At 44.3% G+C, this 72,089-nt stretch overlaps 1 protein-coding gene across 1 annotated transcript; it reads left to right on the top strand.

Annotated features, from left to right (window-relative positions):
• Nucleotides 1-15,032: 15,032 nt before the first annotated feature.
• On the top strand, nt 15,033-56,705 carry klf5l (Kruppel like factor 5 like). The gene is made up of 4 exons (XM_056285139.1): nt 15,033-15,147; nt 36,832-37,771; nt 40,606-40,665; nt 54,883-56,705. Exons 1-4 carry the CDS (start codon nt 15,094-15,096, stop codon nt 55,059-55,061), a joined length of 1,233 nt encoding a protein of 410 aa, XP_056141114.1. The 5' UTR covers nt 15,033-15,093; the 3' UTR covers nt 55,062-56,705.
• Nucleotides 56,706-72,089: the final 15,384 nt, after the last annotated feature.

Genomic DNA, 72,089 nt, shown 5'->3' with positions numbered 1-72,089 from the left:
GAAAAGAGATTTGCAATGACAGTTAATGTGCTTGTGTGCACTGGCACAGCAAAACCAATATACAAGAACTAATACACAATATATATGAAGAAACATGCAATACAATAAAATAACAGAATAATACAAGAACCATTATGGACATGAATGTTTATCAGACCAATGAAATGCCATTATCACTATGGAATTAAAATGATAATAGTAAATATGGCCCAAACATGGATGCCCACCCAAAGGTAGCACAAAGCATACAGTTACATTATGTCTGACGTATTGAGACAGAAGTGCAGGTTACCAATGGTGTCCCTCAAGGCTCAGTGTTTGTCTTTCTTCTTTACACACTCTATGCCAACTCTATTGGCCCATTTATCTTGGTACAAGGTTTCTCCAACCATTGCTATGCCAGCGATATCTAAATGTACTTTTCTCTTCTACCAGAAGACACATAGCAATGTTTACATACAGATTTTCATATATATGAATGAATTCTATCTGACTGAAGATTCAAAATGAACTGTTTATATGTACACAAAACATGGCCATTCATTTGAAGTACCTGTTTATATGTGCAAAATATGTAGTCCAACCTCTGTGCATGCATAAGGACTGCATAAAGAACGGAATTTAGTGTCAAGTTACCACTGCAAGTCCTGTCAATGCAGAAATAGACGCTGATATCAAATGAGGTTAAAAACCTTGAGATGTCACCTCAACTCTACCAATTCATATCGTAACTTCCTTTGCGAGGAAGTGCACCTGTACCTCCTTGATCTAATCAACACAAAAATAGGCTACGGTAGTAGACTCTACTGTGTACTCTACTCTACTATGTAGAAACCCAGCCACTGAGGATTCACAAGCCAGTAAATTCTTAGTGCCGGTCCTAAGCTCAGATAAATGGGGAGGGTTGCGTCAGAGAGGGCATCCGGCATAAGTCCTTTTACCAAATTAAAATATGTGGATCATAAATCGGATTTCCATACCTGGTCAGTCGAGGCCCGGGTTAGCAATGACCGCCACCGGTACTGTTGGCCAGCAGGGTGCCGGTGGAAACTATGCTACTGTTGGGTGAAGGAGAGGGGGAAGGCATGTTCAGAGGCAGCAGGAGGGGAGGAAGGGTAGGAGTGTGGAGCTGAGAGTCGGAAATTTGAATGTTGGCACTATGACTGGTAAAGGGAGAGAGCTGGCTGATATGATGGAAAGAAGAAAGGTAGGTATACTGTGTGTGCAAGAGACCAGGTGGAAGAGGAGTAAGGCCAGGAGCATCGGAGGTGGGTTCAAACTCTTCTACCATGGTGCGGATAGAAGGAGGAATGGGGGTAAGGATAATTCTGAAGGAAGAGTATGACAAGAGTGTGCTGGAGGTGAAGAGAGTGTCAGACAGAGTGATGAGTATGAAGCTGGAAATCGAACATGTGATGATGAATGTTATCAGAGCATATGCCCTGCAAGTTGGCTGTGAGATGGAAGAGAAAGAAGAATTCTGGAGTGAGTTGGATGAAGTGGTGGGGAGGGTACCCAAGGAGGAGAGAGTGGTGGTTGGAACAGACTTCAATGGGCAGGTTGGTGAAGGGAACAGAGGTGATGAGGAGGTGATAGGCAGGTATGGTGTCAAGGAGAAGAATATGGAAGGACAGATGGTGGTGGATTTTGCGAAAGGGGTGCAAATGACTGTGGTGAATACATATTTCAAGAAGAGGGAGGAACACAGGGTGATGTATAATAGTGGAGGAAAGTGCACACAGGTGGACTATATCTTATGTAGAAGGCGTGATCTGTAAGGGGCTGGAGACTGCAATGTACTGACGGGAGAACGTAGCTAGGCAACATCGGATGGTGGTCTGCAGGATGACTTTGGAGACCAGCAACAGAAAGCAGTGAGAAAACAAATGTCTTATGATGTCTCCATCAACAAGACCCCCACCCCCCCTTGTTTTACTTTTTGTCATATGAGAACAAAGCAGCCGCGGCGGGAACATGACAGCCACATTAAAGTTGAATGGCGGTGAACGGCATGTCGGGCCTGTGTGACCACAGCGGAACGCAAACAGAAACCGGAGTCCTTCAGATCACACTGGTCCTCTGCCAGCTGTTTGGTAAACAGGGACGAGGCTAAATAGTGACTGATACTGTCCTCCGGCTGACATTCCTCTCATCATAGAAGGCCCCTTATCCTGAATATCACACAGTTTAACACATGAGATTCACTGGCTGGCTGCAGGTATGGGAGAAAGAGTGGTGCAGAGATGCTGGAAATAACTTCTAATGTTCGACTTTAATGTTGGTCATCACACATCAGTTGGTTTATAACAAGCGGTCAGACTGAACCACAATGCAACAGGCACAAAGCAAACATTCTGTGCATTAGTATTATTCAAAGAAAGTTGAATCGGTTCATCTGGACACAACGTTTATTGAGAGAAACGTTTCATGACTCATCTATAAGTGACCTCTTCAGTCTCAGTTGACTGCAGGTACCCCCACCCTTATGAACAATACAGGGGCGTAACGACTGAAAACAACGATCGGTTTCATATGCAAATTGCCGTGACCATTAACTAGAATTCCAATGGCCATGTGTGCTATTCAAAGAGGCTTGGGGAATAGTTGCAATCACAGCATTGTAAGATGGTGACAGATGTACTCTTAGGACCCCCACTTGGTTCAGGGATGGTCGTTCCTTCTTCACATAGATGGTCTCTTTGACTCCCCGTTCAAACCAGTGTTCCTCCCTATCAAGGATGTGCACATCCTCATCATTGGTGGAGTGGGCACTGGCCTGTAGATGGGTGCAGACTGCGGAGTCCTGGCCTGACGTGTTAGCTCTCCTGGATACCTGCAGTCAGTTGAGACTGAAGAGGTCTTGAGATGAGTGATGAAATGTTTCTCTCAATAAACATTGTGTCCAGATGAACTGATTCAACTTTGTGATTTCCTTACATGGATTATTGTGCATTCATAAAGCATCCACTGTATTGCTCTGTTTGTTCCGGGGGACCCGATCCTTGGGGTGGACCAATTTCTGGCACAGCATGTTTTGGGGTTTGAAAGCAACTGAGACACGATGTTTGGGAAATACGCATCTCAGCTTTTCTGACACTCCTGCCACATACAGAATCACCACTGGTTTATGCTTAGACAGCTGTTGTCCTTCTCCTCTCTTCGATTGGCTGGTGCACTGTGTTTGGCGTCTTCCTGGCTTTGACAAACGCCCAGTTAGGGTAGCCTCACTTAACCAGGGCCTGTTTAATGTTGGATTTCTTCCCTTCCCCGGCTGCTGTGTCGGTGGGGACATTGTCTGCTTGGTGGTGCAGCATCCTTGTGTGGCAGGTTTTGGTTGTAATGCAAGTGCGTCGGTTTTGGTCATTATGTCACTGTATTGTTTATAAGGTTGGGCATACCTGCAGTCAACTGAGACTGACAAGGTCACTTAGATTAGTGATGAAATGTTTCTTCCACTACATTGTGTCCAGATGAACAGATTCAGCTTTCTGGGATTTCCTTACCTGGATTACTAAATTCACATCAAATCCAGGACAATGCTGCACACTTGATTTTCAACCTGTCGAGATGCCCACACATCACACCTCACTATTTTCTTCAATAGCTCTGGTTGCTTCCAGCATAAAACTCAAAACCTCATCCTTGGCCTCTCTGGCCAGTTCAGGGAACTGCACCTGAGTTACCCGCAAATTAACATGTAGGCACTTGCTCGCCCTCTTTTTTTTTGCCTCTGGAGCTCTACCGTCTATGTCCACTTAAGGGTTGAGATTTAGGCGCAAATTCTCTACCAAGGGCAAAGTGTCTTTAATTGATATTTACATCCATTTATTGCATGGCCTTTTTTGAATTGTTTTATGTGACATGGTTCTTAATGTGCCCTGCTGCAAAACAAAATTCTGTGAGGAGAATTTTCATGGGGCAATAAAGAAATTGAACTGAACTGTATAAAATGGTGGAATGAGTACCATACCAATGAGTCAAAAATGGAGCTCCAGGCCTGCCTGGAGTGTTTTTGAGGCTGCATCTACAGACCTGGACAAACTCACTGACACTGTGACATCTTACATCACCTTTTGTAAGGACATGTGTGCCCACCAAAACCTTCTGTACCTGTCACAGCTGCCCCAAAACCCTCCCAGAACTCATCCTCTTCATCCCAGTCTCCCTAATTGTCTTGGCCAAGCCTCCTGACCTAGTTTCTCTTTCCTGTTTGTGTGTGTAAGTGTGCTTCACGATTGGAGGCAGGTGTGCGGCAGGCAGGGCAGAGGTCCACCATTGTAGTGCCTGCTTAGTCAGTCCTATGCTCCCAGCCTTTATGTCCTAGTCTGTCGATTCCCTGTCTAACCCTGCTTTCCGTGTTCCTGTAGACCCGTCTGCTCTGTCCAGCCCCTGCCTCCGGTCGTTGGTCTGTCTCGGTGGATCCCCGCTTGTCTTCCTGCTCCCTGCTTTGGTCGAGGTCTCCGTCCTGTGCGCAGTCTTGCTCTGCACCCACTGTCCCTTGTCTGCTCCTCACTCTACTGGCTCCTTGACTTGTTTTACTGGAGCCCTGCCTTGAGTCTGTCTGTGGTGGCCTGTTGGGTTTGGCCTTGAGGAAGAGGAAGCCTACGGGAGTGGAGATAGGATCATGTACAGCAAAGCTGGAAATACCCTCACAAAGGAGATCAGAGTGGCAAAAAAAGTGCTACTCTGAGAAGTTGAAAAATGGGTTTTTTTTTTTTTACCACAATGAACCATCAGTCTAGAGCAGTTTGAAAGATATTACCAACTAACAGGAGATCATCCCACACACTGCAGGGAACCATCAACTGGCTGACGACCTAAATGGGTTTTACTGCAGGTTTGAAAAGCAAACTTTAACACCCCTCAGCCTCTCCAGCCACAGTACACATCCAACTCACTCCCTGCCATACCCACCGAACCCCCAGCCACACTCAGGACCTGTGTTGACGACATGCACCAGCTCTTCCAGAGACAGAACACCAGGAAGGCGCCGGGCCCAGATGGCATGTCACCCTCCTGTCTGTGCTGGCCTCCGTTTTCACACGGATCTTCAACAGATCACCGGAGCTGTGTGAAGTCCCCACCTGCCTCAAGAGCTCCACTATTATCCTGGTCCCCAAGAAACCCTGTATCACAGGATAAATCACTACAGGCCCGTTGCCTTAACAGCTGTGGTCATGAAATCCTTCGAGACTGGTGTTGGCCCACCTGAAGGAAATCACAGGCCCCCTGCTTGACCCCCTGCAGTCCATCCATCCATCCATCCATCCATCCATTTTCCGAACCACTTATCCTGCTCTTAGGGTCACGGGGATGCAGGAGCCTATCCCAGCAGTCATTGGGCGGCAGGCAGGGAGACACCCTGGACAGGCCGCCGGACTATCACACAGGGCCAACATACACACACACACACACACACACACACACACACACACACACATTCATACCTAGGGTATGAATGTGTGTGAATGTGAATCCAGTCTGTCCTCTGTACATCCATCACCGCCTGGTTTGGATCAGCCACCAAACAGGACAGGGACAGACTACAACGGACAGTAAAGTCTGCAGAGAAAATCATTGGTGCTGTGGTGGTACCAACTAAAATTGTTGGTACCACTTTAGTACCAACAATTTTAGTACCAACAATGGCTATGCCCAGCAGTGTCAGCTATAGAATACGATGACTCCCTCTGTCAACTGTGTGTGTGTGTGTGTGTGTGTGTGTGTGTGTGTGTGTGTGTGTGTGAGAGAGAATTAATTAATTGTAAAAGGCTTTGAGTGGCTGTTGCAGCTAAAAAAGCGCTATAGAAAATGCAACTTGACTGATTGATTGAAGAGAAAGCAAGGGACGAAGCAGAAAACATGGAGTGGGAAAGAGAGAGGAGAAAAATGTTTTGTTGGAAAATAAAAAGCTTAAAAATAACCCGAAATATTCAGTGGCATTTACATTTTGATTGTCCCATTCAACATGCATGTCAACATCACAGAGAAAAAATATGAAGGAAAACTTCAGTGTTAGAAAAAGAGGACAAAGAAACCAGAACCTGAGAGACAACAGTCCAGAACTCCTCTAATCCCCAAACCAGGGGATGGTCAGGATAGTCTCCAAGTCTCTTCTGCTGACTTTGTGGATGTCATACTTTCACCTGGACCGTGGCCCTCGCAGTCAAAACGACCCATGTTTCACTCTCACCCGTTATTCTCTGCCCCGCTTATCCTGACAGATAGCCCATCGCAGTTTGACCTAATCTTTTCCTTGCTGTATATTTGGATCGAGTCAGTTTTATTTGTATAGCCCAGTATCACAAATTACACATTTTTCTGAAAAGATATAGAGCAGCATGGTGGCACAGTGGTTAGCGCAGTCCCCTCACAGCAAGAAGGTCCTGGGTTCGAGCCCTGGGGTTGTCCAACCTTGGGGGTCGTCCCGGGTCGTCCTCTGTGTGGAGTTTGCATGCTCTCCCCGTGTCTGTGTGGGTTTCCTCCGGGTTCTCCGGTTTCCTCCCACAGTCCAAAGACATGCAGGTCAGGTGAATCGGCCGTACTAAATTGTCCCTAGGTGTGAATGTGTGTGTGTGTGTGTGTGTGGGCCCTCTGATGACCTGGTGGCCTGTCCAGGGTGTCTCTCCACCTGCCGCCTAATGACTGCTGGGATGGCTCCAGCATCCCACAACTCTGAGTAAGGATAAGCAGTTTGGATAATAGACGGATGGAATATATAGAGCTGAAGAGAAAAAGCTTTTGCTACAACCTAAATGACTTCTTATGCTTAACCTGAGCAAGCCTAACGTGAGACAGAGGACAAGTAAGTGTACCTGACAATTGGTTTTGCAACAGAAGATCAAGCCCTTCCCAACCGCTTCCAACTCGTCAGATGTTTGACTGTTGTAATTGGCCATTTTGCAAAGTTTTTCCAAATCCTGGCCTCCTTAGATTAGATTAGATTAGATTGTAATACATTAGATTTGATTAGATTACACTAGGGTTATTTTAGATGAGATTAACTTAAAATTTAACAGTCCCAATTACAAAACTGATTTGACTGAATGAATCATGAGTTTAAGAATTGAACATATCTGAGGATAATAGTGCAATCAAACAAAACATAGCTATCAATTTTAAAATCTTTGTCTCCAGGTCAGGCTATATGCATGACATTGTTCTAAATCCTGCAATATGGAAATATGCTTTAGTTTATGGTGCTCTAAATGGTTTAATTTGCAAAATTTCTGAGAGGTTTTAATCAGGGGAAGATGAACGAGGTGCGAGTTAGCGAACTTCCTTAAGGTGCCAAACGCCACAGTTCTAGAATGTTCTTCTAAAAGATGTTCTAGAACATGCCTGGTGCAAGACTTAGTGCACTCAGATGATGTCATGACAAATTCATGGTAGTTTGTCCTCCTCAAGGCTACCATCTTCATAATAATCACCATCATCACTAAACACACACAAATACCACGGTTTGCCACTGGAAACTCACCATGATGGGTCCAGTCCAGTAGGTTCATCCTAAATATACATCCATACGCTGTAGCTCACATATTTATCATCTGCCTCTTCTCTTTGCCACGTAACATACCATCCTTTGTTCTCTCTCACAGCTATATAATGACGTTTCATAGAAACAGCCGTCACTATGTGGACTGGATATGTGCCAAGCAGAAGATAGCGTGTTCACAAAGTTATCTGGGTTATGTTGTACAAGTTGTCCATGTCTGCTGATATTTACGGTAACTCAATATAAGAGTATAATTTCTGCATACGGCTGAATCTAAAAGCCCTACACCCAGCAAATACCCCCCCCCCCGCCATACCAAGAGACACAGAGAACACATCATGTATATCTGGTAGAGTCAACCTTCGAAACAAATATTTATTGTATCTCCCCGTCTGGTCAAAGGTGCACTAATTAGTGAAGCCATTGTGTAATATTGTGCTGGAAAGAGAAACCCACATATACACAGGGCCGCCCTTAACGGGGGTGGGGGGGGGGGAGGTGGCATGGAGTCCAGGAACAATAAGGTTCATCCTGAATATAAGCAATGACAATGGCAATACTTGCCATTGAGTGAGAACTGGCTAATCAGATGGACTTTAAGACATTATAAAGGACTTTTTCAGCCAGTAAGACAAGGAAGATGGCTGTGCAAGAGACAGAGATGAAGCCATTAAGGTAAGAAATTGCATTTTCAACAAAGAAATATGTGGTGTACAGTTAAGGTCAAAATTATTAAACCCCAAGGGACTATGGAATATTTCCCTAAAATTCTGCCCAATGTTTGCATCATTCATAAAACTTTACACAGTAAAATATTCATCAATGTGAAGGCCCCTAGTTGGTACATTTTGGAATGTAAAATACATCTTCAAGTTTGCTTTATACCAAATGTAGTGAAAATTGAGGTGGTCAAAATTATTAGCCCCCATGTGATTTTTGTTTTTTTTTTTGCTTTCAAAACACACCTGAGCAATCAATCAGCTTTCAAACCTCACCTGACCAATCAATCAGCATTGAACTGTACTTAAGGGACTTCAGTGAACAGGGCTGGAGGCACTTGAACACTTGATTGAGAGGGACGACTCTTAAATTCTTGGTAAGAAGTAATTTCATCATGCCAAAAAGTAAAGAAATCATTCTGGAACTCAGAAAGAAGACAGTGGATGCTCATCTTAAGAGGGAAGGCTATACTGCAATTTCCAAGCGTTTCACAGTGTCTAGAACAGCTGTGTGTTGCATCATTGCAAAGCACAAGGAGACAAATTCTGTTAAAAACAAACCTGGGTGTGGTCGAAAGTGCAAGATTTCAAAAACTTTGGAGAGGAAAATAGTCAGAGATGTCAACAACAATCTCCAGATCCCTGCCAAGATGACTGTTGCTGAACTGGCCTCTTCTGGACTTGATGTTTCAAGGAAGACTGTTGTGAGGGCTCTTCATAGTGGTGGGCTTCGAGGTCATCGTCCAAGAAAATCCCCATTGCTCACACAGTGGCACATCAGAGCCAGACTGAAGTTTGCCCGTGAACATCTGAAAAATGGGCATGAGTTTTGGAAGTCTGTCCTTTGGCCTGATGAGACCAAACTTGAGCTGTTTGGGCACATGGATGTTGCTTTTGTTTGGCGAAGGAAGGGAGAGGCCTTCAACCCTAAAAACACAGTTGCCTTAGTTAAACATAGTGGTGGGAGCATAATGCTGTGGGGCTGTTTCACTGCCTCAGGCACAGGGAACCTTGTTCGGGTGCATGGGATCATGGAGCGTTGGTAAACAGGCGTTGGTAAACATCGGATCACAAAGAGCCACGCATATCAATAGCTCTGACAACGACTCCTAGAAGATAAATTCTGAGTCTCATCACCAGCCAGTCAGACTAGCTTGGTCTAGTCAGAAAGGCACGAACTGAGGAAGCCCCTTGGATGAGAGGCGAAACGTCTTCACGGATATATACCAAGTCCAGTTGCACTTGATTCAACTCCTTTGGATAACCCTGACCTGGATGAATGAGAACATTCACAGACATGAAGAAAGAAGATTGTGTTGACATTTGAAGGATAACGTAAAGAAATCTGCTGCCAGTCTAGCTTTAGGTCGCTGCTGGGTCTTCCAGCAAGACCATGACTCGAAGTGTACATCCAAGTTGGTCCGAAACTTTGAAGGACACCAAAATCAAGGTCCTGGAGTGGCCCTCTCAGAGCCCAGATCTCAATCCTATTGAGAATCTGTGGCGGAAGCTCAAGGTTCATGTCCATGCTGGAAAACCATGCAATCTGGATGAGCTGGAACAATTTGCCATGGAAGAATGGGCTAAGATCCCTCAAGAGACATGTGCCAACCTAGTTAGGAACCACCACAAGAGGTTGTTGTCAGTTGTGGGTCAGAAAGGTTACACTATTGACTATTAATTGTCAGAGGGCTAATAATTTTGGCCTTGTCATTATTGTTTTTTCTTGTTTCAGTTCAGTGCATCAGTAAAATATCTTAAGCTTAGTGGAGATTTTGTCTTTGTTCTTTTGGAAGCAATTAAACTATAAACACTTTTGGTTATGGTCATTTCCATGGAAAAGTTAAGGGTTCTGTTTGATTTCATAAAGGGGGCTAATAATTTTGACCTTACCTGTAAGTGTAGCAGATCTTTGTTGACTTTGTTGTGTTTAAGTGTGTGTGCCTATGTAGCCCCCGTTAATAAGTCCCTCTCAGTTTACATGTAGAGAGAGAGCACACACATGCGTTGATATGAGTAAAACAGATTTGGGAGTGGTCCGGGGGGGGGGGTCCTGTCCTGTCCTCCACAGTCTACACCCATCTACAGGTCAGTGACCACTCTTTCAAGGACGAGGATGTGCAAATCCTTGATATGGAGGAAAGCTGGTTTGAACGGGAAATCAAAGAGGTCATCTATGTGAAGAGGGAACGACCATCCCTGAACCGGGGGGGGGGGGGGGGTAAGAGTACATCTGTCTCCATCTTACAATGCTGTGATTGCAAACATTCGCCAATCCTCTGTGAAGTACACACGGCCTTTGAAACTCTAGTTAATGGTCACGCCTATTTGCATATGAAACCGGTCGTTGGTTCGGTCGTTATGCAGCTGTATTGTTTATAAGGGTGGGGATACCTGCAATCAATTGAGACTGAAGAGGTCACTTAGATGAGTCATGAAATGTTTCTCTCAATAAACGTTGTGACCAGATGAACTGATTCAACCTCCTTTGATTTTCTCACCTGGATTATTGAGCATGCATAAAGACAGTGCACACTGTAGTATGAATAGAGATGTGTTTGTCCGTCTATCCCTCCAGCCATCATCCAAACCATTTATCCTGCTCTCAGGGTCGCGGGGATGCTGGGGAGCCTATCCCAGCAGTCATTGGGCAGCAGGCGGGGAGACACCCTGGACAGGCCACCAGGCCAGTATAGATGAATCTGTATCAAGGTGTCCGGGTAGTGTTGCGGTCTATTCCATTGCCTACCAACACAGGGATTGCCAGTAAGAATCCCAGTGTTACCTCCGGCTTGGTTGGGCGTCCCTACAGACACAACTGTCTGTGTCTGCGGGTGGGAAGCCGGATGTGGGTATGTGTCCCGGTCACTGCACTAGTGCCTCCTCCGGTCAGTCGGAGTGCCAGGTCAGGGGGGAGGAGGAACTGGGGGGAATAGCGTGACCTTCCCATGCGCTACGTCCCCGTGGTGAAACTCCTCACTGTCAGGTGAAAAGAAGGGGCTGGCGACTCCACATGTATCGGAAGAGGCATGTGGTAGTCTGCAGCCCTCGCCGGATCGACAGAGGGGGTGGAGCAGCAACCAGGATGGCTCGGAAGAGTGGGGTAATTGGACAGGTACAATTGGGGATAAAAAGGGTGGGGTAAATAAATAAATCTGTATAAATAAATGTTGCACATTTAGCGAGCGGCAGTCTGGAGGTCTGGAAGCTGACTCATGAGCTGGGTGAAGGACGTTCAGCTCTGATATGAAAACCCTCGGTGAGTTTGACCATTTTAACTCCACATTTAACTTTAACAAGAGTTCCCCTTGTTAAAGTATTTCACTGAATAGGACTCACAGTGCTTAAAAAAAACAAACTGAAAATTATCGCTAACCTGTGACCAACATCCTTGACAATGAGCGGAAGAGAAGCACTGGTTACAAATGTTCTCATCCACCCTACATCCACCCTACATCCATCCTAACACAGCTGGAAGCCCCCAGATGAACCCTGGCCTCTGCCCTGCAACATCACATTGAATAACTTCTAACCTCTCCATTGGTCTCATTAACAAATAGCTGAACTGGCCGGCCCAAAGAATGCACGCCAAGCAGTCCAGAAACCAAATGTCGCCAACAAGTAACAGACTGAACTGCAACACCACCTGTGCTTTACTTTCCCCTGCTAACCCGTTGACCTGGCTGAGCTTGATTTAGTGGTCTCTTTGTAGCTGTTGAAGGCGTTCGTCTGTATTTCATGCCAAATGTTTTTATTGCCGCTTGCTATGTTCTGGTATGATTATGCATTGCAAATATGCCAGCCAACTAGTTTTACAGCTTATATCAGAACAAAAAGTGCCCGTTATTACAATAACGTGTTTAGGCATTTCTACATCGGTAGTTTTCCACAGGGTTATTATTACACCGTGGCCTTGTCTCCTGAGGCTCGCTTCATGCAGAAAGACCCAAACGCCCATCCGAATGTAGCTGCTGTCAGATTACTGCATGTACACAGTGTAATTCTGGATGCTAGCAAGGTTAGCATCTACACGAGAGTCGTCCATGTTGTTCAGTGTTGTGTATGTAAACTAGTAGAGGTTCAGTGGTATGAAGGAGCCCTGTGTGGGGCTATAGGGCTTGAAAAAACTGGGTATGACTACAAACATTGAGAGGGGGGGGAGTGAAAGGGAGAGGGAGGGAGGGAGAGACAGAGAGAGTAAGCAAGAGAGAGAGAGGAAGGGAGAGAGAGAGAGAGACAAAGAGGGAGAGGGAGAGAGCAAGAGTAAGCAATAGAGGGAGGGAGGGAGGGGGAGAGACAGAGAGAGACAAAGAGAGAGAGAGAGAAAGCGATAGTAAACAAGAGAGGGAGGGAGGGGGAGAGACAGAGAGAGAGGGACAGAGACAGGGGGGGCAGAGACAGACAGAAAGACAGACAGAGAGAGAGAGAGAGAGAGTTGGAGTTAATTTGTTGATGAGGCTCATCCCTCCATAGAAGAAGCTTTTGTTATTCGTACCTTATTTGGTTGCCAAAACAGAGACTGAAGTTTACAGAAGAGGTGAAAATGCATCTTGAGTGACATTTCAAAACATTTTAAAATACTGAGCATGCAGAAAGACATTTTAAAATATTGAGCATGCATGAAGACATTTTAAAATACTGAGCATGCAGAAAGACATTTTAAAATACTGAGCATGCATGAAGACATTTTAAAATACTGAGCATGCAGAAAGACATTTTAAAATACTGAGCATGCAGAAAGACATTTTAAAATACTGAGCATGCAGAAAGACAGTTTAAAATACTGAGCATGCATGAAGACATTTTAAAATACTGAGCATTCTGAAAGACATTTTAAAATACTGAGCATGCAGAAAGACATTTTAAAATACTGAGCATGCACGAAGACATTTTAAAATACTGAGCATGCAGAAAGACATTTTAAAATACTGAGCATGCATGAAGACATTTTAAAATACTGAGCATGCATGAAGACATTTTAAAATACTGAGCATGCAGAAAGACATTTTAAAATACTGAGCATGCAGAAAGACATTTTAAAATACTGAGCTGCAGAAAGACATTTTAAAACACTGAGCATGCATGAAGACATTTTAAAATACTGAGCATGCATGAAGACATTTCAAAACTCTTCGATTGAAATACAATAACTCACACCATTTTTAAAACCCTCAGACAAAAAGTAAAAATGGGTGGGTGCGTTCCTCGACCAGGCGGTTTTACCCACTTCTACCCCACTCGGGGTGTGATGGGTTCTCTTTGCCCGCTTCCTTGACCAGGACCAGGATCTGGCCCTGGACCTGGAGTCATGCATGTGGTTGTGGATGGTGAACATGTGGCGGTCATTAATTCTTCTCTGATGTCTGAATTATCCATCGATGTTGACACATCCCACGTGGGGACTGAGCGAATGCAACAAGCACCGTGGTGTTTATACCCTCCTCCCCCTAAATGTCTGCTGTAGGATCTCTCTGTGAACACCTTTATGTATGTACTATGTGTTATTATATTATTATATGTAATACGGTCTTTATCTGTTTACGGCTGACCAAGCTTTGTTTTAAACTTCAGCTGATGTTTTACATCTACTGGTTTAAGCTAATTTGGAACAAATCCCCCAAGAAACTTTATATTTTATTTTTCTCTTCTATTCTATGTTGACTTCATAAGCAAATGCTGATGACTTGTAATGACTACAACATTGTTTGTTGACTCAGTGGAATCGCCTCACAGCAAGCAGGTCCTGGGTTCAAGCCCCAGGGTGGTCGAACCTTGGTGGGGTCATCCCGGGTCGTCCTCTGTGTGGAGTTGGCATGTTCTCCCCCGTGTCTGCGTGGGTTTCCTCCGGGGGCTCCGGTTTCCTCCCACAGTCCAAAGACATGTAGGTCAGGTGAACTGGCCGAACTAACTTGTCCCTAGGTGTGTGGGTGGGTGTGTGTGTGTCGGCCTGTGGTGGCCCGTCCAGGGTGTCTCTCTGCCTGCCGCCCAGTGACTGCTGGGATAGGCTCCAGCACCCCCGGGACCCCGATTGGGATAAGCGGCTTGGATAATGGATGGATGGTAACTTTTTTCCCTGTGTGTGTGTGTGTGTGTGTGTGTGTGTGTGTGTGTGTGTGTGTGTGTGTGTGTGGTTATACGGGTGATATGTTTGGTTTATTCGTGACCTATACAAAATAACGAGAACACTGCATTGATGAATATATATGTTATGACCGGTAATGAGAATCTATTTCTTATTTTAATACACAAAATGTTTGTTGGTCCCTGGGTAAAAAAAAGTCTCTCCACATTTGGTTCATGGCACGAAAAGGTTTGGGAACCCCCCTGCAGCAGTAAAGGTTCACATCATCAAAAGGGTTGAGGAGCGCCACCTCCTTTAATTCAGTCTGCAAAGGCTCATAAATGTAAATAATACAGTAATACAATACCAGGCAGTATGGAGTATGACTGCTGTCTCTCTTCCTCGTTTCGTATCCCAGGAAGCCCCGCCTCCTCCTACAGGTGAGTGGAGTTGGAAGGCCCGCCCTCCGCCCTGATTGGCTGCCGTGTTTGTCAGTCATCTCCCACAGGTAGCAGGTCCGTACTTGAGTCCAGGTGAAACCAATCTGAGCGGCAGAATTCAGAGGAGGGCTTTTGGACTTTATCCACGCAACCTGCTGGCCTCCAGGCTCCGCTCGTAAACAGAAAGGAAGAGAGAGAGAGAAAAAACACACAAAGAAGAAACGCAGTGAAATAAATGCGTCCTGAGCCTGTCTTTATATGACCGACAGACGTCTAAATCAAGTGGCCCACGCACGGGTACCTCTGATGGCAGAGACTATCAGCCCGCCGCACGCGGAGGAGAGGGCGGTGTTCACGCAGCTGAAGCCGGTCCGGATGTCGGCGGAGGGCGCGGAGGAGGCGGCCGTGTTCGAGGACGTGAAACCCGGGGTGAGATTCTCCCGCGACCCGCTGTCAACGGCCGGACTCGGCATTGCGACCCGGGAAGTCCGGCCTGCTCGGGTCTAATGTCACTAGCCGTTACTCCGTTAACACAAAAGAGGAGAGAGAGAGAAAAAAAGAGGCTCCTTTGGTTTTCTGCTAATTGGCTTATGTTGTGTGTAACCCTCGTGCAGCCTCCGTGCTGTTGTCCCACGAGAGGAAAGTCAGACCAGGTGTACGTGGATGGAAACACGCGGATCCGGATCAGATTAACTGAACCAGTAGATGATGGTGCATGGGTGCGGGCTGCAGGTTTGTGTGAGCCACGCAGATCAAGTGCGTTGGGTGAGATGCGTGGAAAGACTCGTGCAGCCTGGCTCGTCTTGCAGGCTGCACGTCATGACGCATCCGTGGCAACTTTTCTCTTCTTCTTTTTCTTTTTTGAAGTCAGCTTTTCAGTTGTGGTATGAAGTTGTCTGTAAACGTGAAACGGCTTTGGGCTTATTATTCTTACTTTTCTATCAATACCAACACGTTTCACAGTACTTGGCTTAATTCTGACTCGCCTATACTATATATGTATCTTTACCTTCGTTTACACGAGTCCTTCTGCTGAGTATGGAGGGTTTTATTGCTCGTAATAACGGATGAAGTGGAAACGCAGCTGTGGGTAAAACGGCTCACCGGCACGTTTGGCTTGACAGCAGCCGCTGCAGGGATCAGCTTGAGGCGTGCGTGGACCAGCAACACGGGCCCGTTGGAATGCGGCCCCGTGTTGCGGGTCCTCGGGGCTTCCCTGGGGCTCCAGAGGGTAAATGCGGAGGGTTTTTTTTCTTCTTCTTCTTCTTGGGTTTTATCAGAGAACGGAAGGGTCCGCACGCCGTCGTGCCCGTCCGCGCTCATAAACGTGTGAGCGCTGCCAAGCCGTGCCGAGAAAGTTTCAGGAAGTGGTTTCCCAGAACAGGAAGTCCCGACCGGGCGGTTGGCTCGTTGTCTGTTGGTCAATCGGGAAAACGTGATAGCTCCTATTATCCCCAGCTATCCACGGAAAGCAGTGAGGAAAACATGTTTTATGACGTCTCCATCAACAACACCCCCACCCCCCCCTTGTTTTACTTTTTGTCACATGAGAACAAAGCAGCCGCGGCGGGAACATGACAGCCACATTAAAGTTGAATGGCGGTGAACGGCGCGCCGGGCCTGTGTGACCGCAGCGCAGCGCAAACAGAAACCGGAGTCCTTCAGATCGCGCTGGTCCTCCGCCAGCTGTTTGGTAAACAGGGACGAGGCTAAATACTGACGGGTGCTGTCCTCCGGCTGACATTCCTCTCATCATAGAAGGCCCCTTATCCTGAATACCACGCGGTTTAACACGTGAGATTCACTGGCTGGCTGCAGGTTCGGGAGAAAGAGTGGTGCAGAGATGCTGGAAATAACCTCTATAAACTACTAATAGGACCCGTTAGTAACGGGTCTGACCCTTTGGCCGAGCGGTTAGTGATGTCGCCTTGTGGTGCAGTACACCCCGTATCGAATCCCGCACCGGGCAAGAAAATAACCGGTTACACTTCTACTGTTCGACTTTAATGTTGGTCATCACACATCAGTTGGTTTGTAACAAGCGGTCAGACTGAACCACAATGCAAACGTTCCGGTTCATCTGGACACAACGTTTATTGAGAGAAACCCTTCATCACTCGTGTTAGTGACCTCTTCAGTCTCTGTTGACTGCAGGTACCCCCACCCTTCACAGCGGCGTAACGACCGAAGACAACGATCACTTTCATATGCAAATTGACGTGGCCATTAACTAGTTTCGATAGCCACGTGTACTATTCACAGAGGCTTGGAGAAGAATAGTTGCAGTCACAGCATTGTAAGATGGTGACAGATGTACTCTTAGCCCTCACCCCCCCCCCCGGTTCAGAGATGGTCGTTCCCTTTTCACATAGATGGCCTCTTTGACTCCCCGTTCAAACCAGTGTTCCTCCCTATCAAGGATCCTCATCCCTAAAGAGTGGCCACTGGCCTGTAGATGGTGTAGACTGTGGAGTTCTGGCCTGTAGATGGTGTAGACTGTGGAGTCCTGGCCTGTAGATGGTGTAGACTGTGTAGTCCTGGCCTGTAGATGGTGTAGACTGTGGAGTCCTGGCCTGTAGATGGTGTAGACTGTGGAGTCCTGGCCTGTAGATGGTGTAGACTGTGGAGTCCTGGCCTGTAGATGGTGTAGACTGTGTAGTCCTGGCCTGTAGATGGTGTAGACTGTGGAGTCCTGGCCTGTAGATGGTGTAGACTGTGTAGTCCTGGCCTGTAGATGGTGTAGACTGTGTAGTCCTGGCCTGTAGATGGTGTAGACTGTGTAGTCCTGGCCTGTAGATGGAGTAGACTGGATACCTGGCCTGATGTGTTAGCTCTCCTGTGTTGTACCATCCTCTTGGCCAGCGTCTGTTTGGTTTCCCCAATAAACAAGTCACGGCAATCCTCCTGGCACTTAACACCGTACACTATATTGCTCTGTTTGTGCCCTGGGACCCGATCCTTGCAGTGAACCAACTTCTGGCACAGCATGTTTTGGGGTTTTAAAGCAATAGAGACGTGGTGGTTGGAAAATATGCGTCTCAACTGTTCTGACACTCTCACCACTGGTTTACACTTAGACAGCTGTTGTCCTTCTCCTGTTGGCTGGTGCACTGTTTTGGCGTCTTCCTGGCTTTGACAAAGCCCAGTTAGGGTAGCCACACTTAACCAGGGCCTGTTTAATGTGGGATTTCTCCCCTTCCCCAGCCGCTGTGTCGGTGGGGACGTTGTCAGCTCGGTGGTACAGCATCCTGATGACTCCTAGTTTGTGCTCCAGTGGATGATGAGAGTCAAACCTTAAGTACTGATCAGTATGTGTTGGTTTACAGTAAACATCAATAATCAAATGTCCCCCATTACCAATTGCAATTTCAGTCTAAGAAGGCAAACCTGTCATTTTTCACATCCTCCCTGGTGAACCTGATGTGGTTTACCACAGAGTTACTGCAGTCAGTGAAATGTGGTACGTCCTGAGATTCAATTTTAACCCAGGTGTCGACCACAAATCTGAACCAATGGCTAGGTGGTGTCCCTGGATAGGACATCAGAGCCCTCTTTTCCACTCCCTCCATATACAAATTGGCCACTACAGGTGAGACTGAGGAACTCATAGCGCCCCCATGCTTCTGCCTATGGTACTTCCCGCTGTATGTGAAGTACGTGGACTGAAGACACAGCTTCAGGAGCAGACACTCTTGGTCATTGCTAAGGGTGGTCCCTGCTTCATCCACAGGTACACACATGAAGAGACGGTACATCTGTCACCATCTTACAATGCTGTGATTGTAAACATTCCCAGATCCTCTGTGAATAATACACATGGCCACGGTAGTTCGTGGTTGCACCCATATTTGCATATGAAACCGATGGCTGGTTTCGGTCGTTGTGCCACTGTGTTGTTTAGAAGGGTGGGGACACCTGCAGTCAGTTGAGACTGAACAGGTCACTTAGATGAGTGACGAAACGTTTCACCGTTGTGTCCAGATGAACTGATTCAACCTTCTGTGATCTTCTTACCTGGTTTATTGAGCATGCATAAAGACTTTATTGTTGTTGTTTGCCCTTCAATAGCTGCAGTATTCTTTCCTGTTTTGCCTTCGTATATATTTTTAAGTGTGCAAAAGTTTGAAGGGAAGCCTTCCAGATCATAAGCACTCGTATGATGGCTGCATCTGGGTTGTGACCGGTTTTTGTTTTAGTCATAGCTGTCAGGACTTTCAGATATTTTGTGCTGGTGTCTCCCCGCCTTCCACCCAGTGACTGCTGGGATAGGCTCCGGCATCCCATGACCCTGAGAGCAGGATACGCGGTTTGGATAATGGCAGGCCTGCAGCTGTGCAAACCTGAATTTTAATGGGAATCTGCAGTCGGCGTTGCGTTGGCATTAACATTGAAAGGGATCCTCAACAGCTCTGTTAGAAATGCCCTTAAAGGCCAAAATATGGTGGTTGGACTAAATAACCTGCAAGTGCACGGTTCCAGTCAGACTCATCCACTCCGTTCGTGTCACGACACGGCGGCCTGGCGGCGTCTGAACAGGGTTTTCTGTTCCGGAGCTGGCGGACAAACCTGTGTCACATGTTGCGTGTCAATGTGACAGAGGTGTTATCCGTCAGCAGTTCCCATTTGTCCTTGTGGAGTTTGGACCTGGAGTTAAAAAGAACCATTTTCCCAATGCAGGGTTCAGTGTCGTGCAAGAGATAAGTGGAAAAAAACCGAGGGCATGACGGAGGCAGTAATCACAGCGTTGGTATGAAGGAGACCCATTACACCTCTTTAGTCTGACATGAGGCTGCATGAAGCTGCACTCACTCACGCATTCCAACAGCTTTATCTAGCTATCGGTCGGTCTGTCTGTCTGTCGTTCTATCTATCTCTTTATCTGTCTATCTATCTATCTATCTATCTATCTATCTATCTATCTATCTATCTATCTATCTATCTATCTATCTATCTGTCTTTATATCTATCTATCTATCTATCTATCTATCTATCTATCTATCTATCTATCTATCTGTCTTTATATCTATCTATCTATCTATCTCTATCTATCTGTCTTTATATCTATCTATCTATCTATCTATCTATCTATCTATCTATCTGTCTTTATATCTATCTATCTATCTATCTATCTATCTATCTATCTATCTCTATCTATCTGTCTTTATATCTATCTATCTGTCTTTATATCTATCTATCTATCTATCTATCTATCTATCTATCTATCTATCTATCTATCTATCTATCTATCTATCTATCTATCTGTCTTTATATCTATCTATCTATCTTCATGTAACTTTCTCATCTCCACCTTGCTCTTTCCTTCTTCCATTCTTTCTCGTTGTTTCTCTATAGAGCTGAAGCGTTCAGCCCCAGCTAGCCCGGTTGACTTCTTTTCGGCTGGTGGAGGTCTGCTTGCCTTGCTCCTCCGTCTGTGATGATTTCTTTTGTGTTGCTGAGAGCAGCGTCCCCCCCCCCCTCCTCCTTCTTATAAAGGCTGTTTAACCACGCTGCCTCGTGACAGCAGTAATGCTGCCCTACCTGTCTGAGCAGAGCTGTGTGTGTGTGTGTGTGTGTGTGTGTGTTATTAGAGCCTGGAGGGGAACAGAGGTGAAAGGATGACTGACAGGTGAGGTCCTTTCACCTCTCAGTGGCATCCACCTAGAAAATCAAAAACTTTAAAGATTTTTTTGGTTTTCTGGTGTGTGTCTGGTCTTTTGTATGTCTATATTTGTGGGATTACAAGTGTCCAAAAATGTATAGGGATGTGGGGTTTTTTTTGGGGGGGGGGGTTGCCCCTTTTTCTCCCTAGTCGTATCCGGCCAATTACCCCACTCTTCCGAGCTGTCCCGGTCGCTGCTCCACCCCCCTCTGCTGATCCGGGGAGGGCTGCAGACTACCACATGCCTCCTCCCATACATGTGGAGTCACCAGCCGCTTCTTTTCACCTGACAGTGAGGAGTTTCACCAGGGGAACGTAGCGCGTGGGAGGATCACGCCATTCCCCCCACCTCCCCCTCCCGAACAGGCGCCCCGACTGACCAGAGGAGGCGCTAGTGCAGCGACCAGGACACATACCCACATCCGGCTTCCCACCCGCAGACACGGCCACCTGTGTCTGTAGGGACGCCCGACCAAGCCGGAGGTAACATGGGGATTCGAACCGGCGATCCCCATGTTGATAGGCACCGGAATAGACCACCACGCCACCTGGAGAGCCCCCCCCCTTCATGATTTTTTTTAACCACACATACATAAGTTGGAATGCGTGATCATGAGTGACGTGAGGAGGAAGGAATTAGTGAAATGTTTTGCTGTCACAATAAAGGCGTTAAACTGTATTATGGCAAGTGGAAAAGTGAGCCGGGAGCCAAATGGACTGTTCTCAATAGCACGTTGAGCTTTTCCACGCCGTGAACACGGAGAGAATCCCACTAAAGCCTCTGTAACCTGTAGAGAAACACACCACAGAGTTGAGCCAATGGGAATAAAGCCGGCGTAATAGATGTCCACCAATGGAAGTGCGACACACGCAGACCCGCCGTCTATCCGGCGCCACATGGCTTCTGCACTCAGCCCCACATGTACCTGTGCACTGACAGCAGAATAAGTAACTTATATGAAACCTATTTCCAGATTCTTCTATGGTTTTATCATCGCTGTTCTTCCTGTGAGACTGAAAGAAACACGAAAGACGGCAGGGAAAGTTACAGAATAACTTGACGGGGCGAGGGACCGACTGTCGCCAGTTTGGCCCGATAATTCTTGAAGATCAATACTCGGGTAGAGTACTTCCTGACATGGCATTGCTCCGCTCCCCGCAGTGTCCTGTGGCATGTCTGTCGCTCGGCGTAAGCGGTCCGTATGGTGAGACTGGAGAGCCGCATGCCTGCAGGACCTCTCCGTCAGAACCGGTCTCTGCTAGGAAGCCCTTATTCAGTCTTGCACCAAATCTATTTAGTTTTGCCTCTGGGGAGGAAAATAGTAGAAGGTTAACTCTTGTAAACTTACGTAAGCACTTTTTTTTTTGGGGTGGTGGAGTTTAACTGCCCTTTTCAAAGTAACATTAGTTGGTCAGGTCAGTTGATTGAATGCAAAGAAGGAAATGTGGTCAAATTCATGTTTTTATGAATATGATTTTTTTTTTAAAGGGCCAGTTGGTAATTTTTTTACCATATCAATTTGAGTTATATTCACATGAATCATTGAAAGGTTTGCCTTATCAGTGGAAAATTAACATTCTGTGTCTTTCTCAGCGGATGGCGATTGAAAACAAGGCCTGATCTGTGATTTATTTGACCACGTGGAATGGAGGTGTGTTTACAGCCACAACTGAAGAGTTTTGAGATGTAGATTTAGAAAATAATAGAAGCATTTTGTCTTTCTCAACCAACTCTAATAGAAAATATGGGTCTGTTTCACTCCAATCTTTACAGCCATTAGTGATGTGAACACACCTTCTACAGCATCAAAACATTAGGAACTCCGATTTAGTGTTAGTCCTTGTAGTAAGAGACCTGTCAATCAACCTGGGAGTGACAGCAGCTTCCTGTCCCGTGGTGTGTGGTTTGGTAGTGGGGCGACCCTTTGGTTTATATTTTCGATAACAGATTGTGCCTTTTAAAGAAAGACAAGTTAAATCTTTTCTAATATTATGATGGATTTTATTTTTTCTTTAACGTATTCATCTATTTGACATACCAATCAATCAGTAGCAGTCAAACCTGGTGGAGCTGGCCAGTTGGTGGAGCTGGTCTGGAAGGTAGCGGACCTTCACTTTGTATTGGACGTGAGCCACATGTGATAATGAAGCTTGCTTTGAGTGGCTCCTAGCCGTCGTGTCCCAGGGCGGTGGCGGTAGTCCACCGGGCTGAAGTGTAAACCATTTCCTGCTGATGTCATTCATTCTGCTAACCAGCAGCACAGCAGTCCCCCATTAGCAACGAGCTCAACTTGTCTGCCTGTAAATCCACTAAAAATATCATTCCTCATACTCTTCCATGAGAAAGAATTTGGTCCAATTATTCTGTCAGTGAAAAGTAGGACCAAAGAGGCAAAAAACCTCCCATTACAAGTGCAAGGATTATATTTTGGGGCATGCTATCCTTGTATATGTATACTTATTCATTATTTCAAACTGTGGGACAGATGATGAGGTGTTAAAAGAAGAAAGTATGGCTGGCTCTGTTCCCTGTTCGTGAGGTCCTTTTTAGATGCTGGAGGACACTGCCGAGGCATGTTGGTGGGTCGCCAGCGGCCTGATATGGTTCTGGGTATGACTAAACATTTGACTGGTGTGATGGCGCTGAGGTTGATTTGCATCCGGCCAAGTGTCGAGTCAACAGCCGATGCACAGTGATTCTGAAAGGCAAATGAGTGTTTGGAGGAAAAGAAATTGTTGACTGTGTGGGGTGGTGAGCTGAGCGAGACGCTTTCATTTCTACAGTGTAGTAGTCTAAACTGGAGAAGCGCTCATATTTACAGAATATTAGCCTGAGAAACGCACAATGGGCTAACTGTGGAGCAGTCTCCATTGGCCTTGGTTGATGAATGAACTGCAATTAATAAAGACAGCCAACCTGGGCCGGTGCTGTGGATATGTAGTTGCGTGTGTGTGAACGGTGTCCTTTGTGTTGGTGCACGAGTCCTGGTTGTATTTGTGTTTTGTGGAATGGCTGGTTTGTCTTTGCTGGAAGTGAGCAGTGAGATGGAAACAGACCTAATTAATCTCATCATCCCGATACTTCTGTACTCACTGGGTTCATTTGCTAACACAGGATATCTGATGCCACACGTTTACTGGCAGATATGTTTCACCACTCATCTAAGTGACCTCTGAACTGACTGCAGGTATCCCCACCCTCATAAACAATACAGTGGCATAACGACCGAACCAACGACCAGGTTCATATACAAATATGGGCGTGACCATTAACTAGAGTTTCAATAGCCATGTGTACTATTCACAGAGAATTTGGGAATGTTTGTAATCACAGCATTGTAAGATGGTGACAGATGTACTCTTAGCCCCCCCCCCCCCGACTTGGATGGTCGTTGTCCTCTTCACATAGATGGTCTCTTTGACACCCAGTTCAAACCAGCGCTCCTCCCTATCACTGATGAGCACATCCTCATCCCTGAAAGAGTGGCCACTGGCCTGTAGATGGTGTAGACTGTGGAGTCCTGGCCTGACATGTTAGCTCTCCTGTGTTGTGCCATCATCTTGGCCAGTGTCCCTTTGGTTTCCCCGACGTACAAGTCACAGCAATCCTCCTGGCACTTAACAGCGTACGCTATATTGCTCTGTTTGTGCCGAGGAACCCGATCCTTGATTTGGACCAACTGCTGGTGCAGCGTGTTTTGGGGTTGCTTTCAAAACACAAAAACAAACAAATGCCCTGTGAAGAGGGAACGACCATCCCTGAACCCAAGGGGGGGCCTAAGAGTACATCACAATCTTACAATGCTGTGATTGTAAACATTACCAAATCTTCTGTGAATAGTACACATGACAATTGAAACTCTAGTTAATGGTCACACCCATATTTGCATATGAAACTGATCGTTGGTTTCGGCCCTTATGCCACTGTGGGGGATATCTGCAGTCAGCTGAGCCTGAAGAGGTCCCTTAGATGAGTGATGAAACGTTTCTTTCAGTAAACGTATCCAGATGAACTGATTCAACTTTGTGTGATTTGATGCTACAGTTGAGGTAGGTGGTGGTTTGTTGGGATCTAGTCTGTCAGTTCTCACAGCGTTGGGTGCGCAGCGTACCTAATGGACCAGTGTCATCCACACGGTGCCTTAAACCTGATCCAACACCTCCCACCCCCAGTGTCAGAATGAACCCTGAGCTGGATGTGTTTTCCAGTTCTTCCTCCCTGGCTGCACTGAGATGAATCTACATGGACGTCTTACACCCTCATTTAACTTGACTGTTTTAGTGGGAAGAGGTCCCGCATTTCATATTACAGCATGTGAGTTTCTTATGTCTGTAATTTTCTGCAAAGTGGAAACCAAAGGGTAAATCTTGTCTCAGCAGTCCAGCAGATGTTGAGACACTTGGTAAAATTAAGTTTGTATCTTAACTTAAATAATGACATTCTGCTGTTTAAGCAGTCTCGTCTTTATCGTGTCAGGATGGTGGCGATAGACAAGGTACAGGGTAGAGAGAAACTCTGGTCCAGTATTCATCCATCTGGTTGGACCATGTGGTTGACCTAAAATGTAAAAAAAAAAAATATGAAGACTCTCCTGGCCTCTTCCTCATCCTTCAAGAGGATATACACTACCGTTCAAAAGTTTGGGATCACCCAAACAATTTTGTGTTTTCCATGAAAAGTCACACTTATTCACCACCATATGTTGTGAAATGAATAGAAAATAGAGTCAAGACATTGACAAGGTTAGAAATAATGATTTGTATTTGAAATAAGATTTTTTTTACATCAAACTTTGCTTTCGTCAAAGAATCCTCCATTTGCAGCAATTACAGCATTGCAGACCTTTGGCATTCTAGCTGTTAATTTGTTGAGGTAATCTGGAGAAATTGCACCCCACACTTCCAGAAGCAGCTCCCACAAGTTGGATTGGTTGGATGGGCACTTCTTTGAGCAGATTGAGTTTCTGGAGCATCACATTTGTGGGGTCAATTAAACGCTCAAAATGGCCAGAAAAAGAGAACTTTCATCTGAAACTCGACAGTCTATTCTTGTTCTTAGAAATGAAGGCTATTCCATGCGAGAAATTGCTAAGAAATTGAAGATTTCCTACACCGGTGTGTACTACTCCCTTCAGAGGACAGCACAAACAGGCTCTAACAGGTACTATTTAATGAAGATGCCAGTTGGGGACCTGTGAGGCGTCTGTTTCTCAAACTAGAGACTCTAATGTACTTATCTTCTTGCTCAGTTGTGCAACGCGGCCTCCCACTTCTTTTTCTACTCTGGTTAGAGCCTGTTTGTGCTGTCCTCTGAAGGGAGTAGTACACACCGGTGTAGGAAATCTTCAATTTCTTAGCAATTTCTCGCATGGAATAGCCTTCATTTCTAAGAACAAGAATAGACTGTCGAGTTTCAGATGAAAGTTCTCTTTTTCTGGCCATTTTGAGCGTTTAATTGACCCCACAAATGTGATGCTCCAGAAACTCAATCTGCTCAAAGAAGTGCCCATCCAACCAATCCAACTTGTGGGAGCTGCTTCTGGAAGCGTGGGGTGCAATTTCTCCAGATTACCTCAACAAATTAACAGCTAGAATGCCAAAGGTCTGCAATGCTGTAATTGCTGCAAATGGAGGATTCTTTGACGAAAGCAAAGTTTGATGTAAAAAAAATCTTATTTCAAATACAAATCATTATTTCTAACCTCGTCAATGTCTTGACTCTATTTTCTATTCATTTCACAACATATGGTGGTGAATAAGTGTGACTTTTCATGGAAAACACAAAATTGTTTGGGTGATCCCAAACTTTTGAACGGTAGTGTATATAATAGTTTGGCTTTCCTGAAGCAAATCACAACTGGTGATGAATCGCAGTGACATCCCCCATTTCTGCATTCAGAAACACAGTATTACTCCGCTGACAGACTGCATTAAAAGCAGCACTGTCAGCTCCTCTGACACCGGTAAAATAGTGCTGATTTTTAATGCCGAAATAATGCCTCATTTCCACAAAGGTATAGCAGCAGCAGTGAGACATCGTCCTACATGCTGCATGCTGTTATGTCTGCTTGGTTTGTTATGAGTCTGCCTGATGAAGTCATCCACCTGAACACACTCGTCACTGCAGAGTCAGCCATACTCAGAATCATGCATCTCTGAATTAGATAAGACAGGAAGGTATCATAGCGGTCTATTCCAGTGCCTACCAACACAGGGATCGCCGGTTCAAATCCCCCTGTTACCTCCGGCTTGGTCGGGCATCCCTACAGTCACAATTAGCCGTTGTCCGCGGGTGATAAGCCGGATGTGGGTGTGTGTCCTGGTCAATGCACTAGCGCCTCCTCTGGTCAGTCGGGGCGCCTGTTTGGAGGAGAGTGGGAACTGGGGCGAATAGCGTGATCCTTCCACGCGCTACATCCCCCTGGTGAAACTCCTCACTGTCAGGTGAAAAGAAGCAGCTGGCGGCCCCTACCTGTAGCCCTCCCCGGGTCGGCAGAGGGGGTGGAGTAGCGACCAGGACGGCTCGGAAGAGTGGGGTAATTGGCCAGAAACAGGTGGGGGGGGGGGAATAGTGCTGATTTTTAGTGCTGAAATAATGCCTCATATCCACAAATGCATAGCAGCAGCAGTGAGACATCCTACATGCATGCTATGTCATGTCTGTTTGGTTTGTTCCGGGTCTGCCTGATGAAATCATCCAGCTTAGCCTCCATTTAAACCTGAATACGCTCGTCACTGCAGAGTCACACATAATCGGCCACTTACTAGTGCATCTGCAGTTTGTTCAACAGGTTTTTTATGGGTTTTTCTACCCCATATTCAGCAGCATCCGACACTACTGAAAGATTGTCTGCACCTGCTTACCTGAAAACCCAGACATGTACAAGGACAGTTTCAGTACCAAAACAGTAAATTTCCATCATTTAAAGAAAAAAATACCCATCATATTAAGACAAGAATTACATTTCTCTAAACTAGAGAAGACAGGAATGCAAATTTATCTAAAAAGTGAGTCATTTTGTGTCACTGTCACATTATTTTTTTTCCGTATTCTGTCTCATTTCTTTGTCCTATTTTAGCTTTCAGTCTTTAATGTAAGGTATCTGATGAATACACTTGGGATGAGTGCAGTTTATTCATTTTATCACAAGAAAAAAAAATCATTCAGTAATGATAAACAGCGAGGCAGTCCAGGACCAGACTTTGGTTGCAGCTTCTGGTTCTCATCACCGGAGAAGGAAATGCTAAACAGGGTGGGTTTGGCTGACAGGCAGGATGAGAGAGAAGATAACGTCCAGGCCAGCTCATGAGCCACATTTGAACCGGCAAACATTTTACGTTCATGTTTTTAAGCCTAGCTGATTGATGCAACTCACGAAGCCCCAGCGAAATGGTTTTTTGTTGTACCACAACGCTGAGAGAGAGCCTGGGCACGCCAACACTGCCACAATTCAGGATTTGATTTCTGCTTGATCCGTCCGTGATCACAAGGACTCGTGTCATGGAGGCAAAGTCAAATTGTGTAACTTTGACAGAACAATATGGGGCCGTTGTCTTGAGTTTGTAACTGGAAGTAAATCTAGTGCTGACTGCACATTTCTGACCAGGTATCTAACGTTACATATTATTTACATCACATCCTGACTTGACGCTTAACATTGCTTTGTAAATTAGATGATTTTGCAGCAGTTCAACAGAGCTAATGTTAGCTAAAATCATGATTCAGACAAGCTAACTGAAAAGCAAGCTGACACCTCAGAAACACTTAAAAACGTTTATCTAAAGATGGATTTTTCTGAGCAGGTTGAAGGCGACAGAGAACGTCTTACTTACATCTCTGTCAATGGAGTTTCTGTGAAATCCTACCTGAATGAAACCACATGGATGATACTAAGTGACAGAATACGAGGTGGAGACTAAGAGAGAATAGAATCACAATCAGGATACTTTATTCATCCCCGAGGGGAAATTAGGTTCTATTACATAGTGAAGAATACATACGCTATTACATACATATTAATAGTGGTGGGGGGGGGGCAGATTCAAATATACTGTATTTTGACAGCTTTCTCACCAATGGGGATTATATTATTAAGCAATCTGTTACATCTTACAACCCCTAATCAGAAAAAGTTGGGGCGGTATGTTAAATTAAAATTGAAAACAGTGATTTGTAAATGATCTTTGACCAGTATTGCATTGAAAACAATGCTTTACCTCATGGATTTTATAGTTCTTCAAAATAAACACTTGTTTCCATTTTGATTCTTGCAGCATATTAAAAAAAAAGAAAGAAGCTGAGACCGTAAATCATTTACCACTTTTGTGGTGTTGCCATTCCTTTTCACAACACTTAAAAGACTTTTAGGGACTGAACATATCAAGTGATGAAACATTTCAGGTGTCATTGTGTCCCATTCTACCTGCAAACAAGTCTTAAGGTGGGCAAAACAGTACGGAGTCTTCGTCTTCTCATTTTGCATTTCAAAATGCATCACACATTCTGAACCGGGGACCGGTCAGGACTGCAGGCAGGCCAGTCAGCATCCTCTTCTTCTGCAGCCATGCCTTTGTAATGTGTGCACAATGTGCATTGTCTTGTTGAAATATGCATGGGCGTCCCTGGAAAAGATGTCGTCTTGAAGGCAGCATATGTTGCTCCAAAACCTCTACTGACTTCTCAGCATTAATAGTGCCATCACAGAAATTACCTTTGCCAAGGGCACTGACACAACCCCATAAACCATGACAGACCTTGGCTTTTGGACTTGTAGCTGGTAACAGTCTGGATGGTCCTTTTCTTCTTTGGTCCAGAGCACATGGCGTGCATTTCTTCCAAAAAAAGACCTGAAACACTGCCTCATCTGACCACTATACATGTTTCCACTGTGTGATGGTCCATCCCAGATGCCTCCGAGCCCAGACAAATCAACGATGCTTCTGGACACGGTTAACATAAGGCTGCCTTTTGGCTCAGTAACATTTTAACTGGCATTTGTGGATGTAACTACACATTTTAGTGCTTGACAAAGGTTTGCCAAAGCAATCGTGAGTCCATGTGGTTATATGGCTTATAGATGAATGACAGTTCTTGATGCAGTGCCGTCTGAGGGATCGGAGAGCGTGGTTATTCAGCTTAGGCTTGCACCCTTTATGCACCGAAATTCCTCCAGATTCCTTGAATTTTTTTTTATTGTTATGTAGCGTAGAGGGTGAAATATCCAAATCTCTTCCTATCTTTCCTTGAGGAATTTTGTTTTTAAACATTTCAGTAATTTTCTGACGGATTTGTTGGCAAACTAGCGATCCTCAGCCCAGTTGGGTTTTTACAACCGCACATATTTTTAGATGAACTCAAAATGTGTTTGGAGGTGTCACAGCCCCCAAATGTCCTGCTGTACATGAGGCAAAATGTCCATTTGTCAGCAGCCGGGTTCATGAGGTGCTTTGCATCTGAAAAGCATTTTCCACTCGGTGGAAGATTTTAAGGTGGTTCCTCTGCTGGAGATGTGTGGATGGCCACCATCACCCTCCTCCCACCCTTCTCATACGAGTTTAGTGTCCGTGGAAGCCAAAACAATTCCTCTTATCTCTGTCAGCAACGATAAAACATCATTATGGTCTCAAAGGTTTGGTCTTTCTGGAGGTCTGTTGACGCTGTGATGATATGTGTTCTGTTGAATCACCATGAATGAATATGTGTGTGTGTGTGTGTGTGTGGGGGGGGGTCAGGGTTTTTTTTTCTTTTTATTTCTTTGGCATTTGACAAGAGAATGTGCTTGACTCTATTCTAGGGCAGAAGTACTAGAAGTTTTTGTTTTAAGCTTCTCCACCATGACAAGGTGGCGATCCAGGAGAAGATTTTAGCCGCGTCTCAGCCCTACAGAGGCTGTTTACACTGGCTAGTGATGGAGGGCGCTCACAAATCAGGGGTTGATGGAAGCGATAGAAAGTGGTGGATCTTATTCGCGTAAGCCATCTTTGTTCCTTCCATCTAATCACAACAGGTCGATGTAATGCGCTACTTGGTAGAGCAGAAAACGAGCAGCGCTGGTGGTACTTGAGGACCTGACTGAGGACCACTGACTCGGGGCCCAAGTCTAAATGCATAGTTTAGTTAGAATTCAGAATCGATTTTTCTCCTCCACCTAGTTTTGGTTGTCAAGGTCAAGCAACAAGACAAGTGGAAAAGGTTAAGCTAACCTTTTGTAAGGAGGCCTGTTCTGCGGGCCGGAAGTGTGGAAACCCCCGCCGCGGCCCATAACCCCAAGCGAGGCTGATAAGAGACTTGTTTTGTCATCGGACCCAGAGATTCATAGCTGAGCAATCGTTCGTGTTTCTCCAATTATTAACTGACTTAAGTCTTTGCCCAGGTTTATTGTGCTTGCAGGTGATGTTGAAACTGGGTGAGCTGGTGTAGGGGCCAAGTTTACCTCTGATCGCATTTGTTGATATGGAAAATATTATGGTAACCATAGGGAGCTTTACACTGGATTATTAAACATGCCACTTTTAATAATTCAACTGAGGTTCGTCACATATGATAAGTGTATATAAGTATAATATCAAACCAAAACTACTTTATAAATAACACTTGTTCAAATATTTCACACCTCATTTTGTGAGAAACTTTAGGGAAGTTATTCTCAATATTAATTTAGACAGCAAAACTGTGTATCAAGATATGACGATATCCACATTTTATCCCCATACAATAACATTAAAGATGATAAATTGTAATATGGAATTATTAAATTGGTGTTTGAGTTTAAACCCCAATCCATGAGGTCAGAGCAGTTCATCCATGGGGGGGGGGGGTCATGGAGGGTGTTGGCAGAGCATCCATGCCAGCAGGGTATGAGGTCAAGGGCGTTGGTGCCACACAGGGGCCATTTGTTGCCCCTGTTCAGATAACGGCGGCGCTGGCATACAGGATCCGTCCACAGGAATCAGCGCAGCTATTTTCTTCTTCTTCTCTCTGTAAACGCTCATGTCTTCCTTTTCACCGCCCACTCAGATTGCACCGATGGCAGAGGGTGGTGTTGGTTCGCCGCTGATGAACGGTTTGCCATGGCACGTCGTCAACATTCATTCACCCTGTGGGCCCATGCCAACACACACACACACACACACAAACACCTGCACAGAGAAGCATTTACACACTCTCATACATGCACGCACACGCACAAAATATACAAACGAACACAATTATGGGCACAAAGATGAGAGATGAGAGCACACAAATGCGTTTTCGCTCTCTCTCTCTCTCTCTCTCTCTCTCTCTCTCTCTCTCTCTCTCTCTCTCTCTCTCTCTCTCTCTCTCTCTCTCTCTCTCTCTCTCTCTCTCTCTCTCTCTCTCATGCTTTCACTCAAACACACACACAAGGAGTTGACCTCATTGGCTGAATTGCCCATAAAGTTTCGGTCCTTTGAGGGTTTTGTGTATGAAAACATATCAGTGCGTTGCTAAGGGGTGGTGTGTGTGTGTGTGTGTGTGTGCGCGCACATGCAGGGGGTGGGGGGTGTTTAGAAGGATTGGGAAACATCACTATCCATCCAGTGTTGACATTGCAGGCACTTGACATAGCGTTGAAATGACACACACACACACACACACACACACACACACACACGCCCTCCTCTGTATGGAGTCGGCCATTGTGCGAGTCTGGAGGGGCACCAGGAATAAATCGGCACCTCGCTGCATCATTTGTCCAACATTAATTGGCTCCGAGGCTCGCCGTTTGCTCTGTGATGAATTTTTTTCCTCACATTTTTTTGAATTTGCGTTTTTGTACACGCACAATTCTTCCTGATTCTTAAAAGCGATAAATGTTTTCAATTTTCCACAAACAATAAATTTGACCCGCTCACATGGCACACAGAGCACCTAACACCACCACGTCGGGGGGGGGGGGTATGGTTATCTACAAGGCATTTAGATAGGACCTCACTCAAACTTGTTAGAAGTACACCGTGTGGACCGGGGAAGGGTTGTTTCTGTTGTCAGGACTCAGGAACACTGTGTGTCATTTCATTTCATGCACTTGAGCACACGAAATGAAATGACATATCGTTGCCCACAACAGTAAATAAATAAATAAATAGACTGCATTTAAAATATCCAAAAACTACAAGAACTTCAAGAACACACACACGTACTAACACATATATCTAAACTAACACATATATCCAAACTAACACATATATCTTAACTAACACATATATCCAAGCTAACACATATATCCAAGCTAACACATATATCCAAGCTAACACATATATCCAAACTAACACATATATCCAAGCTAACACATATATCTAAACTAACACATATATCCAAGCTAACACATATATCTTAACTAACACGTATATCCAAACTAACGCGTATATCCAAACTAACATATATCTTAACTAACACATATCTCTTAACTAACACATATATCCAAACTAACACATATATCCAAACTAACACATATATCCAAACTAACACATATATCCAAACTAACACATATATCCAAACTAACACATATATCTTAACAAAACATATATCCAAACTAACACATATATCCAAACTAACACATATATCCAAACTAACACATATATCTTAACAACACATATATCCAAACTAACACATATATCCAAGCTAACACATATATCCAAGCTAACACATATATCCAAACTAACACATATATCCAAACTAACACATATATCCAAACTAACACATATATCCAAACTAACACATATATCTTAACAACACATATATCTTAACAACACATATATCTTAACAACACATATATCCAAACTAACACATATATCCAAACTAACACATATATCCAAACTAACACATATATCTTAACAACACATATATCCAAACTAACACATATATCCAAGCTAACACATATATCCAAACTAACACATATATCTTAACAACACATATATCCAAACTAACACATATATCTTAACTAACACATATATCCAAACTAACACATATATCCAAACTAACACATATATCCAAACTAACACATATATCCAAACTAACACATATATCCAAGCTAACACATATATCCAAACTAACACATATATCCAAGCTAACACATATATCCAAACTAACACATATATCCAAGCTAACACATATATCCTAACTAACACATACATCTTAACTAACACATATATCCAAACTAACACATATATCCAAACTAACACATATATCCAAACTAACACATATATCTTAACTAACACATATATCCAAACTAACACATATATCCAAACTAACACATATATCCAAGCTAACACATATATCCAAGCTAACACATATATCCAAACTAGCACATATATCCAAGCTAACACATATATCCAAGCTAACACATATATCCTAACTAACACATATATCCAAACTAACACATACTATATCCAAGCTAACACATAATATCCAAGCTAACACATATATCCTAACTAACACATATATCTTAACTAACACATATATCCAAACTAACACATATATCTTAACTAACACATATATCTTAACTAACACATATATCCAAACTAACACATATCTTAACTAAAACAAAAAACAAAACAAAAACAAAAACCTGTCCAAGGGAACACACGCCAGCCTCGGAACTGCCGGTCTGCGTGGGCTAGCAGTTAGCTTAGCCTGCCCCGCTTCCGCGTCCTGTCAGACCGCCCTCGGTGTTTCCTCTTCGGGCGCAGCTCCAGGCAGGGCGGTGGTCCCTGGGCTCACAGGACGCGGCAGACCAAGCTCCCCCACCCGATCCAGCGCCAGCTCTCCCGGCCATCAAACAAAGACAAAACTCAGACGTGGACAAAGACACTGCAAGGACGGTACTGGGTGAGACTGCCGCAAACGTGAATTCGCGCCGCCATCTTCCCACACCGGAAGCGGAAATTAAACAGAAGCGTATTATTGTAATTTTATCTAAAATAAATAAATAATCTCAACTAAGATCCACATCCCATATGGGCTCCGTGTTCAGAGTCAGTCTGAGGAGGACGTCCAACATGTGCAGGAGCAAGTTGAGCGGGGCCTTGTTTTGGTCTCTACTAGTAGAGGAATATGGAAACTGGTAGTATTACAGCAACACGGGGTTTTACATGTCACATTATCTGCTTCCATGTGTTTGAGAATCCGGCTGAGGTTCATCATATTCCAGCTGTTTGGTAGTGAAGCGTAATATCCCACCAAAACTAGTTTTGCAGTAAATCTCCCTGAAATGTTCCACACCTCACGTTGTGAGAAATGTTCAGTCAGATTGTCATTATCATTAGTTTAGACAACCTAACTGCACAATGAACACACAATACGACAAAACCCGACTTCCATCCTTATGCAATAGCGCCGAAGGAGGATAAACGGTGATGTGTTTCTGCCCGGCCGCGGTCTGGACCTCAGAGCTGCAGGGGTGTCCGTGTTGTCCCAGACACACCTTCATGTTAATGTACATTATTTACGTTACATGTTAATGTACATTATTTACGTTCTTGCTGCTGAAACGTTCTCTGGTCGTGCAGATCGAGAGCTCGTGGCTGCAGAGGCCGGATGTGAAATACTAGATTTCCACAACACAAAGACTTGTTTCTGCTGGACTTGGATTCAGGAATCTGATCGCCGTGTTTTATCGTAGGAGAGATTTGCGGTCGGGTTGTAATGATTTGAGTGTGAACACTTAATACATGGCTGTGAAGTTGGTCGGAGAATATTCTGGCACCCTAGGTGTGAAGAGTCATGGTTACTGCAAGTACAGAGTTCATGAACATTCAAATGGAGCGAGGAGCCTTGTTCCACCTTCGTCACGACACCTCTTCCTCGTGCTCGCGCTACTTCGTTCTCTCGTCTCGTTTTCTCCATCTGGCGCTCATTTCTATTTCTTCCTCAGTTTTTGTTTTTCCCTTTTCCATCTACCTCTCTTTCTTGTCATGTCGTCTTTCTCCTCCTCGTGTTCTTTCTCTCCTCTGTCCTCTCGTTCTCGTCGTTTTGTTTTCTCTTCTTTCCGTCCATCTGTTCATCCGTGGTGTGATCTGTGACACCTGCTGGCCTTAAACTAGTCCAGGATCAGATTCTTCTTCTGCCGCTTCTATTTTTACCATGACAGTGTTTGGGTTTCAGTTCATCTTTGTCAGGCCTGCTCCTTTGTTTTGGTGTGTGTGTGTGTGTGTGTGTGTGTGTGTGTGATTGTCTTTATGTGGTGATACCTTAACCTCATCCATCTGCCACTCCCAACGAGGAATCTCTTTACCTGTAACTTCTGCAGGCGTGTGTGTGTGTGTGTGTGTGTGTGTGTGTGTGTGTGTGTGTGTGTGCATACTATCATAGTGAAGGTGCCTTTGTCTGCATGCATGCATTTGTGCATTTTCTTGTGTATCAGCAGGATTGTGCATGCATATTTATGTGTGCATGTGCATACTGGCATGCATGAGTGAGTCCCTGCCTGTTAGCCTGTCACTGATACTGTGAACACACACACACACACACACACACACACACACACACACACACACACACACACACACACACACACACACACACACAAAGACTGAGCTGTAAAGCGAACACGGCAGTCAGTCATACCAGCAGAGATTAACAGACACCATGGTGGTCTTGTTACTTGCAGCTCATGGCAGTGCTCACCTTGTCGTCTTCATTAAAAGACACGATGCTGTCACCGTGGATACGGACAGCAACTTCTGCAGTTTGTCTCTTAACCGGTTTCACTCATTCATCGGCGAGCTCAAGTGATTCGAGTCTTTGTCATCTGGAGAATTATATTTACCACTCATATTATCACATTTACTTGTTTTATAAAGAGTTTTGCCCATATTATGATATTCACAAATTATATATTTTGATATTTACTAGTTATAATATTCATTAGTCACAGTGATATTTACCTTTCATGATATATATTACTTATATGATATTAATTACTTGCATTATATTAGACATTTACACTTGCCAGTCATATATTTACAAGTCATGTTTACTAATATATTTACGAATGTACTATATGTTGTGGTATTCATTGATTATATTATGGCATTCACGAGACATGATAGTTACTAGTCACATTTACTAGCGATATTATGCTAATTTATGTATCATATTTTCTTAAGATATTTACAAGTTACATTATATTTATTAGTCATACCATGTTCATGATCAATTAACACATTATTACTGAGCATGAGCTTTTAACAGGGGTGCTGTGACTTTTTATGTCTTCTCCTCTGCAGAGATTGAATAAATCTATTCTGTTTTAATTTTTTCTAATATTCCATCATCCAGTTTCATCACTTTTTAAAATTTTATTTCTTTTTGTTCACTGAGTAGACACACTGGAAGAGCTTTGCTTTCTATTCACTCTATTTTGATGTGAGTTTATCGATTCCTGCCGTGTTTCTCACTTCTCCTCCTCCTCTTCCTCCGTATGTTTCCGCAGACTCGTTTAGAGATGGAGAAATATCTCCCACAGATCAGCAACCCTATCCTGGGCTTGTCCGACGGGACGGGCGACAAGAAGTACCGCCGGGAGAGTGCCTCCGTGGTGGACGAGTACTTCTCCGAGGAGAAACCGTCCACTCCCTACAGCCTCAACATCAACCTCATCCTGCCCAGCACCACTCACCTTCGCACGGGCCTCTTCCGCCACAATAACAAAACCCTGCCAGCCCAGCAGATCAAGACAGAACCGGGGCTGGAGGTGCCCTGCTCTGTCCCCACCTCATCCACTCAGGCCCTACCTGACTTCACCTCTGTCTTCAGCATACCACCCACAGTCAACAACCTCTTCATCAAACCAGACATGGGCTCCAGTGGCGTGGTCAGCGTGGCTGCGGTTCCCCTCCAGCAGCCACAGCAGCCCATTCTGGACACGGAGCTTCACATCGGCCCACCGGCCCCCCAGCCCCAGGTCTACCACATGCCCATCACCACCGGTTCTGACCTCACAATGACCCTGTCGCACAGCAGCCAATCACTTGCTGGAGGTGGCCACGGCAGGACCATGCTGAACCTTAGCAGTGTCGCCTTGACGACAGCCAACGGCAACTACATGATGGCTGAGGTCCAGCAGCCACACCATGTGCATTACTACCATCCCCCCCAGGCCAACACCCCCCAGCATCAACCCCACAGTCTGCCGCCCTCACCCCCCAACTCCCAGCCAGGGAGCCCTGACACCCAGCCTGAGCGGCTGGGCGTAGCGACCCAGCCAGTACCCCCTCCCTATCAGCAACACACAGGGGGGCTGAAAGCACCGGGGATGTCCCATCATGCCATGCTGATGACACACGGCCAGGGCGTCTTGACGGGGCCCAGGTACAACAGACGAAACAACCCTGAGCTGGAGAAGAGGAGGGTCCATTTCTGTGACCACCCAGGTTAGTGAGGACTGGGCAGTAGTTCAACATTATCATCTTTCAATCAAAGAAGGTGGAATCAGTTCATCTGGATACAATGTTTATTGACAGATACGTTTCATCACTCATCTAAGTGACATCTTCAGTCTGGTCTTTGAGACTGAAGATGTCACTCAGATGAGTGATGACATGTATCTGTCAATAAAAATTGTATCCACATGAACTGATTCCACCTTCTTTGATTTTCTTACCTGGATTATTGAGCCAGCATCAAGGCACAATCTTTCAATGACGTATCAAGATGCAATTTGGATATTGTAATGATATGAAACACAGTTTTGCTGTCTAATTTAGTGAGAATGAGACTTCATTACCCAAAATTTCTCACAAAATGAGGTGTTAATTATTTGTGGGAGCATTTAAAAACTAGTTTTGGCTTTTATATTGTACTTTACATTACCAAACAGTTCAATGTGATGAACCTCAGATGGATTCTTAAACATGGCATTTTTGCATATGTAAGCAGATATCCTGATGTATATCGATATCGTATCGTGTAAAATTCCCTGTGGTTATCTTGATAATGTTTTCCCTATCCCAGCATGAGGTGAACATTGGTTTGCCACATTAGCTTAACATTGAAGTATCTCGCTGGTGCTCTTCCAGCTTGAAATTCAATTGATTATGTAATTTTAAAACGGAAAATACCAAAAGGAAAAGAAAAAAAAAAGATTACGTACTTTTCACTGTGTTAAACTCTTATTTTTACACTCGACTAAATGGAGCAAAAAACATTTGTGCGACGATAAGAGAGGGAATGTCTTGAAAATAATTAACATCTCTATCTCTGCACTGGTTTTAGGACCACCTCGGTTAAAGGGAGACAATCGTGATTTTGTTTATTATCTCTGCACATATGTTGAAGGGATAACTCTCCATGAGCAGCCATAATACTGAGCAGTGTTCTGTGGGTCTCTGAAATGCCGCCAAAGTCATCATGTCACTGGCGTAGTTCTTTGCATTTTGTTTTCCATACATGCATCCAACCATCCATTATCCAAACCGCGTATCCTGCTCTCAGGGTCATGAGGATGATGGAGCCTATCACCGCAGTCAGTGGGCGGCAGGCGGGGACACACACACACACACACACACACACACACACACACACACACACACACACACACACACACACACACACCTAGGGACAATTTAGTATGGCTGATTCACCTGAACTACATGTCTTTGGACTGTGGGAGGAAACCGGAGCCCCCGGAGGAAACCCACACAGACACAGGGAGAACATGCAAACTCCACACAGAAGACGACCCGGGATGACCCCCAAGGCTGGACTGCCCCAGGGCTCGAACCCAGGACCTTCTTGCTGCAAGGCGACCGCGCTAACCACTGCGCCACCGTGCCGCCTTATTTTGTTTTCCAATGTAGTTTATTTCAAAGTAGTCCACTGAAGGATGCACCAAGCCAGGAAGTACAAGTTGTAGTTTTCACATTCACAGATTGTCGGTCAGTTTCAGAGACACACAGAGGACTGGTCAGGATTATGGCTGCTAATGGAGTGTCGTCACTACAGCATTTATGTGGAGCAAACTTTGATATTAGTGGTTATTTCCCTTTTAATTGGAAGAAAAATGGAAAAGTTGAATTGCACTGGAAGCAAGTAGATTAATCTAAACCCCTGTGCCGCCCTTGTTATGTACTGACAGCTTGGCAGTGAGTCTAACACCTTGCGTTCATCAAAACTCGGGAGACAGACTGCGTCGTCCGCAGGTTTACTGATTAGCAATACGTGTTTAACTGTACATAACAAGGGCGGCATGGTGAAACAACGATGCTACGAATGGCATAAGAGCTGTGCAGATGTTTGCTGGTGGAAAAAGGTATCCTGAAAAAATGGCTGTTCTTCCTGCCATGCGTCTTCACTTCCTGACTAGTCACGTGGGAGGCTAACTTCCTGTGTTTCTTAAAGGAACCGCTACCTGTCACAGAAAACAGTTGAGATGACTTAGAAAAATGTCCCTAACTAAACTGCTGTAACAGAACAACCCCTCAGCAGAAAGGTCACACTAAAGGGTGGAAAACAAAAACCACATTTGAGTCACTGACGTTATGGCTGGTTTGATAGGTGCATGTCGCCGTGCTTAGAGATATTTCCCCTGCTACGTCCATCTCCTTTTGAGTGACACATCCATCCTCACCAGTGTAAGATGGTAAAATGGAATAACCCCCCCCCCCAATTTCTCCCCAGTTGTATCTGGCCAATTACACGAGCCGTCCCGGTCGCTGCTCCACCCTCTGCTGATCCGGGGAGGGCTGCAGACTACCACATGCCTCCTCCCATACATGTGGAGTCACCAGCCGCTTCTTTTCACCTGACAGTGAGGAGTTTCACCAGGGGGACGTAGTGCGTGGGAGGATCACACTGTCCCCCCCCCAACCCAACCCCTCCAAACAGGCGCCCCAACTGACCAGAGGAGGCGCTATTGCAGCGACCAGGACACATACCCACATCCGGCTTCCCACCCACAGGCACGGCCAATTGTGTCTGTAGGGACGCCCGACCAAGCCGGAGGTAACACGGGGATTCGAACCGGCGATCCCCATGTTCGCAGGCAGCAGAATAGACCACTATGCTACCAGGATGCCCATAATTCCCCATTTTTGAAAGTATAAATAAATACCTGAGAAATTGGAGGAAGAGCAAAAAAAGAAAAGCTGAGTGCTTTGCTCGCTTCTGTTTCCATGTTTCCAGTGTGTTTGGGTACTGAAAGCGAGTGAGCCTGACCCGTTTCCTCCTCCTCCTCCTCCTCCTCCTCCTCCCTGTTTCATTTCAACAGGCTGCAGCAAAGTTTACACAAAGAGCTCTCATCTGAAGGCCCACCAGCGGACACACACAGGTGAGACGCCACACACACACACCTGCCGAGGGCGGGAAACCGCAGCCCAACCCGAGTGGCTGCTGTGAGCTGTCCGTCAAAAAAGAGTGAACGTGATTGGTCGGTTCTGCACACAGGCGTGACAGAGCCGGCGTGCTGCCGCCTGCACAGACACACACCATACACACACACAGGGACGCTCGTTGCAGGTTTTCCTCCAATCAGAAACGGTTAAACACAAATGTTATCAACGTTGTGCTGAAGGCCCAACCTGGGATTATGAAATGATTTACATCCATAACTGAAGAGTTTGAGATACAGATGTGTAGCGTGTCGTGTCTTTCTCCACCGATGGCGACCGAAAATGCGGGTCCGTTTGACTCCAATCTTGACAACCATTAGCGACGTGAACACACCCTTTACATCATCACACTAGGAACTCGGGTGTGGTTGTTGTTTGGGGTTACATTCGCTCGTTTTTCAGACGTTGTTCTCCAAAGTGACCTACAAGGGAGTCGGTAAGTGGCGTTTTTATCACGAGACCGTCCCTCCTGCGGTTTGTGTCTTGGTGGCGGAGTGAGCCTTTAGTTGACGTTTGAATTTAGGGTTGTACCTTTAACACAAACGGCTGACGGCACTGACGGAGAAGCGGCTGGTGCAGCCGCGCACAGCTCGGCGTTACGACGGGTACGACAACGTGTTCAGGTCGCGCTGACTGACGCACAAAACCAACGAGCTGCGATGAGCCGAGACAGTTGGGTGGTAGAAGTAATTAAGCAGTCTTAGTGTGAGGGTGTGTGTATTAATCTGGATGGATAAACACAATAAGTGGATCTACTCCAGACGGGGAAGAGCCGTCTTGGTTGGTCTTTATGAAGTCTTGTTTGTTTGTTTCATTGCCTTTCTACCATTGGGCAGCATTGCGTTATTTATTTATTTATTTTTATGTGTGTGTGTGTGTGTGTGTGTGCCATCTTCGGTCTCGTATGTTGTGTTCATGTGGCGCCCGGGGAGAGGAGCCGCTGGTTTTCCGGCGGCGTGAAGGGGGACTTGAACGAAGCGCGCCAGCGGCGAAGGGTTAAAGGTGTGTTGTTTCAGGCCGCGGCGGCGCTTTGAGACGAAGAGGAGAAACCTGTCGGGTTCTCCTCTGCAGCCCCTCCGATTGGTCGGCCGCGACTTTGATTCCCCTCCGTTTGTTTGCTTTGTTGCCATGCGAGCAGTTTCGATACGCCCAGAAACGATAACAACACCGGCGAACACGCAGACGAGGAATAAAGAGAGTACGAAAGTTACATTCACTGTTCTGTCTGCACCCTGTTTACACATGCCTGGACAGACTCTGCCAAACAGACAGACACGGAGAGAGAGACTGACACAGAGAGAGAGACTGACACAGAGAGAGAGACAGAAAGAGACCGCGCGAGAGAGAGAGACTGACACAGAGAGAGAGACAGAAAGAGACCGCGCGAGAGAGAGAGACTGACACAGAGAGAGAGACAGAAAGAGACCGCGCGAGAGAGAGAGACTGACACAGAGAGAGAGACAGAAAGAGACCGCGCGAGAGAGAGAGACTGACACGGAGAGAGAGAGACAGAAAGAGACCGCGCGAGAGAGAGAGACTGACACAGAGAGAGAGACAGAAAGAGACCGCGCGAGAGAGAGAGACTGACACAGAGAGACAGAGAGACCGCGCGAGAGAGAGAGACTGACACAGAGAGAGAGACAGAAAGAGACCGCGCGAGAGAGAGACGAACACAGAGACAGACAGACACAGCGTGACAGAGAGAGAGAGACACACACACAGAGACAGAGAGACAGACACGAAGAGACAGACAGATGAGAGAGAGACAGACAGATGAGAGAGAGACTGACACAGAGAGAGAGACAGAAAGAGACCGCGCGAGAGAGAGACGAACACAGAGACAGACGGACAGAGAGACAGACAGACACAGCGTGACAGAGAGAGAGACACACACAGAGACAGAGAGACAGACAGACACAGAGAGAGACAGACACAAAGAGACAGACGGATGAGAGAGAGACAGACACAGATAGAGACAGACAGAGAGAGAGAGAGTGAGAAACAGAGAGCGAAAGACACACACACACACACAGAGAGAGAAAGGGAGAAACCGACAGACAGAAAGCAGCAGAGCAAGGCAAGACAAAAAGAAGGAAAACATGCAATCAGGGCGAAGGCCAAACCAGTTATTCCTGCTCCTCTTTCAGAGGAAAGGAAGCGGGGAGAGCAGGGACTTGAGAAAGAGAAAGAAAGAAAGAAAGAAAGAAAGAGAGAGAGAAAGAGAGAGAGAGGAGAGAACAGATAGTTTCGATGCGTTCATTTCTGTAAAGTGAGCCACGTGGATTCCCAGCAGTCTCAGAGACCTGGACTATGGAGATCCCTTGTGCAAAACGGAAAGGGGGGGGGTAGAGAATAGACCTCATGTCATCGTCTAAAGGAGGATCTATTCAGGGTGGGAAGCCGGTTTAACTGTTGTTTTCCCACACCTCCTTCCCTCTCGTGTGATTATAAAGCAGACCAGTGTGTTTGTCAGATCCCCGTTTATTGGCTCCACATTTATTTGTTTGTTGGCCAGTTTGATTTGAAAGTGAATGAAAATGGAAATAGTTTTTACAGTAGAAGAAACATTAATGAATTCATCCACCAATATGGACCTGTCTATAGTCATCAGGAATTTTGTCAGTTAAAGCGGTCGTGGAAGAGCAATTCTCCTTTTGAAACCATACCCCCCCTCCCCACCCACCCACCCCCCAAAAAACAAAAAAACTTGGGACACAATTTACCGTTTGGTTTTCTCCGAAGCATTCTGTGGTCTAACATGTCCCCGTTTCCAAACCCGAAAAAATGAGATGGTCTACATTCTCCACAGAGAAGACCCCATCTACCTCTCCAGCCTCCTCTCTAGCTACACACTTTCTCAGCCCTCCTCTGCCACCAGCATCCCAGCCCTCCCCACCACCAACCTCCCAGCCCTCCTCACCACCAGCCTCCTCTCTAGCTACACACCTTCTCGCTCCTCTCAGCTCTCCCCACCACCAGCATCCCAGCCCTCCCCACCACCAGCCTCCCAGCCCTCCCACCACCAGCCTCCCAGCTCTCCCCACCACCAGCCTCCCAGCCCTCCTCTGCCACTGCCCTCCCACCACCAGCCTCCCAGCCCTCCTCTGCCACCAGCCTCCCAGCCCTCCTCTGCCACCAGCCTCCCAGCCCTCCTTTGACACCAGCCTCCCAGCCCTCCCCACCACCAGCCTCCCACAACCAGGCTCAGATCAGCGGGGACCAGCCCTTCAGCGTAGCTAACCCTGAGCTTTGGAACGGTCTCCTGAACTCCATCCGAAATGCTGAATCTAACTCCAGCTTTAAGGCTCAGTTCAATACCCACCTCTTCAGAGAGGCTTTCAGCGGCAAATAAACCTCCTTTTCACCCAATGAGTTGAGCTCTCTCCTCATCTGGGCCCTCCCTCCCCCCTTTTTATGTTTTAAATTCATTCTTTCCAGTGTCCTTGGGTACCTTGAAAGATGCTTTTAAATCCAATTTGTTGTTGGTGGTGTTGGTAGTGGGGTTGCTGTCGTCGTCGTTGTTGTCACCATTGTCATCATTAATTATGGTAGGCTATGGTGTTTTTCCTAATGTGTTACTTCCTACAACACAGCCTACAAGAAACTACCAGCAGGAGGCGCTCCACCATGACACCAAACACTAAGAGAATTTAACAATAAAAATCCGTGTAAATGTATATAACGGCCACTGTATTCAGTAGGTCAGACTTGTGTAGCATCATGTTAGCTTCACCTGAACCATGGGATGTTTTTTCACCCTAAAGGAGGATTGTGGCATTGTCCTCCATTCATTACATTGAAGTGTAGATGAGAAGCTGGAGCTGTGTATCCAGCATGAACAGAAAGATGGATGAGTGTGAATATGAAACCTACATTTGGACTACATGAACACTGAGGATGAATGAGACTGACTTCAAAAGTTCAAAATATTCCTTGTTTTCATGGGGCCCCGCACACTAAACGTTTCCGTACAGGTGACGTCTGTAGCGATCAAATTACATTCCTGAGCATCTTTCCATTGAACTGAAAGGACGGATGACTGTGAAAATGAAATCTACAGTAGGACTACACGAGAGGCGACAAATAGAATAGAGAGGCAAAATAAAATGCAAACTACTCCTTTAAGTCGCTGTTCTGTTTTGTTGTGTCTGAGTGAAAGGTGTCTCACTCCACAGAAATGAGTTTTATAACAAGCTGGTGACCTTAAATGAAGCCTACAAAACATTCATGTGACTTTTAATGCTCTGGTAAATGACCTTTAGTTCAGCCCTCTCTTCTTTTTGGCTCTGGAGAATAACACTAGTAGGAGTGAAATTAGGTCGAGTCTGAATCCACTTGGGTATATTTTTTGCCTGTCTTGTCAGTAGTTCTGCAGAAGGCAGGATGGGTGCACATCATGCTCAGTTTCCTCCACTATCTTTTTAGATTCTGTCTATTGTGCGGTTGGGTTGAATGAATGTGTCTACTATCGGTCTATTCTCTGTCTCACTCGCAGCTCTTGTTCCACGTTCCTATCCACAAGGCCTTTCACCTTTTTTAACCTGGCCTGATAAACCCGTACCTGCCAATTGTTTGAATAAACCTGTTTTTGTTGTTTTTTTTCCTTTTGCGGGATATGCCATGACTACAAACACAACTACCAACTTACAACGCTCACTATGTCACATGACCCAAGGCAACCCCTCAGTATGTTCCTCGCATTACTCCCATCTGGTGGCAGATATCGCTCTATAACTAGCAAGAAAACCCGCGTCGGCAGAGGTTTTGCCCCCTCTATTATAGCAGCTTTAAATAAGCTACCCCACTAATAGTGCTCATCCCTACCTGTTGCCCCAGTGTGCCATTAAATGACATGCACATGTGCTTTAGTATGTGGTAGAACCTGTGTAACCGGATGAAGCATTAGCGTGGGAAGGGGGGCTGGGGGGGTGCTGCAGCCCCCCCTGGCAGGTGGCTGTGTAACATCTTAGAGACCCAGCAGCATGCCAAACTTTTCCTAGCGTACACATACAGAACAAATAAAGCATAACTTTATTTTAAACGGTGGGCTAGGGCTGCGTGGAAAGTACAGTTTTGATAATAAAGTGAGTAAACACTCCATTCCAAATCGGCTACACACTCTCCTTACAAACACAACAATGACGTCAGACTGTAGCCACTGGGGGAGGCGGTCGCTCTGACTGTGGGCGGGTCTGCGCTGGGGTTGCGCAATGGCTGATGGGACTGTTAACGTTAGATTTAAAATTGTGTTTTAACGATGTGGTGTTCATGTTGTGGTTATTCTTGTGTTGTTGTTTTGGGGGTTCGATTCAGACTAAGTAGGAGACCATTTACTGACTAACTGACTGTAGGACCGTGACTGGGACTGATGTCGCCACTTGGGACATTGGGGGGGGGGAGACTCGTAGCATTGTCAGTTCTCCTATTTTTGGGGTGGGGGATTTTCTCCCCAATTGTACCTGGTCAATTACCCCACTCTTTCAAGCCATCCCGGTCACTGCTCCACCCCCTCTGCTGATCCGGGGAGGGCTGCAGACTACCACGTCTCCTCCGATACATGTGGAGTCGCCAGCCGCTTCTTTTCACCTGGCAGTGAGGAGTTTCACCAGGGGGACGTAGCACATGGGAGTATCACGCTATTACCCCCAGTTCCCCCTCCCCCCTGAACAGGTGCTCCGACCGACCAGGGGAGGCGCTAGTGCAGCGACCAGGACACATACCCACATCCGGCTTCCCACCCACAGACACGGCCAATTGTGTCTGTAGACGCCCGACCAAGCCGGAGGCAACGCGGGGATTCGAAGCAAAGATCCCTCTGTTGGTAGGCAGTTGTCAGTTCTGGTCCATTCTGGCCAGTGTGAAATAAAAGAGCAACCCCCCCCCCCCCCCGGGGTCATGCGGTGTACGGGGCACAGGACTTGCGATTAAAGAGAGACCTCCGCCTCTCGACTCATTCTTCGACGCCGGCTCACCACAATACTTTTCGTTTTAGTTGGCAGCCCCCCTACTTAAAACACCTTCCCACACACCTGGTATGAAGGCGTATATGTTAGTATGTGTGTATGAAGGGAAACTTGTATTCTGCTGTAGGGAGCTTGTAGTGTGGCGTACAGGCTGGGGACACAAATTTCCTCAAAAAGGACAAACTTCGATCTATCTGTCCGTCTGTCTATCCTGTCGGTCGGTCGGTCTACCGCATTCCCTCTTCGCTGACCAGTGAGAATGGAGACCTCCAGCCACGGCTGAGTAAGGTCTGCGCTCCATTTGCTGAGTTAAACTGGCCAACATACACATTTGCATGTACCTTTGCATTTATTTTGTACTGATTAGACTCTCTGCTTGTGGTGTCTGCGCGTGTGTGCGCCTGCATGTGTGCACTTTTGAGCAGGTGCATGGAGGGTAGTTTGAAACGCGAGTCGTTTCTCGTAGGTGTCTCTGCCTCTGCGGCGCAGCAGTAAGCTGTGGTGCATCCGTCAGGTGTTTCCGATGTGACTTCTGTGGAATTTGAACGTTTGACTTTTGGACTTCAAGCCTTGGGCGGAGAACAGTTCAGGTAAACGGCTGGAGATCTGTGAATGGTGCTGCCTACTCTGGCGTGTGTATGAGCGCAGTTGATTGATACCCCCCTTCGGTTAGCGTACGGCTTTGTGCGTAGGTCGGCTGCAGGCATTAATATAACACCAGCTTTCTTCATACCCCTCAATTTATTTTGCCGCAGCACCAAGGCTGAACAAGTTTTCTCCCTATGACAATCTTGAATGTCTCCTTTGAAGGCGTCCCTGCTTTACGGAGTTTAAAAAAAAAACAACCGGGAGGGGTTTCCTTGTTCTTGCCTCCAAAGAGACGTTGTTCCTTCTAGGGTAGGGGTCGGCAAGCTTTACTATCAAGGGAGCCACTTTTGGCCAAAAAATAAAAAATCTGTCTGGAGCTGCAAGACACATTTGAGCCCTATAGAGAAGGTAAGACAGACCCTTAACTCTAAATTAGCCTATGAACACTACTTCTTCTTCTTCTTTCAGCTTGTTTGACACCCCCCGTGCCGCGGCCCCTGTGAGGGCACAGCGTCGATGGTGGTCTTGTCAATCCACATAATGATTTGGCAAAAATTTGACATGGGATGCCCTCCCTGACAGAACCACTAACCCTGTGGACAGAGGCACAGTTAAAGCGCTGGATGCCATCCCAGTACTCGTGGACTTGCACCCATGCCTGTTGCCACTACTGTCGCCAGCCTATCAACATTACTAATAGGTCTAAATGAGCATTCATTAAGTTTTACCACATGTGGCTACCCTGCAGTGGGCTATTTATGGTTATTTGCTACTTCAACTTTGCATTGCCATTACAATAATCCAATGTTCTGTTATGAGATTATAGAACTACTACAATCAAGAAAACTGTTTGCATTTTTTGTTATTTTTATTAGGGGATGCTATTACCAACAAAACGTAAAACTGAACAACAGTTCAGGACGAGGTAATCCTCCTCTTTTCTCCTCAGCCACATATCAACCCTCGGGCCTGATTAGACATTCTGTTTCTCCACACACACACACACACACACACACACACACACACACACACACACACACACACACACACACACACACACACACACACACACACACAAAAGACACGTGTATTTCTTCGGACTCAGACTTGGTTGGGTTGGTTGGTTGTAACAGGCCACAATTATTTGCTCAACGGTACAAATGTTAAAGCAATGACAGTGAACTGGTTTAAGGTTCGAGCTGATGGGTCATTTCTGGAAAGATCCGTCTCTGGCGTCCTTGGTTTCCATATGTGACACTTGTGAAGGCTTTTACCTGACGTTCTGCAACACACTGCCCCTGACTACCTGACTGGGACTGGTAGAACATGGCCTGTGGTTGTTTTCATGCTAATTCTCTGATATTAGATGGATCTCATACTTCTCATTCCAGTAGTTTAGATTCAAATTCCTGGAAGACCCCCGCCCCCCTCACTTCACATTAACTTATTCTGATGATGTGAGAGCAGCCATGACTGTCCCACACCTTTTCTGTGAAATAACCTCCGATTTTCTACAAGAGCTTTAAGCATGCACACGCACGCACACACGCACACACACACACGCACACACACACACACACACACACACACACACACACACACAGGGCAGTTTTTTTTCCCACGTTTCAGTTGGCCATTTTGGATGCAGCAGGTCTAAGTGTGTCTGCTTGTTTCTGAGTAAATACAGTTTTAAAATTCAAAGCAGCCGTTAACAAAAGCTTTGTCGCCTGCTGACTAATGTGCTGCCTGACATGCGTTTACTACAGCACACGCATGTGAGCGTGTGTTTGGTGTTTGACTGTATATGGTTTGTTTTGTTTAAGTGTGTGTGTGTGTGGGGGGGGGTGGATGTGTGTATGCGTGTGGATATATGTGGGTTGTGTGTTTGTGTATGTATGGGGGTGTGTGGGTGTGTGTGTGGCAGTTTGCAGGGCGGAGGTTTTTTATGCATGTGCATTTTGTGTGGCTGTTTTGTGCGTGTGTGTGCATGGGTGTGTCCATGTGTGCAGTCAAAGTACATCAACGTGTCTTTCTTAGGGAGAATGCTTTTGACGGTTTCTAGTGGGTTCTAATGGACCACCTGAATAAATAACACACTATCATGTACACATCCCTCTAATGGCCGTCCAGCATTTCACCTTCTGCTATCAGAGCAAATGAATGAGCACAAGAAAGAAGAGCAGAATAAAGAACAGTGATAAAAAACAACAGTGAGTGCCTGTAAACGGTAAGAAGAAAACAGGTCGGTGTAAGAACTGAATGTAATGGACAGATGGCAGATGAATAGATCCACGGGCAGGTGATGGCAAATGGATGGATGACGGGCTAAATGAACAATAAGAGAAATGATTGAACAGTGGATGCATCGATGGAGAGAATGAACAGCTTAGTGCCTGCATGAGACCTCTTTGGGCAGCTTGTTGGCTCTGGTATGAGGTTTGTTTGCTCAGTATGTCCATATGTGCAGTTTTGTCTCACTAGCCGGTTTGCAAACACTCAGGGATGATGATGATGAAGATGAGGGGTGGGGAGTTGGGGAACTATAGAGCAAAATCAAACACACCTGTTCACTGAGCGTCACCATTGAAAAGAACCTCGCCGCTCTGTTGACATGTGAACAAAACCCCCGTCCATATGAATAATGGTTTACTCCAAAAATCACTTCTCCTTATAAACTGGAGACATGCGAGTGTTCGCATTCATAGTGAGGATGGCAGCCATGTCTTCTGGTGCTCCTGAGATGTGGAAGATACAATATGAAGTGGAAGCTGGTGGCAAAGGTCAACAGCACTCATTCAAAATGACTGAAATACAAACTGGTCAGCAGCACAAGTCTGTTCATTTAGTACACACAAACATGGTGTGTGTGAGAGAGAGTTAGTTTTGAGTCCTGCTGTGGAGGTTTAAGAATTGCTCATCAAATTTGTGTCTTCGGTTAAATGTCAATTTGTGCATCCGAGTTGTCTGGTGTGGCTGTTGTGAGATGTTGATCAGTATGTTGACCAGTATATCGACCAGTATGTTGATCAGAATGTCGACCAGTATATCATCATCATCATCGTTACATTTATATGGCACTTTTCTAGACACCTAAAGCACTTCAACCAGTATCTATATCAACTGGTATGTTGACCAGTATGTCAACCGGTATATCTCATCATCATCACATTTATATAGCACTTTTCTAGACACCCAAAGCACTTCAACCAGTACGTATATCAACAAGTATTTTAGCCAGTATGTTGACCAGTATCGCTATGTTTACAGATGGCGGGCCCGGGCAGTAATGCTATTTATTCTGCTTATCTCTTTACCTAATACAGCCGAGGGGTTACTACACCTGCCGAGTGTTTAATGTCCACTTTGCTGCGTGTCTCTAAACAAGATATATGCTGCCGTTTCCTCTGCACCACTTTCTGTTATCTCCTCTTGTAACCATCCAGCTCCCCCGAGGGATTATTAAAGTTTCATTTAATCTAATCTAATGTTGACCAGGCCCTCCCTGCAGCGAAGATAACCGCTGGAGTGTTTGACTGTCACAATCCAAGCTGAACGCCACATTTTTTTCTTCTTCTTTTTTTTTGTTTAGTTTTCCTCCTCTGCTTTCTGGTCAACCTTATCGGTGCATCGTAAAATACATGCTTTAATGGAGGGGTTGAGCAACGCAGGGCAGAGCTCATATTTGTGTCCTCACACACACACACACACACACGTACAGAAACTCATTTCACCACTGTCGGATCGAAACCATTCTTTTTCAAAATGTCAACTTTATGAATGAGTTAGAAAACAAAACAAAAAAAATCAAAAAATTAATTCATAATTGGGTGGGTGTTGTCTCTCTCTCGTTCTCTCACCTTATCTATCCACTTATCTCTACCAATCTGTGTATAAATACTCCATACGTGCTTCAGTCCTGACACATGGAGGTGTGTAAATAAAGGTGTGTGTTACTCAGTGTTGTAGCGTAACACTGCATCACACTACACTCCTGCTCACTCAAAGTTGGTGCCGTATTGCCTACCTGTCTGTTTTGGTTGGAAAGGGGAAATGGTTGGATTTCAGAGTGGTAGAGGGGAGGGGAAGGGAGGTTGACAGACGATGGAAAGACTTTATACAGGGCAGTTTCTCAATCCGACCCGTCAGAGGACCGCTTAGAAACACAACAAACAAAACTCTCTCGCACACGCTTGTCACTGCAGCCAGACAAACTTGGTCATGAAGTTTCAGTAGTGCCGCCACTGATTTATCATTTCCTCATTTATTTTCAAACTTTTGTGATTTTTTTTTTTTTAATGCCATTGTGACCATGAGAACACGAAACTCAAAGAAGCACAAAGTTCATTTGTTTTGGTTAAAAACTCAAACAGGAATTGGAGTTAAAAGATTTATTTTTTGTACGACAGTAGTTGTATACTTTTTACACACATGCACACTCTTGACTCACTATGGACAAATTTCTCAAGAGTAAACAAAGGTGTGTCTTGACCGAAGAGGCAGAGCAAAACAACTCAAACATCTTGCGACTTGTTTGGCTGTGCGTGTATTTGTATTTCTGACTCTGTATGTAAACCTATTCTTCTTTTGTGTGTGTGTGTGCATATACATTTGTGTGCCATGCAAATTAAACTGGAAATAAAAAGTCTGTTGTCTTAAAAGTTGGTGCAGTCAGATGTTGCCATGTTGTTCAGCTTCGTGGGGGCAAAAAGTGTGTTGACATTCGGGGGAGCCATGCAAGTCACCAGCATGCACACACATACACAGACACACACACATATAGAGTGGTGGGCTATCGGGGCCTTCTCTGCTGGCCCTGTCAAAATCATAATTTGTTTTCATAGTTAAATTTAAGTGTGCCTGAAATTTGTCTGAATTCAATTGCTTTCTCGTGGGGCTGAGCGGGGATTTTTCTGCGTCACCTAAACGCCTCACAGCTCCGTGGACCAGCACTAGTTTGTATTGCTAGCCTTTCCTTGAAGCCCAAAGCTGCAAACGGACTACAACTTTGAGTGACCGTATCAGGCATTCAAATATTGATGTGTAGTGACGGAACGCTCCAGGGCCCTGCAATGTATCGGTGTTAGCCTCGGTGTCGTCATCAACTTTGAGCTCAAGCATTTTGTGGGTTGTGAGCTAACGAAGCATAATGGCCACCGCATTCACAGCTATTGTTGCCAATCTACTTCATGTTTTGTGCGAATCTGGTAAGATTGTCTGCATTTTTTTCCCAAACGGACTAAATTATGGGATGGGTTTTGCAACATTAGGCTGCCATGAGTGAGGTGGAACTTCAACTCCAGATTGGTGTACACATTTTACTTATTGAATTGAAGGCGGTACACTGATAATATTGTGGCTACACTTTGTTGAAGTCGCATGAGTGACTGGTGAACACTGCATCAACTGTGGAAACTTGTTTGTTATTTCCACCAGGCAGTATGCGTTTGGTCATGTGTGTCTGTCCTCGACTAGTCTTACAATCTACTGGACCTAACAGGTAGGCTAGGTAGGAGAGCATTACAACAGTCCAGCCTGCTTGATATAAAAGCATGCATTAGTCTCTCTGTGTCACTCAAGGACAGAAATGGTCACACGTTAGCAATATTTTTGAAGTGATAAAAGCAGATTTGGTGACAGACCCCACATGGACCTTAAAGTTAATCTCTGAGTCAACAACCACACCAAGGTTTCTTGCTTGATGGCTTGGGGTGAGTCAAAGGGAATTAAATTTTGCGACCAGTTTCTCTCTGAGCTTTAGAACCTATGAATAAAATGTCCATTTTATCCTGGTTGAGCTGTAAAAAGTTTTGTGACACCTAGACAATATCTAAAATACATTTAAACAGGGAATCAATTGGTCCTGCGTGATCAGGAGACACGGCCACATATAAAGTTCTCATCGGTATAACTATGGAAAGAGATGAGATGTCTTCTGATGACATCATCGAGGGGTAACCTGTATAGATTAAAAAGTGACCCTAAATTGATCCTTGGGGAACCCCACAGGTTATTTTGGAGGAGTTCTCAACTGCAACAATGAACTCTTTGCCAGGAAGATCAGAGGAAAACCACAGTACTAAATGGTCCAATGTGATCCCTCAGTCTATTTAAAATAATTTTGTGATCAATTTTGTGGCCTGTCCAGGGTGTCTCCTTGCCTGCTGCCCGATGTCTGCTGGGATAGGCTCCAGCATCCCCGCGACCCTAAGAGCAGGATAAGCAGTTCGGATAATGGATGGATGTATCAAAAGCAGTACTCAAATTGAATAGCACCAACACTGAAGGTTTACTGACATCTAGATGTAGCCTGATGTCATTGACTACTTTTGCTAGGGCTATCTCAGTGTTATGATTAACCCGAAAACCAGATTGACACATTTCCAGTTTACTGTTTTGAGTTAGTGAATTGTTCAATTGAATGTACACCAGTTCTCTACGTGGCTTCATGGAGACATTTACTTGTGCTGGCCTTTAGGCCACACATATTTGTCACTTGTTTTCATACAGCTGTGGCTTATCATCACATACATTATCATGTTGACCTAAAAACAAAGGGAAAAAAAGTTATCTTTGATGATTTTTGCTTCAAACTAATTTCGGCTGCCTAAAACATTTTATACCAGCCCTGAAGCACTTGTTTCATGTTTGATTATGTGGCTAAATGTCTCTTGTGTATTTGTACTAAATCTATCTAAAATTTATTAATGGAACGCATCATAGCCCCGTTTAACGCTCTGCTGGTTTGAGATTTTGTTCATTATCGGTGGCATTAAAAGTCAATCGTTATTTCATGTTTCAGTTGAGTGTCTGTTCCATCAGTGTAGTTGGTCTTTCTAGTTTTGTTAATGAAACAGTATGGCATCATCCAAAGGAACTGAATCAAGTGAGAGGCGAAACGTCTTCATGGATATATAACCAAGTCCAGTTGCACTTGATTCAATTCCTTTGGATAACCATGACCTGGATGAATGAGAAGATTCACAGACAGGTATGGCATCAGATTTGGAAATGGCGCCAGTGTATATCACAAAATACTTGGGTCATTTTTTTTATTTTTTTTATCCCAGTCTGTTAATGCACTTATGCCAAAACTGTTTCCCTATACTTATCTCTTTGAAAAATGAAGATGTATAATCTGAAAATATTCAATATGTAAAGGGTTAAAGGCCCAATCTGTGATTCATTGGGGTTTGTGATTCATTGAATCACAGATTAAATGTACCTCCATTTAATATGAATGGAGGTACATTTACATGCAACTAAAGAGTTTGAGTTATAGATGTAAAATAATAATTTTGTGTTTTTCTCACCCCATGGTAATTGAAAATGTGGGTCTGTTTTACTCCAGTCTTTATAACCATTAGAGATGTGAACAAACTTTTTAAAGTTTCAGAAAACATCAGAAACTCAGATTTTGTTGTTTATTGTCAGTATTGTTGTATTAAGGGACCTGTCAATCAATTTGGTAGTGACAGCAGCTTCTAATGCTGGGGTTTGTAGTTTGGTAGCGGGGTGACCTGTTGGTTTACATTTGGATTAAGGATTGTACCTTCAACATTTCTCTTCCCTTCTTCCTCTCTCTCTCTGTCCCTCTCACTTGTCCAGGAGAGAAACCCTACCGCTGTTCCTGGGAGAGTTGTGACTGGCGCTTCGCCCGCTCGGATGAGCTGACCCGACACTACCGGAAGCACACAGGGGCCAAGCCGTTCAAATGTATTGCCTGCAACCGCTGTTTCTCACGCTCCGACCACCTGGCCCTGCACATGAAACGGCACCAGAATTAACACACACACACACACAACACATATACACATGCTTACATGGAAGCACAGTCATAATTGGACCTCCAAATCAGCAGAACTTAAAATTCCTTCCTGAGAGTGGTTTCCTTTCCAAATATGAAACGCAACCATGAATTTGCCAGCAACAACAACAACACCCTCCAGCTGGGGGATCCCAAGATGTTCCCAGGCCAGATTGGCCAGGGACATCAACAATAACAACAAAAACATTTAGAGGTATGAACTTTGAAGAGGAGGTGGATGGAGGTGTGGATCTGTTCCCCCTCTCTGTCCTGTGTAAATATCTGTTTTATAAACGTGTTCATGTGTGTACGGAAATGAAAAGAATGTATTGGAATTAATACTTGACTTTTTTTTTTTTTTTACATCTTATGTCAATATTTTTAATATTCCATGTCAATGAGATTTGGCGAAAAAAAAACCCTCTTGCAACATAATCTGCCCTGGGGCAGATAACTTAAAATAGTCAACGCAGATTATCGAACAGATTTTGTATGGAAAAGTTAATAATCTCTCAGTAAAACCTGTCGAGCCGTTTGCCAACGTTTATGTGGCAATGTCAACCCGGCTGTTTGATGACCGTTTGAGGTTAAAACTCCCATTCAATCCCTTTTTTTTTCTCGCTTTCTTTCTGCCGCTCTGGTATTTGTTCAACACTTCAATTGAGAGATGGGTGGGAAGACATGTTATGTAATCCATTTGTTTGTGTTCGCTGATATTCTGTAGGTACACTAAATTAGCCTTGCACTGGAATCTTTTTTTTTTTTCGATTCAGTTATCGAGTTGATCTTGAGAACCAGAGTGACTGACAACAGGTCATTCGGGACTTTTGATTTCAACTGTAGTAGTAAAATAAAGCCTTTGATACCCACTTCTTTTTTTTTAATGGCACAGATTTTTCACTTGTTTTCCATGGAACATTCTAGTTTCTTGAGAACAGTCCAACCCTTTACATGGTCGGATGGGACTTAAATCCACTGTTAATGCACCACTGTTGGACAAATCAACCAACAACTGTCTCTTAATTGGTTCTTGAGATGAGTTTTGTCTAAAAATAAAACGTTTTAGATATCATTTAACAAAAGAAGTGTGACTGGATTATCCACCGTCATTGGAAAAGTTTTTTTTTTGTTTGTTTAGACTTTGTACAGTTAAACTTTTTTCCGGTCTTGGTATTCTAACTGCATATGAGATTTTGGTTTGGTCCCAAACTGGTTTGGGTACCCGCAGAATCACATACAAGTTCTCTTAAAACCCGTCCATTATTTATCCCTAGCATGAACACAGCAGAGCTAGAACAGAGCCTTTCAACCATCACCGTCTTCCCAGCCCTTCAGATCCTGATGTGTTGAAATAGACCTTTTTCACAATCCCATCTTCTTTTGGCAGGAAATATTTGATGACGTTTTGTGACGTTTATGTTGCACAACAACAGCAATGGCAGACTCCATGAACAGGAGCTTCTGTAGTGTAGCTCAGTGCTCATCTTCCATACAAAAATGGGCACACTTGTCCAAGAAACAAAACTGGCAACTTAATGGTTTGTGTATGTGCAATCGGTACTGATGAGAAATATAGTGGAATGAAGCAATAAAGTCCTCACTGCACTAATTTTTTTTTTCATTTTCCGCCTTTTTATTTGATAGTCGAGAAAGAGACGGGAAAGGTAGGGGAGAGAGGGGATGACATGCAGCAAAGGGCCCAGGGCGGATTCGAACTCTGTAAGGACTCAGCCTTATGTGGTACATGCTCTACCAGGTGAGCCACCGGGGCACCCCTCTCACTCCTAAACTGACAGAGAAATTGACATTCTCCTGCTCAGTCTTTCCCACAGCACCTATACATACCAGAATGCATTGCACGTAAGCCTCTCTACTGTCGTCCATAATTTCCTCTGTTCCAGTGTCGTGGGACATCATTTTCACCATTAGAAATTTAGTTTAGCCAAGACAAGGAGGATTTTTTTTTAAGTGTGTTTAGAGTATTAGAAACCCTGCTACGCTGGAGTATTTCTATCTGCCAACTGATGTCGCAATACGTCACTTGGCAAACAGAAAAAACCTCAGATTCACTGCCGACCTAGAGATGCAGAAACCATCAGAAAACACTGCAGGTGTTTTTCATGCGCTATCCCTGTTGCAAATAGACAGAGCTGATAGCTGTAAATATTCCCTTTGATGGGAGATTAAAACCAACCAACGGTTCAACTCAAATCGTAACTCAAGTTTGTGGGGCTCCTCGTTCTTCTCAATCAAGCTGTAGCATCTAGCATTAGCTCTGACTACAACCTTTCCATCAACCTTAGATACCGAACAAAACACACCGGTTATCCAACTCATTTATACTTGGACTACTTAATGTTCTCTAACTGTACGACCGCTATAAATAACACTTAAGTTAACCTAGATTCAGAGTAGAAGAGAAACAATCACTAATGCTAAAGCAGTTAGCTAACATTAAATATCGTCAAAAGTTATTTACCTTTAATTATGCATGAATTCTAACTAGAAAGTTTGTCAAGTTTATTCCCTTTTGTTAAAAAAATGACCCCAGGGGGCGTCCAGGTCTATTTGTTGCCTACCAGCGCAGGGCTCACTGGTCCGAATCCCCGTGTTACCTCCAGCTTGGTCGGGCGTCTCTACAGACACAATTGGCCGTGTCTGTGGGTGGGAACCCGGATGTGGGTATATGTCCTGGTCACTACAGTAGCGCCTCCTCTGGTCAGTCGGGGCGCCTGTTCGAGGGGGAGGTGGGGGGAATAGCGTGATCCTCCCACATGCTACGTCCTCCTGGTGAAACTCCTCACTGTCAGGTGAAAAGAAGCAGCTGGACACTCCACATGTATCGGAGGAGGCATGTATTGGTCTGCAGATCTCCCCGGATCAGCAGAGGAGGTGGAGCAGTGACCGGGAGAGCTCAGAAGAGTGGGGTAATTGGACGGGTGCAACTGAGGCAAAAAAAATAAATTTCGGCAGGTTCAAGAGAGCAGTTGAAATGGCAGTCCAATTGAAATTGGCCTGCTGTCCATTTTTTGCCACGTCATCTAAAGGGGAATCAACCCACTTCTGGTTTCTGTCAGGAAAAAACTATAACGACTATCTATATGACGCGACACGTCCATTATGGACATCTTGAGGAATGATGGGGACCACATCGACATCCTTGTAATGACCAAGTTTTCTTCTTAAGTACGTCAGTTTAATAGTGTCCGTTAATATTGAGGGTTAAAAACACGTAGTACTATAGAAGTTTACACACATTCCAAAAAAGAGATTGATAATTTCTCAATCTTTGAAGGGAAAAAGTGATATTTAATCTCCCCCACCCCTAAAGAAATCCAGTTCTCTAGTTCCTGGTCTCTTTTTGACCAACTGCTGTGTACATAGTTGTAGTTTTATGAACTGTAAATATTTTGTTCCATTGTCTCTTAAGATATTTCCTTTTTTTTGTGCTATGAACAAAGGGAAGTTAGATCAATGATAGAGTAACTTTCAATATTTCTTTTTTATACTTGGTGTGTTTGTAAGAATGAATCAATTGAGGTACAAATAAAAAAAACGAGTTTGTTTTCTGTTGGAGTACAAATGTAAAGAAATAAAGCATTTATAAATGTTTGTCAGACTGCTGTCTTGTTTTTTGGGACGTTAGCGCTTTTAGCTATGGTAAACTCATTTAAATCTGAGCTACATCACCGGTTTATATTTCTATTTTCTTATCTTGTACCTTGTTAGTTTTTAGTTATTAGAGCACGAGTGTCTATAATAGAACTCAATTTCCCCCCAGGGATGAATAAAGTATTCTTTTTCTGATTAATTCGGCTGAGAAAAAAATCTAACAATCACTCATAACAAAAATGTTAAATAAATAAAAACAAAATGCTTTTTTTTATGGTAGAAGTTTTAACATTTTTTTTTTTTTTTACTTTGGCTACAGATTCGCCCATAATCCACTGCTTCATATTCCCCTTTTCATTTTCCAAAAAGAAAAAAACATGTGGATTTTAATTTACAACATTGTACCGCGACTGCAGTAAAAAAAAAAAATTTGTAAAGTATTCTTGAATTACACCACAGCAGCTTCTTCAACATTTGTAGTTTTTATTGTGTTCAAACACAACACTGGTATTTTATGATTAAGGATAATTTTGTAAATTTTCTGAATAATTAAAGGAAACTCAAAACTCAAAGACTGAAAACTACTTTTACTTCCTTGGCTTGTAGAAAGCTCTGATGAAGGCTTATACGTACAGTGGGTATAAAAAGTCTATACACTCCTGTTAAAATGGCAGGTTTTTGTGATGTAAAAAAATAAAACCAAGTCAGCATGTCTGAAACTTTTCCCACTTTTTCTTTAAATTATCCTATAAAAATAAAGTGGAAAAACAATCAAACATTTTACGGGGGAAAAATACAAAACTTACAACAACCTGGTTGATTAAGTGTGCACACCCCTTAAACTAATACTTTGCTGAAGCACCTTCTGATTTTGTCTCGAGGCATGCTCCATAATCCAGGTAAGGAAATCACAGAAAGGTGAATGAGTTCATCTGGACACTGTTTAGTGGGAGAAACTTTCTATCACTCATCTAAGTGACTTCATCAGTCTCAACTGACTGCAGGGAACCCCACCCTTAGAAATGGAGCAGTTGCATAACGCCCGAAACCAACACTTGGTTTCGTACAGGGGCAGACTGGGAATGAAAAATGGCCCAGGACTTTTTGACTCAGACTAGTAATGTCACTGTTGTGCCATATTTTCTCCACTTGTTGATGATTGTCTTGGCTGTGTTCCATGGTATATCTAATGCCTTGGAAAATCTTTTCTTTTTTGTTCCCAGTCGTAACATTTGCTGTTCTGTTCAAGACGGCAGCACGTGTAGAAGCAGCGACTTCAGTCAGACCAAACAACTCAGTGTTTTTGTTGTCTAACGTATCTGACACTGCGAGAAAGAACAGCAACTCTACTGGGAAACACGATTACAACCATAAAGAACTTTTGGACATTGGAAATACGATCACACACGATCAGATACCAGCTTATCCGGACGATCTGTGTTTTCTTGGCTTGCTACACGACCCAGGCCCCATCGCTACAGGACATCCTCCTGCAACCACCCACTTGAGAAAGTGCCAGTGGTGGACCCGGAAGCGCGGCATGCATGCAGGCATCCGTGCTAGGCTAAAGGCCAACCCCTCCTGACCAGCTCTCCCGTCCATTTTACTTGCAAATGTACGCTCTCTGGAAAATAAACTGGACTGCATACGGCTTCAACAGACATCCCAGCATGAATCTAAGAACTGTTGTCATTTTGTCTTCACTGAAACCTGGCTTCACAACAACATTCCAGACACAGCCATACAGCCAGATGGGCTAGTACGCTACCAAGCCGACAGAGCATTATCTTTGTCATGTAAAATCCATGGTGGTGGCTTGTGTGTTTACATTAACAAGGAATGGTGTGCAAACACTGTGATGGTCTCCAAACACTGTTCTCCACTCGTGGAGTTCACAATTGTCAAGTGCTGGCTATACTATCTGATAAGGGAATTCACTGTTGTTGTTATTGTGGCCGTGTACTTGCCCCCGTGCGTTAATGCCTCAGAAGCACTGTGCGAACTACACAACAGCACCAGCAAACAATACATTTTGTACCCCAATTAATTTTATATTATTGCTGGGGATTTCAATCATGCAAACCTAAAGAGTGTATTTCCTAAATTGTATCAACAAGTAAACTTTGCTACCAGGGAAAACAACAAACTGGACCTCATTTACACTAATGAGAAGAATGCATACAGAGCATTCCCCCACCCCCACCTTGGAAACTCAGTCCACATCTCTGTTATGCTAATTCCATCATACAGGCCATTTCTGAAACTTACCAAACCGGTTCAGCGACAGATCAGGGTCTGCCCAGAGGGGTCTATCTCAGCTCTTCAGGACTGCTTTGAGAGCGCCGACTGGGGCTTTTTCAAAGCAGCAGCCTCCTCTGGTGAGCACATTGATCTGGAGGAATACAGTGACAGCCTACATAAATTAGTGTATAGACGACATCACAGCCACCAAAACCATCTCATCGCGGGCCAACCAGAAGCCCTGGCTGACAGCAAAAGTCCGGGCGGCGCGCTGCTGAGGACCTGGAATGCTGTATTCAGATCTGGTGATAAGGCAGCCCTCAAGACAGCAAGGGCCAACCTATCGTGTGGCATCAGAGGCCAAAAGACAATATGCACAGAAAAACAAACAGCCACATCACTGATAGCAGAGATCACAGCGCTTGTGGAAGGGCATCCAGGCCCTCACTGACCTGTGGCGGTGCCGCCACCCTCCCAGATGCACTGAATGACTTCTACACACGATATGAGACTGAATAACGTGCCGGTTGTGAAGACTACATCCCTGATGGATGACCAGGTTCTTCAGGTGACTGCAGATGATGTGAGAAAGACCCTCTCCAGAGTCAACCCACACAAAGCTACGGGTCCAGACAGAATCCCAGGCTGAGCCATCAGGGACTGTGCTGAGAAGCTGGCAGATGTCCTTGCTGACATCTTCAACATCTCACTGTCCCAGGCAGTCATCCCCACATGTTTCAAGTCTACCACCATCATATCAATACCAAAGAAATCCCCTGTGTCCTGCCATAATGATTACCACCCCATTGCACTGACTCCAATCATCATGAAGTGCTGTGAGAGGCTGATCATGAAGCACATCAAGTTCAGCCTCCCAGGATCCTCTCCATTTTGCATATCGCGCTAACTGCTCCATAGAAGATGCCATAACCTCTGCTCTTCATCCAGCCCTGTCCTACGTGGAGAGAAAGAACAGCTATGTGAGGATAATGTTCATTGACTTCAGCTCAGCTTTTCACACAATCATACCACACCTGATCAGAAAGCTGAGCCAGCTGGGCTTTAAGACCTCCCTCTGCAACTGAGCGCTGGACTTCCTCAGGGGGAGGCCACAGTCAGCACAAATTGGCAAGATCACGTCCAAGACCATCACACTGAGCACCGGTGCTCCACAGGGCTGTGTGCTCAGTCCGCTCTTGTTCACCCTGCTGACTCACGACTGCACAGCATCATCCACCTCCAACCACATTATAAAGTTTGCTGATGATACTACAGTGGTAGGAGGTCTCATCAGAAACAACAATGAATCATCATACTGTGGTTTGTTCCCAGTCGGAAGTGGATCAACCGGTGGCGAGGTGCAAAAACAACAACCTCTCCCCGAATACACAAAAAACTAAGGAGGTTGTTATTGACTTTAGAAAGACCAACGCCCACCATACTCCTCTGACCATCAATGGTATGGACATAGAGAGAGTCAGCAGTGTTAAGTTCCTGGGAGTTCACATCACAGAAGACCTCTCCTGGTCCTCACATGTCACTGCACTCTCCAAGAAACCCCAGCAGAGTCTTCACTTCCTGCGGCGTCTGAAGAAGGCAAGTCTCCCCACCCATCCTCATCACATTCTACAGAGGCACCATAGAGAACATTCTGACCAGCAATTTTAATGTCTGGCAGGGAACTGCAAGGCCTTCGACCGCAAATCCCTACAGCAGATAGTGAAGACACCTGGAAAGATCATAGGAACTGCTCTCCCATCCATCCAGGCCACCTATGACGCACGGTGCACCCGGAAGGCTCTCAGCATCGTGAAGGACCCTACCCACCCTTCCCACATCCACTTCACCCTCCTACCCTCTGGCAGGAGGTACCAGAGCATCTGTGCTGCCTCCACCAGACTATGCAACAGTTTCACTCTTCAGGCTGTGAGGTTCCTCAACAGCCTGAACACTTAGACCTTCCATAAAATAACTTTTTGATTTTCTTACTCACTGTCCGTGTCAGGTGTGCTTGTGATGTTCAGGTCTGTGAAGTATTTTTTTTGTTTTTAATGCACTTTTTGTTTTAATATTCATTGCATGTTATGTTTTTATGTGGCACTGTGGTCCGTGTGAAATGTAATTTCGTTCCCTTGTATGTATGAGACATGCATATAAGGCAATGACAATAAAAGAAGTCTAAGTCCAAGTTAAATGTTTCCGATTATTTTTCACTTGATTTTATAGGATTCAATTCCTCAAAAAAGAGTGCAAAAAAGTTCTGCCATGATTTATCTTGGTTTCATTTTTTATATCCCAAAAAGCTGCCATTTTAACAGGGGTGTGCAGACTTTGTATATACACTGTATATTCAAGCTCTGTTTTTAAATGTGGACGCCTGTCTTATAAAAACTTTTTAAAATTTCAGTCACGCACTGATTTTTCTGTACCACCAATTCATCTATATTCTCATGTTGTAACTCCACTCCAAAGGGGGAAAAAAAACAAAGTGCTCCTTACACAAGCATCTTTTTTAGATTTAAACTAAGTTCTTTGCTAAATGGAAGCAACATATATTATTCTTTGATTATTATTGTTTTCCTAAAAAAGTGTATCCAGCCTCACTTACAACAGTAGACTTCTAATTTGTATGGTACCATCAGGGTGAGAGGGACAATGTCTGCCTGTGGGAAATATTTTATAACCTAGAACTGAGATAAGTCATTGAGAACTGGATATTGAAAATGATAGAAGAGGGCAGGTGTATATGCATTGGTGCAGAAACCTGAACTTTGTGTTGGGAATCTCTATTCTCAGTTTTCTTGGTTGGGGCCTATGGCAGGATGTTAAGAATATCCTAAAAGAGGACAATATAATGAGTGAAATATTAAGAAGAGGCCATCAACGATTTTTGACAAAACCAATTGTTAGAGTTAATAATTGGCCCCAGCATCGACTTCCACGTTCAGTTATGACACTGAGGGTTGGAGATACTTTACAGTCCTCTGTGTCTTCTGGCCCTGGCAGGTGAAAGGGTCTGACGGCTCATTCAGGGTTTGAAACACAAAGGATCGTCAAACACTGCACCACGATATGAACAAACCAGAGAGAGAGAGAGAGAGGGTGGAGTCCTCCAACTGGGTTTATCTGCCATTTATAGTAATCATTATGATTTGTGCCAAGGTGATTTCAAGCTAAGAAACAACACCCTTGTTTAAGTAAGAGTTGTGTGTGCGCCTTTGTGTGCATGTCAGTGTGTCTGTGTGAATGTCCGAATGTTTTTATATCTATCCATGTGTATGCGTAGGAGTCTGTGTGTCAGTGTTCATGTTTCTGTGTGTCTACATGATGTTAGTATCTGTTTGTGGGTGTGGTGTGTGTCTTTGTGTGTGTCTGTATGCATGTGTGCGTTTGTTTCTGTGTCTACATATGTTTCTGTGATGTTTGTGTCTGTGTTTGTCTCAGTGTATATGTGTATCTATGTCTGTGTGCATGTATAAGTTTATATGTCTGTGTGTGTATTCTTGTGCATCTTTTCATAAATATCCAGACACACTGTATGTTGAGGGTGACATACATGTGGTAAATATAAACCATTTCGCAGGTCCACCCATGAGCATGTCTCCAAAATCTCAACTTATTGCTAATGACCACTGGTACACTGAGCTACTCTGTGTCACTGTGTTGACTGGCTGAGCAGGGAGGGATATCTGCTAGTGTGACGTTAACAAATAATCAGAGCAGTAGCATGGACAAATGAACCAACACAAAATACACACAGAAAACACAGATTTGAACATCTCCTCTTCTATAATGGAAGGCATCAAATGTGCTTACTATGGCAAAATTGCTTTAAAACTATAATTTGATTTCTAGAACTTTGCATGTAATTGTGAAAATGTTGGTTCAGGAAAAAAAAATTAACGCTAGACAAACGAGTTAAATTGATCAACAATCAGCTTCTGGGGAGAGGAAGGGTAGGAGTGTGGAGATGAGAGTCAGAACTCTGAATGTTGGCACTATGGCTGGTAAAGGGAGAGAGCTGGCTGATATGATGGAGAGAAGGGAGGTAGATATAATGTGTGTGCAAGAGAACAGGTGGAAGGGGGGTAAGGCCAGGAGCATCAGAGGTGGGTTCAAACTCTTCTACCATGGTGCAGATGGGAGAAAAATGGGGAAAGGGTAATCCTGAAGGAAGAGTATGTCAAGAGTAAAAGACAGATGGGTCAGTATGAAGCTGGAAATCGAAGGTGTGGTGATGAATGCTGTCTGCGCATATGCCCCGCAAGTTGGGTGAGATGGAAGAGAAAGAAGAATTCTGGAATGAGTTGGATGAAGTTGTAGAGAGTGTACTGAAGGAGGAGAGAGTGGTGATTGAAGCAGACTTCAACGGGCATGTTGGTGATGGGAACAGAGGTGAAGAGGAGGTGATGGGTAGGTATGGTGTCAAGGAGAGGAATGTGGAAGGACAGATGGTGGTGGATTTTGCGAAAAGGGTGGAAATGGCTGTGGTGAATTCATACTTCATGTAGAGGGAGGAACACAGGGTGAGGTATAAGTGGAGGAAGATGCACACAGGTGGACTACAGCTTATGCAGGAGGCACAATCTGAAAAGGATTGGAGACTGCAAGGTGGTGATGATACTCTTGATACTTTGACTGAGTTCGTGTCAGATTCTAAACCAAATACTTGCCTACTTGACCCCTTACCAGCAAAACTTTTTAAAGACCTCTGGCCTTTCCTGGGACCTACAATGCTAGACATTGTTAATTTATTACTTACTACTGGCACTGTTACCAGCAGTTTTAAGACAGCTGTGGTTAAACCTCTACTTGGAAAAAAAAATGCACCTCAATTTGGGGTCTCTTAATAACTATCGACCAGCCTCTAATCTTCCATTCTTTATTCTAACGTAGTAGAGAGAGTTGTATATCAACAACTTTTGACCCATATAGAAGAAAACCATCTATATGAACCTTTTCAATCAGCTTTCAGGGCCCGTCCCTCCACTGAAACTGCTCTGACCAGCGTGGTGAATGGTCTTTTACTAGCTATGGACCCTGATTCCATTTCTCTGCTTCTGCTACTGGACCTCAGTGCAACCTTTGACACCACTGATCACTGTATACTATAAGACAGATTAAATTGTAATTTTGGTGTCTCTTGTTTAGCTCTCTCTTCGCTTAAGTCTTACTTATCTGGAAGAACACATTGTCAAGTCAAGTCAATTTTATTTGTATAGCTCATAGTAATATTACATCAAAATTCTCTGACATTAAATATAGTGTACCTCAGGGTTCAGTTCTTGGCCCTCTCATTTTCTCTCTTTACATTTCAAGTCTTGGCCAAATTGTATTGATGCATGCTCAATAATCCAGGTAAGAAAATCAAAGAAGGAAATCCGGCTTGGTTGGCCATTCCTACCGACACAATTGGCTGTGTATGTGGGTGGGAAGCCGGATGTGGGTATGCGTCCTGGTCGCTGCACTAGCACCTCCTCTGGTCAGTCAGGGCGCCTGTTCGGGGGAGAGGGGGGAATAGTGTGATCCTCCCACGCGCTACGTCCCCCTGGCGAAACTCCTTACTGTCAGGTGAAAAGAAGCGGCTCGCAACTCCACATGTATCGGAGCAGACAAGTGGTAGTCTGCAGCCCTCCCCGGATCAGCAGAGGGGGTGGAGCAGTGACCAGGATGGCTCAGAACAGTGGGATAATTGGCCAAGTACAATTGGGAGAAAAGGGGGGGAAAACCCAAAAAAAGAAAGAAAATCAAAGAAGGTTGAATCAGTTCATCTGGATACAACGTTTATTGACAGATACATTTCATCACTCAACTAAGTGAGACTGAAGATGTCACTTAGTTGAGTGATGAAATGTATCTGCCAATAAACGTATCCAGATGAACTGAATCAACCTTCTTTAATGTTGGCCAAATTATGCGCAGTTATGGAATACATTTCCATTGCTATGCTGATGATATTCAGCTGTATGTGCCTATAAGGGCTGATGATCATACTCAAATTACTAATTTAGAGGCCTGCTTGGCTGCTGTAAAAAAAAATCAATGTCACTAAACTTTGCTTTTAAATTCGGATAAACCCGAGATGCTGGTCATTGGCCCTGCTAGACAAAGACATCAACTTGATCAAGTAACGATAACAATCGTCAACTATGTGATTTCATAAAGTGTGGCAGCCAAAAATCTTGGTGTTACATTTGATCCCAGCCTTTCTTTGTAGTGGGAGGGTTATTCTACAACTAAAAGTGTGTGGGTATGTTTTCTAGGTAAAAAAAAACAAAACAAAAAAAACACCACTAATACTGTGTCTCTGTGGGGAGGTGTACTATGGAGGGATATCACTATACTTCCCGGATAGGACACTTACCTGAAACCGAAAGCCTACCAGGACAAATTCAAGAACACTTATTAACAAATGCCAATTCAAATAGTAGCAAAATAATAATTAATTATCTTTTTTATGTTAAAATAACATACAAAATCCAGAACGAGGACTTTATATTTAACAACGATAATTGTTAACGCCCAATCACTCTCTCATTCACACTTCCATACTAATGCGGTACAGCAGGGATAGGCAACATAGTCCAGAAAGGCCCGCTGTGGGTGCAGGTCTTTGTTCCAACCAAGCAGTTACACACCCGATTCTATTAGTCAACCAATAGTCTTTGCTAAGGACCTTGATTTGTAGACTCAGGTGTGTAACTCCTTGGCTGGAACAAAGACCTGCAACCACACCGGACCTTTCTGGACCATGTTGCCTATCCCTGCGGTACAGCATCTATCAGCAGGCTTATCAACATTGTAGCAAATTCGGGAGGCAACCACAGGAACTGCCGCGACCAGGAAGCGAACCCGTATCGCCCGTACCGCGGGAGACTTCACTAACCGCTCGACTAAAGGGTCAGACCCGTCAGCCAGCGGCCAACGTGTCTACTTATCCATGCACGTTACAATATGTTCATAATTACAGGTTCCCATTTAATCAGGTTAGGAGAGTCCTTGTAAGAGAGTCTGTTCACCGTGTAATTATGTGCGAGTTCCAAGGCTCACCGCTGTTGCGCTCCGTGCGAGTGGGTGTGTATCAACTAAGCGGGCCGTTGGGGATCTCCTTGTACCTCCGTGTGTGTGTGTGTAGTAAACAAATAAAATTGGAACCTAGTACCGTGAAAGCCTCAATGGCTGGTAGAGATGCGTCATGGCAGATGTCCACGGATGACAAGAAACGAGGGTGACGACAGAAATGCCTTAGTCTTCAGTTGTCCGGGGTTACCGTCGACTCCAACCGCTACCTCAGCGGATGTAGCTAGTTGGCCGCTCCGTTTCTGACTCACGAACGAAGACCGCGCTGCAAACTAATTTTACTGACTAACCGACGTAAGCCCTCGTTGCTCCGTCCTCGGCCTCTGACACAAAGTTAAATGTAGCCCCTGTCTCACTACAATCACTTTAACAGGTAGCTAACTCTGGAGGTGTAAAAATCAGGTCCAGAAAGTAAAAATCCAAACCATGTATTTGCTCCACCCATGCACCACACCAGCAGATTCTAGTCAACACCACTCCTCAACTAGGTAGGGGAAACTAGCTAATGACGTCAGCTGGTTTAGTAACATGGTTGGAACAAATACACGGTTTGGACATTTACTTTCTGGACCTGGTTTTTACACCTCTGGATTAGCAGCGGTAGCTAGCACGTAGCAAAACATCGGATAGTTAAACGCAATAACCGCAGAGAGCGACGAAAGGCGACCTAGACAATAGACAGAAACTACACTTTACTGAGCAAAATACCACCAAGGACCCTCTAAACATTCTTATTTCGTCTTATTTACAGTCCATTTTCATCCGCCTCCTTTCGCACTTCTTCTCCGTCTTCTACTTCCGTTACTCCGCCCCCAAGACCCGAACGAACGCTTGTCAAAATAAAAGCCCCAATCATGGCCCCCCATTACCCTTTGGCCGCTTTTCAACGTTCGTTACGTTCCGCGCTGCTACGGACTCCTGGCAACGGTCACCGCTTCTGTTTCCATCTGTCGGGTTGCTAAGGAAGGAAGTATCAAGCGAGGGCAGCAAGTGACGCAGTGGATCAGCGACGGCATAATAAATATGCGCCAGTTGTCGCTACAGAAACATCCTGTACGTGTGTTTGCGCTTCTTTATTGTTTCTCTGCATTGGTTCGGGGGTCCGATTAATCCCCAGTGCTGTCAGCGACTCGGCTACCAGTTGGAACACTTTCTCGTTTCTCTTTGCTCCTTCCAACTGATCCTGGATTTTTTTGTCTGACCTGATGTCGATTAATGCAAGGGTATCCTCCACTGACCATGACACAGCTTCAGGCATTTTTATTTAGCTTCTCTATGGATTTTAGTGCCTGGAGAAAAGGGGCGATCTTAGGTAGCGATTTAGAGAATTTCTGTTTGTGAATAAAACATTTTGCATATAAAATAACAAAATTAATCAGATATTCAAGAGCACCATCTTTTGGATTATCATAGTAACAGATAATAGCTCTAATGTTAAAGGAGTAGACAGTTTGCGGCCTCAAAAAAATTAGACTCTAGATCAGTCCAAAATTCATGGGATATTTCACAATCAAAGAATAAGTGCCAGATGGTTTCTGTATTATGTTTACAAAAGGTACAAGAGATATCAATGTCTGTAAACTTGGCAACAAAACAGTTAGCAAGGTATATTTTATGTAACATTTTGAAATGTATTTCCTTGGCCTTGTTAGAAATACAGTACTTGTAAGGTAAAAGCCAAGCCCTTCTCCACTTTATGTCCTCAATTTTAGACCTCCAGAAAAATTTGCATCTAGGTATAGTTTTGTTCTGTCTTTGAAAAGTTTGGCGAATATGCTTACTGTTACACTTTCTATCTGTTAGTTCAATTCCATCCAACATCAGCAAAGGTTGTGTTATCTTATTTTCACTATAGCTCAAGTGGTTTTTCACAAGATAAGTTAAATCTTTTGGAATAGCACAAGTTAGGGAATTAAATTCTCTGAAGGGAATAGGAAAATTGTGTACAGACACAAAGCATTCATATGACAAGATATTGCCAAATTCATCAAAAATATTGAAAATATAACTAATATCTCTTTGGAGCCATTTAGGAAAGAATAAGGATCTCTTTGGAACCATTTAGGAAAGAATAAGGATTTGTTTCTGATAAGTACGTCGCAGTTATTCCACAGAAAAATTTTGTGGGGTGAGAAATTGTGGACACAAGACAGCTTCCGGGCTAGAAGGGCTTGCTGATGGAATTTTGATGATTTAACTGGCGATCTGTTTGGCAAATAATTAAAAATCAAAAGAAAGACATGTTCTTAAAGATATGATTTAGGATGAAATACCAAATGGAATCAGGATTTTTAAGACACTTTTTTAACCAGTTAACTTTAAAAGTATTAACAGTATCAATGAAATCTAGAACTTCAAGACCTCTTTCTGCTTTACTATTGGAGGGAACACCTTTTTTAAGCTTCTGTGATTTATTCTTCCAAATGAAATTTAAGAAAGTTCTATTTACTTCTGTGGCGGTAGAATCGTTTACAAATAAAGATAAAGATGGATGCACAAAGCGAGACAGGCCTTCTGCTTTGGAGAGGAGAACTCTACCTAAAATAGATAAATTCCTTTAAAGCCAACGATTAAAGATAGACTTGGTCTTTTTTAATCTGTTTGAGAAATTTGGATGTTGTCTAGCTATAAGATTTTTAGTTAATATATATTCCCAAATACTTAACGGACTCTTTTACCGAGATATTTCCAATTACAGAATCGTTACAATCACACAGAGACAAAATTTCACATTTGGGCACATTTAGTCATAGACCTGAGGCATTGGAAAATTGGTTAACTAAGTTAATAGCGTTACTGAAGTGGTTCTTGTCCTTCAAAAACAAAGTAGTGTCATCTGCCAGCTGTGGCATTTTTAACTCTCTACCAAAAATCGAAATTCCGTCCAAACTTCTATCATTCACGATATTAACTGATAATAATTCGGTAACTAAAATAAATAAGAAGGGAGAAACAGGGCAGCCTTTATGGACCCCTCTGTTAATCTGGACTCTTTTAGCAGTATTAAAGTTAATTATAACAGAACTATTAATATCTTTGTAATATTGACAATGTCAACAAAGTTATTTCCAAAACCAAATGCCTTGAGGGGCTGTAAAAGAAATGTGTTAAATTGTGTCAAGGCCTTATAGAAGTCTAAGAAGAAAATAAGTGCTTTAGAATTAACTGCATCTACATAATCCAACAAATATAGTATGAATCTTATTTACAGCTAATATGCTGTTTTTTTGGTTTTTTTTCATGAATCCTGTTTGAGTTTCGGCTATAATAGTCTATCCCTCTCTTTAATCTGTTCACATATACTAATGCCAAAATTTTATAATCAATTGTTAAAAGAGTGACGGGATGCCAATTTTCCATTGATAAGGGGTCTTTATTGGGTTTGGGGATAAGAGATATAATGCCTTGCTTCATTGTAGCCACCATCTCTCCCTGACTGATGCATTCTTGGTACATATGTGACAGTGGGTTTTGAATAAGTTCCCAAAAGTGAGTATAAAATTCGGCGGATAAACCGTCAATTCCTGGAGACTTTCCTTTTTTTTCATTGAAAATAACCCATTTTTAATTTCATTAGCTGATAGGTCAGAATCGCAAATAGCCTTACATTCTTAATCAGTTGAGGGGATATCGGTATGATTTTTTTCCAGGAAACTCGCCGTGTTCAGCATTAAAGTTGGATTTATATAGTTTTCCATAAAACTCAGTGACAAAATTACAAATTACCTTTGGATCTTTACACGGAGCTTCGTCGATATTGAGGGCAGTTAATGACTTCCTTTTAAAATTTATTTTTTCAAGAGCAAAAAAATAAGTTGTGTTCCTTTCCCCCTCCTCTGGCAATTTGGCTCTAGATCTGATAAACGTTCCTTTTGCCATGTCCAGATAAATTTGATCCAGCTGTAGCTGGATGTCCTTTAAATCAAGTTCTTCTTCTAAAGTAATGTTTTCTTTTGTCAGGCAAGTTTGTGCATCAAGTCAGCTTCTTGTAAAAATTTTTCTTTCTTTAGTTCTTTACTTCTTTTAATAGCTACATATCTGACTTAATATTTAAAGAATTCCCATTTTTTCTTGT

The sequence above is a fragment of the Lampris incognitus genome, chromosome 8, assembly GCF_029633865.1.
Source record: "Lampris incognitus isolate fLamInc1 chromosome 8, fLamInc1.hap2, whole genome shotgun sequence".
In the NCBI taxonomy this organism is placed as follows: domain Eukaryota; kingdom Metazoa; phylum Chordata; class Actinopteri; order Lampriformes; family Lampridae; genus Lampris; species Lampris incognitus.
The sequence above is the reverse complement of the archived record's forward strand: the minus strand, read 5'-3'. Positions and strand labels throughout refer to the sequence as shown.

Excerpts from the sequence above, each read along its gene's own strand:
- klf5l (XM_056285139.1), top strand. The coding sequence starts at position 15,094 with ATGTCGGCGGAGGGCGCGGAGGAGGCGGCCGTGTTCGAGGACGTGAAA. Across the intron at positions 15,148-36,831 it reads TCGAGGACGTGAAACCCGGG|ACTCGTTTAGAGATGGAGAA; the intron begins GTGAGATTCTCC and ends ATGTTTCCGCAG. Across the intron at positions 37,772-40,605 it reads CCATTTCTGTGACCACCCAG|GCTGCAGCAAAGTTTACACA; the intron begins GTTAGTGAGGAC and ends TCATTTCAACAG.